Genomic DNA, 66,938 nt, shown 5'->3' on the forward strand with positions numbered 1-66,938 from the left:
TGCGCATTTCAATTTGTTGTTGTTGTATTAATTATTAATATTATTATTATTATTATTATGTTGTTGTTGTTGTTGCTGCTGTTGTTGCTGTTGCTGCTGCTACTATTTTTGTATTACTAAATTAAACATTTGCCTATATTTACACACACACTGCGACTGCTGCAAGAAAAACAGATAGGGGTTGGGGGAAGGTTAGACAATTTTTCTTTTTATATTTTTCACACAGAAACACAAGCACGAGTGAAGAGCGGCAACGTCGCGACCGCGCGCTGTTGCCCATTTTCAGCAATTCAACGTTTACATACGTTTTTTTTCTGCAATCGTTGTTGCTGTTTTTGTTGTTGTCGTTGTGTTTGTTGTTTGTCGTTGTTGTTGTTATTATTGCACCATGTGAAAAAAAATTGTTTTGGCAACTTGAAAAAAAAGGCAAAACAAAAAAAATAGCAACAATGAGAAAACTAATTTTTTTTTTTCTTTTTCTTTTTTTCTTCTTTTTTTTTTTGTTTTTTGGCAAACAATAAAAACAATTGAGAGCGTCGAAAACTTTTTGCTAGACACAAAATATTTGTTGACACATATTCTTGGCCCGTCTGCTGCTGCAAGCAAGGGCGGTGGGTGGTTGGGTGTGGCAGTATCTACAACAATTATATATATATATATATAGATATATATATATATATAATGTGTGTGTAAGTGTGTGTGTGTGTGTGTGTGTGTGTGAGTGAGTTTATTAACGAATGAAGCACGCACGAAATACAAACATATGTGTTTCGTGAATAAGTTGGGGCGGAGGGTGGTGAGGGGTTGTGTTGTTAATTATTCCATTAACAACTTGCACAAATTTTGATTTCTTTTGATTTCTTTTATGCATAAATTTCCTTGATTTTTTGTCGCTCTTCTTTCCATTATCCGCTTTAACACAGTGCTTTGATAGCAAACTTAAAAAAAAAATTATATATATATATATATATATATATATATTTAAATATCAGCACAAAACAAAAAGTATTTTTTTTATTTCATTTTTCTTTTCGTCCACACAACCTGCAATGAGAGAGAGAGAGAGAGAGAAACATTAGATTAGTTGCCAATTTGCGATAAGACACACAACACACAACAAATAGATCAAATGTAAAATGTAAAATGTAATTAATCAATTAACACGAACTCTCTAAGACACACCGAAGCTTAAAGACCCTTTCAGTTCTACTGGCAACTAAATTTTTAATACATTATTCATTTATATATTTAATATACACTATATAATTTCGCCAAATATATGTACATATATACTTTATAGTTTTAAAGATTCGGCAAGGGTAAAACACATGTTTTTTTCTATGCTCTAAAATATTATATAAATATATATCTTACTAATATGCTTTGTCCAAATTGAATCTATATGTATTCCCCTTGATACACTTTGGAATCACGACTATATTTCATCAATTTCAGTTTCTTTTTGTTTTTTGTTTTAATTTAAAGGTTAAATGAAGTTTGAATGCATGGCACACGTTTTCATAGGTAGATAATATTATTTTTTTGATGTTCAATGCATAAATAAATACACAAACCCGATGCAGATGTAGACATTATATATGAATACATATATCAATATGTAATCAGATTTCATTTGTACAAGTAATCGATTCAGAGATTAATTAAATCCGCATATATTTATTTCATTCAAATAATGTACATATTTACCTTTGTATGTATGTATCGTGCGTGAGTGTGTGTGTGAGAGTGTGTTACGTACTTAATTAGTCATAGTCAGAAATCAACGGTTTTTATCGCACACATCGCCATTCGTATGTTTGTTAAAGGTTTGATAGATATATGATGTATATAATAAGCTTATATTCAGGTTTTCTACTTTCAAGAGCTAAAGCCCAAAATTAGTACAAAATAACCATTTCTCTTGCTTGCTCACTCATAAACACACACACATATATATATACAGATACACACATACAGACACACAGACATCCGTTTGAGCTATTCCCAAGTTGCCGCTATAAGCGCGCGTGTTGCCTACGTGAAAAAGAACACAAAACAGAAAGAAAAAAAAAAACAGAAATCAGAAGCAGCCACAGAAAGCATAAGCCAAAGCAGAAACAGAAAAAGCTCCACCGGTGTCGACAAACTGGAAACTGAAGCGAGTCACATGTTTTGCCTTCTACTGCTGCCTGCTGGCTGCTGCCTGCTGCTGGTCAGCAAAAATTGTTGATTTGTTGTTTTTAATGAAAGCAATTAAACTGCATAGCCACAAATAAATAAAAAAAAAAAATAATAAATAAAAATTAAAAAAAACAATAACAACAATAACAAACAACAGCTGGCGTAACAACAACAACAATTCGCAATGCACACACAAACACACGCACACAGCTGCTGATAGCTATGGCAACTTTTAGTAAATTAAATTCACACTATGAAAATTGCACAGAAATTGAATTTAATTTAACCAAACGGCAAAAACTCTCACGCATACAAACACGAACACTCACTCACACACACACACACACACACACACACACACAAATACACACACAAACACACACAGAAAATTAAGCACAAAATTCCACAAACAAGCAAAAAAAAAATCAGTCAAGCGTCGCAATGAGCAAAAGCCAAGCTAAAGCAGCGACGTCGACAGAAATAAAAATATATACCGACCCAACAACAACAACGAGCACTTGCGACGTTGCCGTACTTCACAAACCCCAAAAGACAGAAAGCAAAAATAAAAAAAAAACGCAAGCACGCGTAAGATTAAAGCAGCGACAGCGACGGCAATGCCGGCAGCGACGCGAGCGTCGTCCAAATGCGCTGTTGACAATTTTCAGCAGCAGCCCCAGCGCAAACAAATTAATAAAAATAACAACACACGCACACCACTACCACCACCACCACCATCACCACGCCAATACCACCAACAACAACAACAGTCAGTCAGTCAGCAGCAGACGACGACAATATGAAAAAGAGGCTTAAAACTATACGTAAAAAGAAACAAGCAAAGCAAAAGCAGCGCAGCCAGCATCGATGCCAACAGCGTTATAATAATAATAATAGCATAAAAAGAAATTATAAAAAAAAACCAACTCAAAGCAAAACAACGAACGAAGGAAAAAAATGATGCCGCTGCTGCTGCCGCTGCTTCTGCTTCGACACAACATCTGCCAAGAGCGAAACTGCGAGACAGAGACGTGTAGAGCGCAATGCCCACGAGTCAGAGTGAGAGAGCTGCACTTGGCTATGGTTGGGGTTGGTGTTGGGGTACAACAACCAAACGAACGAACGAGCGACGAAACAACCAACCGTCTGTCAATTAGTCAGTCGGTCGGTCGGTCGGTCTGTCTGTCGATCTGTCGGTCGGCCGTTGTCGTTACAGAGGGAAGGCAGCGGGTGTGCAGTGCTATGGGCCACTGCTGAGGTTGAGCAAAAACAGAGAGCAATTGCTTTTGGGGAACTTGAAAGAACGAACGAACGGACGAGCGAACGTTCAAACAAACATACATATATATGTATGTGTGCGTGTGTATATACATGCATGCCATACAAATGCAAAAGCAAACAGCAGGCAGCGATGTTGCTGCGCAGCAAACGTCGTTCGTGTTGGTTTGGTTACGCGGCGCGCGGGTGACGCAACAGCAAGTGCAAGGCGGCGGGCAGGCAGCCTCGTTGGCAACTGAATACGATGCACACACACACACAAAAACTTATATATATATATATATATATATATATATATATATGTATATATATAAATATCTATGTATGCGCATACATACACATACATAAATACGAACACAAAACTCGCAACGTCATAGCAGTCGAGCAACAAAACGAACGAAAGAATGACAGACAGACGAACCGACCAACCGACCGACCGAACGACCGACCGACCGACCGACCGAACACCAGTCGGTGAGTCGTGCATAGTGACGTGCACAAAAATCCCCCGAACATCGCTGCAAAACGTTGTGTATATATTCGTATGTATGTAGGTATGTATGTAAGTATGCTTGTCTGTAGCTGGAAATGTGTATATATGTGTGTGTATGAAAAATGATAGGGAGACGGAGAAGCAAACGAGTCTAACGAGTAGAACGCAGCAATAAACACGGTCAGGACGGGACGGGCAGGGGATGTGCGGGTGTGCGCAAGGTGAAACGTAAAAAAATACCGTGTGTAAGAAAAAGCAGACACACACACACACACAGACACATAAACATGGGGACTGTATAATAATAATAATAATTGTGGAACATTGGCGCGCTGGCATAAAGTCCACACACACATATGCATGTGTGCACAGTTTTGCCAGTGTGTTTCGTGTGGGCGTCAAAGCAGGCGACGGGGGCGCAGCAGCAGCAGCGCAGCGAGAAATATGTACAGTAAAATATTCACAACGCCGAAAACGAAAAGGCAAATGAAACGAAACGAAATAAAAAAAATAATAATAAAATAATAAAAACGAAACGAAACGAAAAAAAAATCACGAGTAGGCCGAAAGCAATTTATTTGAGATAGCGCCCCTCCCCTCCTGCCGGCGACCGTCACTGCCCGCTGCTCACAGTTGTTGTTTGGCTGCTTTGCTGCTGGGGCTGCTCTGCGGCTGCTCTGCTGCTGCTGCTGCTGCTACTGTCGAGTAAAGTAAAGTATTGATTTTTCGTTCGAGCTTTAATTTAGTGCGCCTGCTTTTATTTTTCTCTGCATGCGTGTGTGTGTGATTTTCGTGTGTTGTTTTTGTTGCTTGCGTGCGTGTGTGTTTTTATTTTTATCAGTTATTACACTAGTTGTTGTTGTTGTTGCTGTTGTTGCTGACTCTCGTACATATTTTATGATTTCTGCTGCTGTTGTACAAAAATAAGCGCATGTGAACGCGCCGCGCATGGAAAACGTGTTTTTCAGCCTGAAAAATGTGTCGTAGGTTTTGATGCGTGAATCTGTATGTGTGTATCTGTGTATGTGTATGTGTGTGCGTGTGTGTGTGTGTTTGCTTTTAGCTTTCACAACACAACGCAAAACATTCGCAGCAACCCCCCCTCCCCCTCCCCCTCCTACAAACCATCCTGCTAAATACTCTTCTACTTCATCATCACATTCTGCAGTTTTTCTTACTCTGTTGCATAGTGCAACAGCAGCAGAACGAACAACAACAACAATGGCAAAACGCATATGCAGCACACATGTGGCACATATCCCCAACCCCAACCCCGACAACTCCCTACCACTGGTGGACGGTGGGGAGGGTGTTGGGGGCGTTGTATGTAATGTATCGGTGCATGGCTTTTGTGTAAGTTGTTGCAGTCCCTACACCCCCCCCCCCCCAATCTACTCCCACACACACACACACACACACACACACACACACATGTTGCCAGGCAACCGATAGCTACAAAATGTATATATATACATACATATATACATATATATTCTCTGTTTTTGTTGCTTTACAATAACAACAAGTCATTAGTATTATTTCCAGATATCTAATTTCTTCATGCATGTCGCAACTATTTGGACACTTCTTTCTTTCCTTTTTTTCCCATGAATCAGTGGATTTTTTCAGATATTTTTCACATCATAAATTTTGCAGGAATCATAAGGCAGAAAGAACTTGGATCTGAAAGTAATATCGAAATTGATGTCTATCGAGAAATGCAATTAGCTCAACAGATGTACAACATATATATATATATATATATATATATATATATATATATGTCTGTAGTACATAATATCTTCTGCCATAAGCAACGGGGCAAGCCAATAATGATATACTATCTGTATGTAAGCTGCCTGCAAATGCAACAAATGGGAACAAATATATATTCTAGACCTATAAATCATACAAGATTATATACATATAGATACTTCACATATGTACATACATTTTATATTCTATCGATTTGTTTTGTAAACTAATACGACTTTAAGACAAGCTACAGAAGAGACAACTTCTCAGCTTGTGAATATTGATCCGACTGTTTGTAAATATACATATATATATATTTATATGTATATATAGTATATATAGTTGTTAAACAAGAACAGACACTTTAAATGTGACTAATGCAGTTATTTGCCAAGAACTTGGTACTGGGGAATCAATCTTAATCTCAACTTTAATGAGGGAATATTATATAGTACTATTCTATTACTAAGGGGTTAAATATATTCAACATTCGTCGTTTTATTCTTCGACACGTAAAGTTGTAAAAAAAAATTATATTACAAATCAAATCAGTGTTTTTATAGACATTCAATAGGTTGATCAATGTTCTAACTTTCAACGCTATACAAAGAAAATAATAATAAAAATTCTATTGAATGGAAAAGTGTGAAACATAATCGCTCTATCCCTGTCTCTCTCTCTCTCTCTCTCTCTCCCTCTCTCTCTCTCTCTCCCTCTCTCTCTCTCTTTCCCTCTATCTTTTTCTCGCGTCCGCTCTGTTTCTGTCTATATCTCTATATCAGATTTTCAAGGCATTCGTTGTTGCAAGAGTCCTTAGTCCAGGTGTTCAATGCAACCCTTCGAATCAACTTTTACTAAGGGTAAGAAAATAGGGATGGAGCCAGGGAGAGAGGGAGAGAGCTAGATAGAAAAGAGCTGTGAAAAAGAAGAGAAAAACAAAAAACAGTTTCAACATTTCTTCGCATTACTTTTTAGGGCAATTGGTATGCTCGAGTGGTAAGCACTTTAGTGATATATATTCAGGATCGGCATCAGCAATCGATTCGATATAGACGATCTCAGGGACTAGTAGAGCTGGAGGTTTTCAATTTGGAATCAATTTCAATCTATTTTAGTCCCATGGCAACAAAAACCACAATTCTAAACATATATTTTTTCAATGGGAACTTACATAGCAACTTCTTGCTTTAATTTTGATCATCTCACAATCGTATTTTCATATTAATCATATTGTATAATTGTATAAGATTGGTATATATTTGGATTCATTGTATCTCTTAGTGGAACTCTCCCGACTAGAACATTCTTACTTGTTTATCGTCGAATTTGTTAACATTGTATCGACATCGTCTGACTATATACATATATATATGTATATATATATATATGTGTGTCTAGTAAACCTCTCTCTTCTTTCTCTTATGTATTATTTTAGTTTGGTTTAAGTGCATTTGGCTAAATTGGCAATCGCTTATTGATTTTTCCTTTTTACCTCACAAGAACAGCAAAATAGATACGCAGCAAAAACGGTTTTAGCTTTTTTTGTTATTTTTTTGTTGCTGTTATTGTTGTTGTGTTTTTGGTTTTGCGTTATTTTCGGGCATTGGCAGAAATTTGGCAACGTTGCACACGTTTTTTCATTCTGTGTGCTGTTCCTGCTCCTGTTTGCCTCTCGTTACCCTCCCTTTCTTTCTTTCTTTCTCACACTCACTCTCACTCTCACTCTCTCTCTCTCTCTCTCTCTCTCTCTCTTAGTTATATCTCATTTGCTATGGTGGCAAACGCAACGTCCTTGTGACGTTTCTTGCTCCTATTGCGGCAACTGCGACAGCAACACAAAAAAAAAAAACAAAAAAAATGAAATGAACTGCAATTTGAGAGGCCTTCGCTACGTATCCACCACCCTCCCCTCCCCTGCCGGCCACCCCCTCCACACAAAGCCTCTAACGTGTATATATATATATATATATATATGTGTATGTGTGTGTATGCATGTCTGTGTTTGTGTATTGTTGTTGATTGGTCGTCGCCACTTCGCGTAAAATATGCAAACTAAATTACAGGAATTTAAGCCGTTTGCCCATTTATTTATGGCATGTCAGGTGGCGCCCCCTGCCGACCGGCTAGGCTAGCTGGCACACAACACGTCGCCTCTATTTACAGTTACTCGTGTGAGTGCCCCACCCACTTGACAGCAGCCGCCCACACTCACAGGTAACTGAAAACCCAAAAATCCAAAACAAAAACCAAAAACCAACAAGGCGAGCGAAACAGGAGAGAAACGTCATTAAGGATGAAATTTGAGGGCAAACCGCAGAGCGATAGACTGAAACAGAGAGTGAGAACAACAGAGCGAGAGCGAGAAAGAGAGAGAGAGAGAGAGACAGAGATAGAGAGAGGAGAAGGAGAGAAAGAGGAAAGATGAAGAAAAAATAACTGCCACTTGACATTTTAATGGAATTTTTATGTTTTTAGTGTGGACTACACACAAAGAAACAAGAAGAGGAAAAAGAAGAAAAGAAGAAGAAGAAGAACAACAACAACAACAGTGACCAAAAAAAGAAAACAATAATTTTGTCACAGTAATAGATATGAAAATGAAATCAAGTGCAAATTACGATCATAGCATCGACTACAGACTTAATGTTAATAATAAAAAAAAAACTACTTTGAATAATAAATAATAAAACAAATGAAGAAAACGCATTTGGATATTCCCGGTTTAAAAAGAACAGTTACCCTTCGGCTTTTACAATCTACAAATGCAAACAATAAAATGACTCACAGCTTATTTCACCAAAAGCATAAAAAACAAATGCTTTTTTAAATGAGTAAAACTTTTCAATGAAAAGGAAAAGGAACAGCCCAAATTCTTTGTGTTTTAAAATGCGGCTACAAATTTAGATCTAATCTAATCCTTGAAACCGAATTCGCTTCACACATTAAAGCTGACATTTTGCCAATTCGAACTGTCCGTCCAAATTAAATCTAAATATAAAGCAAGAGCAACTGGACTAAATCTGTCAAATTAATGGATTGCAATAGCTTTTTTGCTTGTGCCTGGCAACAAAACAAAAAGCTTTTAAGGTTATGCTCAGAGGGCAGCAGCAGGGCTAGGCTAAGGGGAAGATCAGGGAGCACAAAAGGGGTGGCAAAAATAAAAATAAATATAATAATAATAATAATAATAATACTAATACTAATGTTAATAATAATAATACTAATACTAATGTTAATAATAATAACAACAACAATGACAAACCGGTTAAGCAAGAAATTCTACGTGCGGCGGTTTTACAAGCAGAAAAAGGTGAAGAAAAAAGCACAGATAGAGCGAGAGCGACAGTGAGAGAGAGAGAGAGAGAGAAGGGGGCACTAAAGAGAAGACAAGAATAACAAAAAGCAAGCAAGCCACAGGCCACGTATCTGTCCGTCTGTCTCAAGATGTAGATATATATGTATGCATATAGGTAGATGGCAGTATACACACACACACACACACACACACACATGTATGTATGTGTTTGCATATATGCATACAGTAAGAAAAAGAAATTGGTAGAAAAGAAAGAAGTAAAAAGAAGCAGCAGCAGAAGTAGAAGTATTATTTGCATAATTTAAATGCTAATTAGCAGAACACGAAAAAAAAGAAACGAGTAGAATAAGCTATAAATAAATACATATATGCATATATGAAGACACATATGTGTTTATATGTATGTGTGTAGAACCGAACCTGAACAAAAACTCGTTTATTGGCGCCACAAAACTAAAAATCAAAAAAAAAAAAAAATACAACAACAACTAAAAACAAACTTTGCAAATAATTTACACAATGAAAACCAAAATTCAAATGAAATGAAATTGAGTTCAAATATTTCTACAATGAAGTATGCAAATTTGGAAATACAATAGATTATACATATATATATATATATATATATATATATACTTTAACTTTATGCTGATTTTAGAATAAAGTTCAATTCCCATTTAATTTTATTTCAATAGGCAAAAAAAACGTTGTTTTTGTAGAATATAAATTTAAGCTTCAAACTTGATTATTACAATACAAAATGATCTCAAACCGATTTCAGATGATGCATGATAATAATAAATTAAGAAAACAAGTTGTCACATCAATAATTAAAAATATTATAATTTCCCATTTCTTTTTGAAAAGTAGTTTTTTGTTTTTTCTTATTATTATTTTGCTTCAATATTTTCTAATTCCTATTTTAATCTTAATTTTTCCTTAATCATATCCGAGGACTTTGCATCCAAACTTTACACGGCTTTTGTCACTCTCTATGTGTCTATAGAAATATATTAAAATTCCACACATAAATCCAATAATGTTATTTTACCTGGCATTACAAATTTTCCGTAAATTGGATTAATATTATATGGCCACACAAATTTGGACAGGTTAAAGACGAAAGGATATACGAAATACAAACGCTTTATTTCTAACAAATTGGGATTGCAAAATCATATAAATGATAAATATAGATTATTTGTTTTTTGTCAAAACTATTTCCTGACACAGCGTACATAATAAAGATGTAAACGATAAAAGAAACTCCTTTTCAATACTGGATAGGCTATGTAAGATATAATATCTTCAACTTCCATTTCGTATCTGTTCCGATTTTTATTTTCCCCCACACATCATTTAGTTAGGTCTATAGAAACTGCCTAGCTCGCATCCCCTTAAGAGATCATATAATATATATGTATATATAATAAATAAATTCCTATTTGTTATTCAATTTAAATTTGTAATTTGGCTTTCTCGTGCCTTAAATTTCAAAATCAGATTCAGAATGCTTTCCACCTTGTCGAGCTAATTTCTTGGTATATTTTTGAACTGGATTTTAACCCAATATAAATACTGTATATATAACTTACCATAAGAATGTTGTTGGGTATACGAATCCAAAGACGATGGCTCTATTTCTGACGAGGCGTGGCGTTGCGGGGCGGGGCGTTGCCAGGTGGAAATCGCATATAGCATTTACATTTACATTTGCATAACTTTGGTTTAAATGTATTGAACGCGTTTCACGTTTAAGGTTTATACATATTGTATTTGATATTTTTTATTTACATACATATATACATGCATAATACATATATAAATAAATATATATATACATGTATTGTTGTTGTTGTTTTTGATTATTATTTGTCGAGATATGCATACGGGTTATTCGAATTTGCATTTTTAATCTCGCAACGATTCTTGGAAAATATCAGACAAAAACGTACACAGGAAAACAAACACGAAAAACGAAGCGACGGAGAACGGTTAACTTTTTATCTTCTTCTGTATTTTTCTTCTTTCGTTTCATTTTGATTATTGATTTTACTTTGTTTTCGACAACACACAAACAAATTAACAAACAAACACACATCCATGCATGGATTATATATTTTTTTTACATATTTTTTTTGTTTTGTCGAAAACAAAGTAAAATCAATAATCAAAATGAAACGAAAGAAGAAAAATACAGAAGAAGATAAAAAGTTAACCGTTCTCCGTCGCTTCGTTTTTCGTGTTTGTTTTCCTGTGTACGAATTCCACCACACTGGTTCCTAGGCTGTTTCCTGATGGGCAATGCGTAGTTATATATATATATATATATTTTTATACGTTCATATATATATTATATATGTGTATATATATGTACATATGTGTGTGTTTGGGGCTTGGCTTTGGCGCTCTTTATTCCATTTTAATTTTTCTTTTACGCACACAAGCTAACAAACACACACATACATATACATACTTACATATATATATAAATATATATCTTATATGTTTATATTATTTATGTCTATATATATATATACATATTTGCATGGGTCTATGCCGTTCAACTGCTCCAGCTGTGCATAAAAAACAATTTCAATTTATTATATAAAAATAAAAAAAAATAATCTATGCCACTTTAAAAAAGCACACAAAAAAGCAAAGCAAAAATTGAAAAAAAAAAAAGAAAAGAAAAAAAGTAGAATTGGAACGCAGACGACGACGTCAGCAGCAGCAGAACAGAGAACGACACGCACACATACAAGGCACAAGCACAGAAAAGAACACACTACCACACAGCAAGTGTGTATGAAAGAGCGAGACACAGAAACACACACAGATACAAATTCCAACAATTTGCGCTGCGTTTTTATATGCGCCTCTTTTCACTTTGATATTCGCGCATAGATCAGCAATGCATTTAGGCAACAGAAAAAAAAAATTATATATGCATAACACACAAACACACACACAAGTATATATATATAAATATATATATATGTATATGTACATTGCCTATGTAACAACAACGAAGCGTGGGGCAGTTGCTCAACGCAATTTTCCAATGTGTTTTTTTTCCTTCTTTTTATCCATTTCGTCTTTACACACACATTTACACACGTATGGATGTACGTACATGCAGACACAGCTATAAAAATATATGCACACACACACACACACACATACAAATACATTATATGTATATACATATATACAATTATATATACATATAGGTGGTATACAGTTATATGTAGACACACACAGCGGCACATTGAAGCGAACAATTTTATTTGATTTGATTTTATTTTATTTAATTTTTTTTTTTTTTTTTTGCTTTTATTTTATTTTATTTTATTTCATTTGAATTTTACTTCATTTTGGATTTGTTAAGGGGCGGACTCTGCTTCGAATATTATTTTCATTGTTTGGCTATTTTACTGCGTTGCACATTTACCTTATTGTTGGTTTTGTTTTATAGCGACGATTCTCATAATTATCGTGAAATTGTTATAAATAAATTCGCAACGTATCTGCAAGCGCCGAGAAATTTTCACATGATCTGCACGCGCTGCACACCGACTTTTTTGGAGTTCAACGATACATCTACAACATCTACAACGACGACGACGGCGACGCTGCTGCTGCTGCTGCTGCTGATGTTGTACCGGAGTACTGTCACCACTCGATTCGGGAACGACCGAACTTCGAACAACGCAACGCAACCCGCACAAGCATCATCAAACTCAAACCGTTTGCTCAATCAGTGTTTGGCTAAGGTTCGCTGCTGGATGCATTACGACCGTGTGGCCAAGCGGCGTCAAGCCAGCATGTTCGATACCAACACTGTCGCGACGAAATATTAGGCATGCCTTCAATTACAATTCATTAAAAACATTGCGATTTTATTAACACATTTCAAGTATCGCAATTATAGTTGCCTAACAAAAAAAAAACCCAGGCTTATGTTGGAGTCCCAACATGCCTACAGGAAGGGCAGATCCACAGATACTGATCTCTATTACAGAGAAATCCTTACTCCATAAGGAGTACACCCTAATAGCGTTCCTCGACATTGAGGGCGCCTTTAACAACGTCACTCCGGCAGCCATAGCTGGAGCTCTGCTGAGCCAGGGGATTGTCACCGGTCTGATGGGATTGATCAGTCAATTGCTTACTTGCAGGACTGTGATATCCACACTAGAGTCGTCAACTCTCTCCAGGTTCGGAAGCAGAGGTACGCCACAAGGAGGCGTCCTGTCACCCCTACTATGGAACATAGCAATTAACAAATTGCTGCGGGACATGGAGGGAGCGGCTGCCAGACGGTTGCATACGCAGATGACGTTGCAGTAATTTTCAGGGGAATACCCACAAGCTCTCTGTGACTTCATGACTAGTAAACTAAAAATACTGTTATGCTGGGCACAAGACAGTGGATTAGGGGTAAACCCAAATAAAACGGAGCTTGTTCTTATTACAAGAAATTAGAAAGTCCCTTCTCTTGTTGGCCCTGGCAATATAAATATATATTTATTGACAGTCAGGCAGCAATTAAATCCATCAACAGGTCCGAAGGGCAAAATGCCACCTGTGCCCGCATAGCACACCAGACATGGCCAATCATCAACTCTAAGTGCAGCAAAGAGCTGTACAATCTAAGTCGGACTAACAGTTCTGCAGTGATCCGGGCTCTGACGGGGCACTGGCTGGTCGGCATGCATGCCAACAGACACCAGGTGCCATACAATGACTTTTGCAGAAGCTGTAAAGAGGAGGAAGAGGTGGAATCTCCGGAACATTTCTTCTGCCTCTGCCCAGCACTTGCCAGGAAAATGCTGGCAATCCTGGGAAACTACTCCCTAACTGGTTTATCGGAGCTCCGACATATGAGACCGGCCAAGATAGCGAAATTCATTAACGCATCTGGCTGGGCAAATGTTTGACTTGTTAGAATGCTTTGGAGGCACGACGGCAGGAGAAAATCCCTGGATCCCATTCGATATCACAACGGGGCAAATATGGCCTAAGTGTGTCAGCCCATCGGGCTGACAGCCGATATAACCTAACCTAACCTAACAAAAAAAAATACAATAAATACAAAAAATGATACGTAAATTAGCGAACTTTGACTCCTTTGCAAATTGTTGCAATATTCATAAAATAACATTAAATTCGGTCCGCCTCTGTTTAATAAAATGTTGTAGCTATTTGTTGCATACGACTTTGACTCACGCTGACTGTCAAATCTCTTTTGTTGTTTTGTCTCATCCTCGTCTGTTTTTTTTATTTTTTTTTGTTGCGAATTTTGCAGTGAAAGTGAAACACAACTGAAGCAAGGCAGCGTCGCACAACCTGCAGTCGGGGCTGCAGCAGCCGCGGATGTTCGATGTTCGACTGCAAATGTGCATGCAAGTATGGGTGTATGAGTGTATGAGTGTATGTGTGCATGTGTATGTGTATTGCTCGCCTGCTTCTTTCTGTGTGCGCGCGCTAATGTTTCATGTCTATTAATATTGTTTGTTATTGCTATTGTTGTTATTATAAGGCTGATTTTTGTTGTTGTTGTTGCTGTCGCTGTTGTTGTTGTTAGTGTTGTTGCGGTTTGTGCAACATAGACGGCCGGCCGGCGGTGGCCTCATTGCTGTCACGCAACATTTCTAAGCGCCGCAACGTTGCCAGTTTTCATTTGACAAGCACATGTTCGAACTGAACTGTGGTGAAGTTTGGCAACGTTGCCCGCGCCAGCGCCCATACACTTGTGCGACGGCGAACGCTACAGCGACGTCAGCGTCGACAGCGGACGTTGGCTGTGTTTATAACATAACATGAATAAATAAAAACGCAAATGGTAAAAGCAAACAACAAATAGCAAGCAGCAAGCAGCAAACAGCAAGAAGAAGACGAAGTAGGAAAAAGAAGAAGTAGAAGAAGAATCAGAATAGACGACAGTGCGCGCTAAGCTTGCTTTAAAAGGCAAACAGCAGAAGCAACAACAGCAACACCAACAGCAACATATGTATGACTGTTGTGTTGGTCGCTCATACACGTTGCCGTTTGCATGACATTCTCTCTCTCTCTGCCTGCCATCAGTCGCATTCATTTTTCAGTTGATGCGAAGCCACTGCAGTAGAAAGAGGGGCGAAATGACGACAATGCCACATTTGTATGATGACAAGGATGTAATGGAAGAGTTCATAAGCTGTTATCGCCATTTTACACCGCTCTGGGACAGCTCATCGATGGCATATCTATCGAAAAAGAAAAAGGCGGCCGGCTATCAGCAGCTATTGAAAATATTGAGACGCGTCAATCCCGAAGCGAGCATTCAGGATGTAAAAAGGAAAATCAACTCGCTGCGCTGCTGCTATCGACGTGAGATTAAGAAAATTCAAGCATCCTACGATTCATACGAGCCGCGTCTTTGGTGGTTTCACATGATGGACTTTATCAAACCGGTGCTCAATTTAAATCTAATAGCAACCACACCGCCGACGCCAACGCCGACGTCGTCGCGCATCAAACATGAGAGACAGAGCCTGGACGACAGTCTCGACGAAGCGAGCATGCATGTAAGTATGAGAGAGAGAGAAAGAACGAGAGACAGAGCGAGAATGATACACATGATATATATATATATATGTAGAGGGTTGTTGTTTGGGGTTCGTGTTGCGTGTTGGACGACTTGTGCGGTTTGATGGTAATTTTTGTATGTTCGTTTTGTCGTACGACCGCGTTGGACGACGCCATCAGTTGCGTTTAACCGTTTGCCATGGAATCGCATAATGTGCGCAACACAACATTCTGGAAAGATTTCTTTCGCCTATATCGCTCCATGCCCGAACTGTGGCTAACCACATCGAAAGACTATCGCAATCGCAAGCTGAAGACCCAATCGTACGAGCTGCTGCTGAAGCACATGCGCACCTTTGATCCCTCTGCCAACATCCATATGCTCAAGCGGAAGATTAACAATCTGCGCACCTCCTATCGGCGCGAGTTGCGCAAGGTGCTCGACAATAAGTCGGCGTTGCGAGGGGGGCTCGATGAGTATCGGCCGTCGCTTTGGTATTTCAATGAGCTGGAGTTTCTCTACGATCTGGAGACGGGGGAGGCGCAAACATTGATCGAACCGTTGCACGTTGCACGTGAACCGCAACAAGAACAACATGCGTATTTTAAGCAAGCCGATAATCAGGATGTGGCCGAGGTGTCCCCGGGAGTGCCGACACCAGTAAGTGTTTCTCCTCCTCCCCCCCTAATTTTTTACAGTGTATTGCCACTATATAGATAGCCATAGCTATATTATCTGGTCTATATGGCTTATGAGGTATTAGTATCATATTTATATACCCTGTAGAAGTCGTCAATTATAGGCTAGACACGACTCTCCTTTGCTACAGCCTGGGGCAAATGATACCCTGCAAAATCATAGAATATTAAACGAAAGAAAGAAGCAAACAAAATCGTATCTTTTAATAATTATTGTTCAATTTTGTAAAGCTTTAAACACAAAAAAAACAGGGTATCGACTTGTCAGCTAAAGTCAGATGAAGCATGAAAAAGAGTATCTAATAGTCGATTACTAAACACCGATTTCGGGGCACATTATCATGGTTCATTCATTGCAGGACGAGGAGCTTTTCACGAAACTCTTTCAGCCCGGCGATGATATGCTGGTCAGCGAGGGCGATGGCGATGTGGAAGGCGTGGCAGATGCAGATGCTGACGACGCTGGACTGGATGGTGAAGTGGAGTACGAAACTGTAAACGAAACGCGACACAAACTCGATCTGAAAATGGAAAGCAAATATCAGCAACAACATTCCACCTCCAACAATCACAACAACAACAACAACAACAACAACAGCAGCAGCAGCAGAATCAGTGCCGGAAAACAATCACGTTTGCATCCTTATCAATCGGGACAACAGCAGCAGCAGCTGCAGGCGCAGTCAACATCTTTGCGTCGCAGTATTGCATTGCCGCAAATGCAACGACGACGTCGACGCAGCAGCACTAATGACGGCGACGGCGACGTCGACATCGACATCGATATCGATGAAGACAACAACAACAATAACAGCAGCAGCAGGAGCAGCGCTATTGCCGCAGCTGGCAAGAAGCGACGGCGCCAGATGATGCTAATGGAACAGCAGTCGGCGCTGCAATCGGAGCAAACGGAGAGCGAATGCGATTTGATTGGCAAACGGATGGCGGCACATTTCCGCAATATGCGCCCCGATCAGCGGCTCTTCGCTGAGCGCATCATCAGCGAGGTGCTCGTGTTTGGGCGCATGAATCGTCTATCGCTCTCCGCCCGCTTTTTGCCCAACGGCGATGTGGGTGATGTCTATGCCATATAAAGCCAAAACAACAACAAGCAACAAATTATTGTTCAGCATACTGACGGAAGGGGGTTGACTGTGCGTGTGTGTGTGTGTGTGTGTGACACTGGCTTTTGCTGTAAAGCGCCAATTAGAGCGACGACAGAATAAAAGCAAAAGCAATGCTCCGACTATGTCCAGCCAGCAAAATTGTCACAAACAATGTCGCAACAATTTGCCTGCCAAATCCACACGCAACAAATAAACCTCCAAAATTATATATAGATTAGCTTTAAGCTACAGATCTACTTACACTTAACAGCATTACAAATACATAATTTGGAGAAAAAACACTGATGCTACGCTTACACGCCTTTTTTATTTAATATATATACATGTATATATAGTCTGATTTAAATACTTGTCAGCAATTTAGTTTTGCTTGGTTTCTGAGCGTAATATATATGTACATACATATATTCCTTTGATAAGTTGGAAAACTTCCGAGCCGTTTTATTTTATTCCATTATCATTTTAGTAATGGAAATAAAAAATATGTAATTTTGTATGTTTTTATTATGAATATTGCGTCGAACCTACACAAGTATTCGCTATCAGTATTAACTTTATGGAACTCTATACAAACTAAATTGTTTTTTTTTTTTAAATTTGATTGAATTGTTCTCGACAAAATCTGATTTAAGAATACTTATGACGCACTATGAGAAAGTTTTTTTTTTTTGACAGTTTATCATTTTGTATAAATTCTGTAATATCGAACACGACATTTTTGTCGCCGGACGCGACCCGAGCGTTCAAGCAAAATGAAAGAAAAAAGAACCGTATAGTCCGCAAACTGGTTTTATACATTGTAGATTTTGCCAGTAGGCAATGGATTGCCTTCTCTGTCGCACTCTCTGCTGCTGCTGATGCCCGACCTCTTACCCAAAGCACGAACAGAAACAACAACAACAACAACCACCGACTTAACCATATCGCGTTTGGCTTGTTATTCTTCTTCTGCTTATGCTGCTGCTGCTGCTGCTAATGCTGCTGATGGGTTTGTTGTTGTTATTCTTGTTCTTGTTCTTGTTCCATGTCGCTGTGCATTGGCACAGTCTCAACTCGCCGCTGCTGCTCTGCCTGACTCGCTGTGCAAGAAATTTCGCTTGCTTTTTTGTTTTCCTTTTATTTTATTTTGTTTTATTTTTATTTTTTGCTTTGTTGTTTCTTTGCTTTAATAACTTTAATTTGCTGCCATTGCCGTTGGGGTCCGTTATGCCGAGACTCTCTTAACTTTAGCCCCTGAGGCCCCTACACTTACATACTAGTCTGTGCATGTGCATGTGTGTGTGTGTGAATGTTTGTGTATAGGGCAGCTGCCTTGGTATTGGGATAGTCATCAGAATCGGAATCTGAGTCAGCTTGAGCTCAAATCTCACACACCGCTAGACAACACGCAAAATCACGCTGCATTTAAAATTTAAAAACCCCCAGAGAAGTGAGATTTTCTTAATTATGTTATTTTAGTAGTAGTGTCTCTTAAATTTATAATATATTATCATAATATCGAGTTCGAAGTTTTTGTGAAAAATTTTCGATATCGTTATACATACACATATCGTTGTACATATTAACATGTATGTATGTATGCAAACACTATATATACTATATATGTATGTACATCTGTTAAAGTATTAAAATATGTATGATATGTATTTAAAAAGAAAATCGTCTAATATCATTTTTGCAACTCCACAAGGAAAACAGCTACTCTTTAAGTTATCGATAATATTCTATACACAGTTGCAGTTGGTATTATTTCTTTATTGTCTCCCCCTATCTTACAGTTATTCAGCAATTTCAGGCATTTTATTTTTTGTTGATTTTTTTGCAATTCTTTGTTTGTTGCCTTGCTTGCGTTTTGGTTTTATTATTGTTTTTTGGTCACTTTCCTTATTCTTTTGCCCACATGCCATTCCCATTGTTGTGTGTGTATGTGTGTGTTAAGTGTGCTGTGGTTGTTGTTTTTATTTGGCATTAGCAATTCTCTTTTTGACTTTTTCGCCATACGCTGCTGCTGTTTTCGTTGTTGCTTTATTGTTGTCATGGTCTTTAATTTCCCATTGCTTGGCAGTTTTACTGTTGCGGCTTTGTCCGTCGCCGTTTGACTTTGTCCTATGTGTAACCCCCGTTCTCCACCCCTTCCCACCCTTCCTTATCACTCTCTCCACCACCACGTCCCTCTACAAGCAAAAGCAGCAGGTCATTAAAATAACTTTGTTGCCCTGTCCTTCCTGTGTTCATTTCGCCTTGCTCTGCATTTTTATTGCCGTTGTCTGCGTCTACGTCTTTCCACATCTTCGCCCTTCACTAATTCCGATTCTTTTTGCGACGTTCGCCGTTGTTGTTGTTGTTGTTGTTGTTGTTGCTGGTGCTGCTGTGTTTGTGTTTCTGGTTTCTTTTTCGCTCGTTCCTACTTTGCTGCTGTTGTTGTACTGGTTGTTGTAGCCGGCATTTAAGCCGGCGCACAATTTTAGGCAAATTACTTCGTTGCTTCGGCACTTGTCTTGCCTTTTGCTTTGTCATACAAAGTTGTCGATGCTGAAACACACCCCGCTCTCTCTATCTGTCTCTCTCTCTCTCTCTCCATCTCTCTCTCTCGGTCTCTAGCCAGGCCGCAATCAACCACAATCAGCACAGTCCGTCTATAAGCGTGTGTGTGTTAGTGTGTGGGGTGCATGGTACAAAATGAAAATGGCAAAACAAGGTCAAGTGTAGGGAGCAAAGTTTGTTTGAGTGCACACACACATACACATATGAACATACAATACATACATACACTTAAACACACGCAGGCAAATACAAAACTATAAACAAAAACGAAAGCTCCTCACACTCGCATAAGTTTTTCATTAAGCGCAATTGTTGCATTTGTTTAAACAAAAAAATTTGTCAGCACGCTGGCGCCGTTGTTGACGTCAACGCCGACGTTGCTGCCAGCAACTGAGTCACGCTCAACAGGCGCGCAACATTTTGAGGTTAACTTTTTGTCAGATTGACGACGAAATAATTTGCACAGACGTGTGAAGTATTTTTTTTTTTTTTTAAAGCTGAACTTGACGTTTGGCAAAACCCAACTGCGACACCTGTGGATGCGAATGCGACGGAAACACACACACACATACACATGCAGTGACAAAAAAGAAAGAAAAAAATCGACAGCAGCAGCCAAAACAACCCTCAGCAGAGATTTGCTGTCAATTTGCAAAAGCCTATGCAGCATGCTGGAGTTGAAGAGTTGCGTACACACACAAGCACCCACCCCCTTCCCATCCACTGCATTGGCACATGTGTGACGTATGCGCTGCTCTAAAAAAAAAGGCATGGAATCAAATTGGCAGCTGAAAGTGTAACTACAAACACACAACAGCAAAAGCTACATTTCCACATGCAAACATACATACATACGTATAAAACGACATGCATACATACAAATACACAACACACACACATATGTATGTGTCTACGTATGTGTATGTTGTATTTATGTACATTTGTGTACAAATTATATATCAACGCACACAAATGCATGCACACAAAACGGCTACAGCTACAACAACGTCGCAAAACGAAAAAGAAACCTAAAAAAAAATTAAATGGAAATTTCTGATATAAAGCACACGCACAGAAACACACACAGAGACATATATATATATATATATATATATGTGCACACACGCACACACACATACGTAATACACGCACACACATTGGCAGTCAACGAAACGTGAACATGAACGTAGCGGACAAGCTAACTGAAGTATGGCAACGTTGCTTTTCTGCAGGCAGCATAACAAAGCATTGCGCTGCTACTGCGCTGCCAACGGCAAAACGTAACGAGGCTGCGACGCACAGTGGTTTCAACTCGTTGCTTATTTGTACGAACATGAAGAGAGAATAACATAACAATAATTATAATAAAAAGATCTAACTTAAATGTTTATTTCCCTTCATGCATGAATACAAATATAATTAGGGTAACTTAATCTCACCTATTTTATAATCAATTTATTGAGCATATGCTCATGACACACTGTGCTTCAATAGACACCCAAATACAAACAGCTAGCAAGTATGACGGTCGCTGCGACTGACGCGACGTCAGAGAGCGCAACGAAGTTTTTGCGCAGCGCACACAAACAACAACGAAATAGCGAAAAGAGATAGGTAAAAGCAGAGAGAGAGAGAAAGGGAACGACAAGAAACCAGCTACCCAGTGGTGAATTGACTGCGTCAAACAGAATTCATTGATATTTAACGGATTTTTTTGGGAAAACTAATTGGTCCAGTGGATTATCCTTTCAACAGCTAAAGGAAAAACAATCAATAGCTGCACGGCATACAGGGACATATGTCTAGAATTTTCTATCCATACGTTTCCCTGGAAAAAGCTTTTAAGCCAGTTGAAATGTTCTCATTTTTGTAAATTCAGTAGAAAAAACATGTGCTCGTTAAGATTATCATAATCATCGCTTGCTAATTGGATTAATTGGATTTTACAGTATCAGATTAGTGCAATTTTATAAAACAATCCGAAATAACCCAGCGCAAAATATGCACTTACACAAATGTATGCATGCTCAAATGCGTGTGTAGGTGCATAAATTAAATTCATAAGTCAAACTGCACTCACTCAAACACTTACACACAGCCCAGCCAGTTGAGCATCGGGGAGTGCAAAATGCGCTAGTGGGTGGCCGTGCTCCTTGCACTCGGCACACAAAAAATAATCAAAAAAGCATTCTTCTTTCTTGCTTTTTTTTATTTTTGCTACAATTTGACACACAAAGCAGCTGTCTGCACACACACGCACACACACAAGCAGAGAGCGCTTATATATCACACGCTGTGTTGCCATAGATACATTAGTACATATGTACAAATGTGTGTATATACATATATATGTATGTATGTATATACGTAACCCATGGATACATAAGTATGTATCTGACTGAAGTGAAGGAAGGGGCGAGCCAGTTGTTATCTACTGCGCATTGTCTTGGTGTTGTTTGCGTAGTTGTCTGTCTACCAGTGGGCATGTATGTATGTATGTGTGTGTGAACAAGAAGATGAAGCTGAAATGGAAGAGGAAGAGACATAGCGCAGGCAGCAGCGACAGCAGCAGAATACCGAATAACTGGCGCAGACGCTTATAGTGAGGGTAGCGTTCGGCCAGGCAGGCAGTTGGTCGTTCAGTCGGTCGTTCAGTCGGTCGTTCGGTCGGTCGAAGAGCCGAGCCAAGCACACAAATCAACATGGCACGACCAACGGCAACAACAACAAAAACAACTGAACAAGAGTTCTCTATTTGCAACTGCCACTAGCTGATACCCTGTAGCCAATCAGCTTGGCGTCTCTACTACTGATAGCTTTCTATATATAAAAGTATATAATTAAATAAAATAGGAATGCAACAGTTATTTATCGATTTGGCGGATGCAAAGAGTAGGTATTGAATAATAAAGCTTGCTTCAATCAACTACTACGTGCTGACGGTCATTGCCAAATCACCCGAAATTCATTTTAGCAAATTTACAGGGTATCAAAACCGGCACATTCAACTTCAACGCACACAGGCACAGTCAGCGGACGATATACAGAACACTCACACGAGGCACCGAGACGGGAGAGAGACAAATCGACAGCCCGACCGACTGACTGACTGACTAACTGACTGGCTGACGAGTGCTCCGCTGTTTGCGCGAGACCGAGATAGAGCGAACGATGATGAACGTAAAAGGGGAGCGCGTAGACAAGCAACACAAGTGAGTGAGTGAGAGAGATAGAGTAAGAGACGAAAGAGAGGGTGAGCCATGCGAATGAACGCGTCAGCCAGTTGAAATAAATAAAGCAAAATACTAACAGGCAACAGCATTAAGAAGAAGAACAAAAACAACAGCAAACACAGCGAAAACAACGCAAATAAAACAAGTAACGCAAAAATAAAAATAACAAGAATATGTAATAATAAAAAGCAAAATAAAATGAAAGCACACGAAGCAAGGCATACGGAGAATGAGAATGGACTGCAAATTTTTATGCACATACAAACACAGTGTTTATCGCTGTTGTGTCTGTGTGTACACACTTTGTTGTATGCATGCGTGTGAGTATTTTCTGTTTGTGTGCGGTAAGAGCTGGCTGACTGTATGCAAAAGGTTCGCACGGGCAGCGGGGGCGTTGTTGGCATGCTGTTTGCCAGGGCAGCGACTGCATCTCAAAAAATAAAAAAAACACAAGAAAAGCGCTTGCAGCCGAGACTAAAGCTGAATCTGGGAGACTCAAGCTCAAGCAAAAAAACGAAGCAAAAAACTAAAGCTCTGACGGGGTCTTTTTATGTTTAACTAATCGATGGATTTATTCTTTTGGAACTAGACAGGGCAAATGTTGAATGGGTTGATTGAGGATTGAAGCAGCAAATGTTTGGTTCGGAAATACATACATATGTATATATACATGTATGTATGTATGTGTGTCCTTATATACACAAAGTTATTTCAAAAAATGCACAAGGGTAGAAATTCAATTATATTATTTATTATTATGTGTTGGTATCATTTTGAGTATAGATTTCTTTATAAAACTGCGTATTTCAGTATTCGATATGTGTATTTTTATATAGACATTGAAATACATACATATGTACATAAGCATATTTATTGCGGAATTAACTAATTAGCAGTTTGTTTAGTGAATCATCAGAGAATTCATGGGCTTATTTTCTAGCAAATCCATCCAATGAAACAAAAGTGGTTAATAATAGCAATAAATAATTGCTAATAAATAATTAATAAAAGCTATGCATGTATTATATCCGTACATACATAAATATGTACATAATACATACAGTTTGCACACAGGCAAAAATTGCATCTTTTCTCATCATCATTTAAGTGTATTTTATTATTGACTAATTTTTTTCTCTTATTTTTCTATTGTTGAGTGGAGCTCCTAAAACTAGTTAAAGCAACAATTATCAAGATTCATTAACATAAATGCACACAAGTACAATTGTAATCGTGTCGAAACGTGTCTGGATATATATATGTATATATATATACATATATAGTCTTATGATCTTATAAATATTTCTAATATTTTTTAAATTTAATTTTAATTTATTAATGTCGACCGACTTAAATAAATAATTACATACATACATAAATATGTTAGTTTTTAGCTATGAAAATGGCAAGACATTCACAAGTTCTAGAATCATTTGTGAAATCTCTCGTAGACATTCTGAAAGCCAAGTTGCAAACTGATAGTACGACTCTTATCTAATTACATGCGCACACATACAAATATGTATATATGTATGTTACGTACATGTATGTGTATATGTGTATGTGTATGCATATGTATTATATTGTAGATTGTCTGTGGGAAACCTTTCAAGAGCCAGTACAATTGTAATCAAGCTGTAGACCTATGGATTGGACCTTTACCATAGCCTCGGTAATTGCTCGACATTGACCGATATCGATATCGGTTCCGAGAGCCACATTACGTATGACTACAACACACACATATATATATATATATACATTGTATGTATTTGAGCAGCTGTAGTCTCCCCCTCAACCCTACCGACAACTTAACCGCTGTATATTTTGTCTCTTTTATTGTATTTATTTTTATTTAACTTTTTGTGTTGGCTTTTCATTTGCGGGCTATTGCTAATTGTTGTTTGGTTAATGTGTGTTTTTATTGAAGTTTTTTATTATCGACAGATCGCGCTTATCACAAAACGTTCGCGCTCAAAGAAAGCCAACCAACCGACGGACCCCCACCTTCCCCGCCCCATAGCCCCACCCCGAGCTTCGTAAAACAAGCACGAGTGCGATTCCACTGGCTATCGTCGTCCATTAGCATGCGACCGATCGTCGCCAACAGTCGTAGAAATTCACAGTTAAGTCAGTTGTCATATATACATACATACATACATACATATATATATATATATATATATATATATATATACACATATATATAAATATATATATGTATGTATGTATGTATGTATGAATATAAATGTATGTATGGTGCATATACACATACATCAGTATATGTGTGTGTGGGCATGCACGAAGAAGGAAAGAAGAAAACAAAACCTAACCTGAATTTATGGCTGCGACTGGTGGGTGACATTGTGAAATGGCAAGCATTGACTTAAAACGTGCATGTGCGAGTGAGATAACACGAGCGCGCGAAGCCGAACAAGCACAAAAGTAGCGCAACTTGCGGTTGCAACAAGAACAGAGCGGCAACAAGGAGAATGAGAACAACAACAATAATAATAATAATAATAATAAAACAACAACAACAAGGCTGCCGGTTATGCGAGCGTAATCGACGCTGTCATCCAACTCATACTCATGCCTATGCCTGTTTGCTAGTCTGCCTCTCCCTCTCCCTCTCTCTTTGTCAACCTGAAGTGAATTGCTTTTTCCCCAGCCCCACTGATCGTGTTTGTGCTCTAGTGATGCCAAGCCAAAAGCAAAAAAAAGCTAATTCTGTGGGGAAATCCACGATCTAAAAAAAAAAGCTCAAAGTTTTTGTGTCTATTTTCGCTTAAAAGAGATTTATAAAGATGTACATACACAAATATTTAACTGATTAATGATGTAAATTCCCGAATTAGGGAATTATACATATTTAACATATTTGGGCGCATAACTTTTGCATAATTAGTTTCCATAAAATCGAGAAGAAAAAAAAACAGCAAAAACGCCCGAACTGTTGTATTAAAAAAGGCTGATGTGACAAGAAGCAAGAAAAAAGCGTAATTTGCAACACTGTATTGGGCCCCACCACAACGCGGGTTGTATTACGTGTTGGCTTTTTGCATGTTGTTGTTGTGCTGGCTTTATTTGTGCATGCCTCGCTCGCTGCCGCTTAAGCCAACTCAATCAAGTTACCCAGTCGACACTAACCTCCCCTCCTATTCTGCACCGTTTGCCGCTTGCCTCTGCCAACGCCAGCGGCGGCCACTGGCACCCAGCAACAGGCCCAGCCAGTTGATGATCGCTAAAAAAAAAACCGGTTTCCTCTTACTGCCTTGCATATTTTTAGCAACAAGTTGAAGCCCGGGACTGAAATTGCGCCAGCTGAAGAGGCAGAAGGCGCACACACACACACGCACATTGTCTGAGTGTGTGTGAGAGAGAAAGAGAGGGCAAACACACACATACATACACATACACAAACAATGCTAATGAAAACGTGTGTGCAGAGATCGGACAAAGAGGCGGCGGCATTCGCTTGTAACAAAATTGTTTTTATGCTTTGGCAAACGATCCGCGCCAAAAGCACAGCACAGTTTGCCAAACCCCTGCCCGCCACGCCGCCGACGCGACTAGCGAGACTTAAGACATGCGGACAGTCGGGCAAGCGAAAACGACAGCAAACGACCCCAAACATAGCCGCGTCATCGTCGTCGTCGTCGTCTTCGCTGTCGACAGAGCGACGCTGACGTTGACGCTGTCGTTGGCGTCGCCATCAAAACAATTGCCGGGCATTGTTGTCGTTGGGCGACCCCCACGGCCCCAGCCTCAGTCGCAGAACGGAGACGCGACGTGAAGCGATACAAAAAAAAAGGCGAACCAAAGCAAAGCAAAGACGTCGACAATGATATTTTTCCCATACACTTTGTGCACGCTGCAGTTTTATGAATTTCCAATAGGTGTTTGCAATACGTAAATGTTTTATGTTTTATGTATGCAAATACAAAATTCAACTTTAATTATTAAACGGCACAATTAGAAATGTATGTAAATCGAGTAACCTTCCTTGACTAAAAAGCAAAGAGCCATAAAAAGAAAAAAGCTGAAGCTCGTTTTGGAAATCGCTAATGTATATACATACATACATACATGTATATATATATTGGTATAATTATATAAATATATATTTGTTTATCCAAGAAGATAGATAGTTATTTTTTTATTATTTTAGCACAACGTTAAGTACGAGTTTCTGATGCATTCATAAAAATGACGCTGCTTAAAAAAGTGATTATAAGGCTAAAAATACATACAGTTTGTCAAGAAAGCGAAAGAAATGCAGCCAAATACTTTCTTGACTGTCCAAAGAATGGTTAATTTCGTCTTTAACATTTCAAAATTTCTTAAGTTAATTTTTTGAAATCTTTTGAAACTAGTTTTAAGAACTCCACTTAACCATTGAAAACTAAGAAAACAAATAAAAGTCAATAATAAAATAAGTTTTTTTTTTGCAAAAGAAATTAGAAAATATGCATTTTTTTCCTGTGTTCAAACACTTTCTTGGCATACTGTATGTATAAGTACATATTATGTACATGTGTAGGGTATTTAAATGTCGACTTGTTGTGTTTATGTTTATGCTGTTTTCATTTCTTGTTTTCTTACATTTTTGTTACATTTGCCTTGCCATTCATATTTTGTTTATTGTTACCGTCAGACTGGCTCAGCACATTACCCCGTCTCCTTTTCGCCACAACTGCAGCCCCCCCCCCCACCCCCCCATACTCTATCACTCAGCCCTTCTTGCAGCACCTTGTGGAAGCAGCTCGCGACCGCAAAAGTTGCGCCATGGGGCAAATACAATGGCACTTTGACCCTGACTTTTAATATGTATGTTTTTATACATATATATAGATATATATATATACACACAATGAGTGTGTGTGTGTGAGTATGAGTGAGATGCTCTCTCGCTCTCTCTCTCTCTCTCTCTCTCTCTCTTTGGCTCGTTCTCCCGCTAACACTTTCTCACCCTCAACATCATGCTAAATTATTGTTATTATTATGAATGTGTTTCTTTGCTAAAGTATGATTAATTGACCAGAGGTTGTGCCTCGCACTTCAACACATTTTACATGCTGTCCAACCACCCTCCACCGTCCAAGAACAGCAGCAGCAGCAGCTAATTTGCCTTGGCAACACACTGTCAACTCTTCCACTTGGCACAGTCTCCGATTTCACATCTTCCAATCCCGTTCCCGTTCCCCTTCCCGTTTCCCTTCCCGTTTCCCTTCCCGTTCCCATTCCCATTCCCGTTCCACTTGCACAGACTTTTCTACTTATCACTGCACCAGTTTGGCAGGGCGTGAGTGACTCTGGGATCTGGGATTGGGGGCGACTGCTTGGGGCTCCGGTAGCTGTCCACTGTTTACGGCATGCGAAACCTTTTCCACAGCGCTCTGTTTCCATGGCATTGGGCAAAAACAGTTGAAGGACAGTTGTCCAAGGGGAGAGAGCGGAGCTTATGACGCATATGGCATGTTGCTGTTGCTGTTGCTGTTGCTGCATCAGATAAGCAGATGAAAGAGGACAATTTCTTGAATGCAAGTATGTATCTTGTTTTATTTGTAATAAAAGGGAAAGACGAAACAAGAAACTCACATTTTGTATACCTTTCGAGCTCCTTCAACATCGCATTGCATAACAAATTATAAGAGATTAAGCATTTCTCGGAAGAGCTTCAATTTGAAGGAAAAGATACATTCATATACAATCAACTCAGCTTAAGATACCTTTTTACTACACTTTTGTTATTGCAATATTGTCGTGATTTAAGTTCCAGTTCTTCAAGACCTTTCTTCAACAACTCAACTTGGAGTAAGTCAAATTCTTGTTTTTGGGAATATATTAAGTATTGGCTTGAAAAGTATCTTTGGTCTCTTCATTTTTCGGTTGACATATTTATATCCCTTCAAATTTCAAAGGCCTGTTGTATATGTATATTTATGTGGATATTTAGAAATACTTTGAACAATGTCAATAAAAAATTAAGCTTAAACTGGTTTTTAAATAGAAAACAGCTTCAACTACTTCCTGTTTCCGAATATTAAAAGGTAGTAAGTTAAAAGATCCGCAGTGCAAGCAATGTATCTTAAATTGATTTAAATATCACCCTACTTATATAGAAAGGTCATATGTCATGTCAAAGGTCATAGATCACAATGTGCAACTCAAAGTGTAAGCAATGAAGTAAGAGCTTTGAAGATTTGATTAATTAATTAATTTATTTGACCGTCGATTTTCTACGTTCATTTCGGAGGACAAACATTTTACTCGCATCAAAATCACAGTGAATCGAAATATTGTGGTGTATTTTCTGACCCACTGTAAATGTGAAGAGAGCTTTTCCGAATTAAAGCTCTAGTGTAAAAGCTGCATCGCATTGCCAGTCGCACCCCCCCCCCCCCCACATATACAATAACTAATTATAAAGCGCACAAAACCACGCAACAAAAAATAGCCAACCGTTAGCCAAGACACAAACCACATACGCTGGAATTTTTTAATATTTTAATTAGGTATAAAATTGTATTTGTCAAAAAAAAATGTTAATGGAAAAATGGCAAAAAAAAATAAACGAAAATTGAACAGGAAATGTTTTCTTGTTTTGCTTCAATTTTCTTTAGGCATTGCGCACGCCGCGCAGCTCCTTGTCAGCCTTCTTGAGGGTGACAAAATTGTTGAGCTGCTTGCAACGCAACTTGGACCAAATCATAAAGTTGCTCAGACCCAAAATGGTTGCCGCATGTAATGCGGCTGCCTCCGGATAGAAGACGGTGGCACAGCCCAGACCCGATGGCAAATTGAGGCTGGACCATGCATCCACCTGCATATTGTCGGACTTGATGGGCGGACAATTGATAACCGGATAGTTGGTGCTGCCGGAAAGGACGGGCCCAAGGCCATTGGAACGTCCGGCGACGGCGACAAAGATCAGATTGGTCATCACCGATTCGTATTCGCGGACAATGCGCAATGTCTCCTCGGGCGCCTTGTGGGCCGAACTGACGCGCAGCTCCACATTGAGGCCCAACGAGCGGCAGCTGGTCGCAATCTTCTCGCTGTGCGATGTATCCGATGCGCTGCCCATGAGCACGACAACCAAATGATCCTTGCGCGGCACAATTTCGGCCATCTGTTCGGATACCCATTTAAAGTTACGCATTACGGTATCCAGATCGGAGGGCGTGACCGATACGAGATCGCGATAGACCTGCTTATCGACCATCAAACGTTTGTCACCGGCCGGCCAGAGGCGCCACGAATCGGAATCGATAATATCGGCCAACAGTATATTGCCATCGTCATCGATACCAAACTCCACCTTCATGTCGATTAGCGCACAATTCTTTGTCTGCCACGCACGCTCCAATATCTCGAAGATCAGCAACGTTGTCCGCTTCATAATGTCCAACTCATCTTGACCTGAGCAACGGAGAAAAACACGAAACCAGATTTGATTAAGGACCGATTGTTTTTTAGTAATCGATTGTTGTTCGTTTAACTTACCAATAAGCAGGCCGTTTAGCTGGAATTTGGCACAAATGATTTGCTCATCGCTCCACTGGGGATCGTGGTTGGCGTCATCCTTGAAGAATGTCTCCTGCTTGGCCGGCGAGAATCTGCCAGTAAGCAAACGATTCCAATTATCGAAAGAAAGCCATAAAGTTATCGCTCAAAATATCGATAGTCGATTAAAGGGGCATCAGCATTTCTTTTCGAAATCGAAATCTCTAGATCTTTGCCACTCAATATTTAAAAAAATAAATTTTATTATTGTCGTGCCTCACTGCGCGGCTTATCAGCGGTTGCAACCTCGATGCAGTGCATCGTAAATGAATTTGTTTACCGCAGCAGGGGATGTGCAAGTGCGAGCAAGGTAAGGCAAGGGGGAGGGGGTGAATGGAGGCATGGGGGTATGGGGTCACTCACTGACGTTGGTTGCACTGATAAGCCGATAAGAAACGCCGAATGCAGCTACAATAATAATAATAATCCAACACGGTAGGGTAGATAACCTAACGGATGAGATGCCACTGACCTGTAGCCCGTGGGCACGCCCGAGTTGCGCTTGAGAAAGGAGCCGGTTGCCAGGCGTCGGGTTACCCACTCAATGGGTATCATTTCGCATTTGCGGGCAATGAAAGCTTTTGGGCCGCACTGTTTCACATATGCTGTGCGAACACCTACACAACACAAGATGAGAGAGACAGAGATTGATAACTGTAAATTAACTATTACGATTATTATCTACAATTTTTTTCTAGTCAAATTTTTTTCTTTTTGCTCCTTTTTTTTGTACTTTTAAATCACGAGTACCCTTACCCGCCTCGTTGAGCAGCCGAAAGACATGTCCATTGGTTGTATTCGAGATCTCCGCTTTGCCCTCGAGATCGTGGGCCTTGACGCCATCGCCGGCGGTAATGCGATCCTTGCTGAGCAGCAAACACAAGCCAGGATTCTCGGGCAGATTGTAGACCTGTTTTGTCTTGCCCTCGATGATCACCTTGCCCAGTTTATAGCCCTCAACTGTCGAGTTGCAAGTTGTTAGTAAAGCAGCACGGGAGAGTGTATAGCAGACAGTTAATGCACTTACTCGATGTCGTTGTGCTTGCCATTCTCGAAAATCTGTTTTGTTTCACAGTTTTTAATTTCAATTCACTCACGTGTCGCGCCTTACGCTTTGCTCTCGATATTCGCCAATTCACAGTCTGTGTCGAAGTCAAGCTCCAAGCCAACTGTGCGAACAGACGTAATGCCAGCAACTTTATGTTCGTATTGTGCCTGTTTTCAGCATTGCTTATCTCAAACTCACACACATACGCACTCGCTGAGATAGAGAGAGGGACGCAACAGACGTAAGCATAGCAACGACGATCGCCTACAGTCGCCTACTGTTGAGCATTAGTCAGAGAGAGTGAGAGAGAGAGAGCGGTAAAGAGAGAAACTAGTGAGCGTAATCAAAATGTCGCATGACTTTTTCACGCTGTTTGTTGCGACCAGCTGAAAGCGTTGCTCTCATTTGCACAGTTACAAAAACGCAATATATTGCAATTGTAAAGTGTGCGGTGAGTGCTTAAAATTAAACATGGCAAAGCTAACAATCCGATGTGCGTCAACGCTAAGTAAGAGTATTCAAACTTCACCATCATTCTGAAGTAAAGACATGTTTTTTTCAGATTCGTTCTTAATTGGAGCGAAATATAATATATGAATGTGGATTATAAGTGTGACCATCTTTTCAATATATTTTCGTATGCAATCGCAAAGCATTTTATTATATTATTGTGTATGTTTAAAAGCATTTATATATACATATGATATATTTTTGAAGTCGTTTATTTCTTAGCTCAAATAGTATAAATATCTTGTAAAACAAAAAACTTTTTTATTCTCAATTTGCAAATATTCATATTTTTTCTTGCTGATTGATTGCGTTTCTTTAATGAAAGAATCAGAGCTGGATTGTTTTGATTTTGTGCTGTCCCAGAGAGATCGGATTAAGATTATTACCGCGCCATAATTTTCATTTATTGCACGCACATGTAAACAAAAATATTTTTGTTTTCCTTAGGCATGGCGACAAAGCTACACGTTTTTCGTATGCCAGTTGGGTATATTGCGTAGGGGAGGGGGTAAAGGCATTATAAGGATTTCAGTCTGGTTGCCAAAGTGCAGGCAGGCGAAAAAACATCAAAATTATTGGGCAACAGCAAAGGTTTATCTTTGCCAAGTAAAAATACGTACATATGTATTTATGATTTCCTTTGGCATGCATACAAAGTTGAGTCTTTAATTTTCTTATATTTGATTTGTGTGGCAGTTGCTTTAGCATGGACAACAATCAACTCACTTAACGAACACAGCGTATGGACCGTCAAGACGATAGGATACTGTGCCACTGTTCATTACATTTCGTTGGGTGAGTAAATGTTAGATTGGGTGCTTCGTTCAGAAGTTAACATTCTGTAAGTCTGCCGAGCGACAGAACCATTTGAGCATTGCAATAGCACTAAATGTTAATAACATGGTCTGCTAAGCATCCAAAGTAGCGACAATTGTTGTTGCTGTTTTTCTCGCCGTCCGCAAAGCAAGCAAGTCGGTAACGGAAATTCTCGTCAAAATTTTTCGCGGTCTACGTTTCAACGGCGCCCGGTCGTCGTCGCCGTCGCTGCCCAACAACGCCAACGTCAAGCGCAGCGGCGTCGCATCAAGCAAAACGTAATCCCTATTATGATTATTAAAGCAAAAAAAAACATAAGAAAAAGAATGCAAAGGAGAAAAAAAAAACACTAGCATAATGAAGAAAATTTGCTGCATGCTTTTCTGTTTGTTGTACTTTTCAGTTGAACTAAATTCGATGTGTCGTCGTCGTCAAGCTTGGCTCACGCGTGTGTAGTAGTAGCTTTTTTTTTTTTGTTTCTCCGCCTGTCAATTGTATTATATTAAAACTACTTTGGTTAATTCTATCTATGTGCTGTGTGTGTATTTGTGTGTGTTTGTCCCGACTGCAAAGCACGGACGCCGACAGAAACTGCCGCCGTTACTGCAACAACAACAATAACAACTACAATGAGAGCCGAATCTTCGGCAAAACAAAGAAGCAAATAAATGGAAAAGCACACAGGGAAAATAAATCGACAATAATAATAACAAGAACAGCAATTTAATTGCACACACTATTTTCTTATTCGTTTTTTATTCTCGTTCTTTTCTTCTCAATTTTGTTGTGCTTGTTATCCTTCGTGTGTGTGCGTGTGTGTGTGTTTGTGTAAATTGCTTGTTCTGCTGCGGGTTTTCGTATTTTGCAACCCTTACTTTGTTGTTGGCAAACGACGCCAAATTTTCCGTTTACATTTATCCTGCACATGCACACATTTGTGTGTACAATGCATATTTGTATCTACAAGCATAAATACATATTCATATATATATGTATATACAGAGATTTGCATATATGTGTGTGCGTAAGTGTGAGTGCAGTGTGTGCGTGTGCAGCATAAACAAAGATGACACAAGACTTTTATGAATTTAAATTCGTTTTATTCGTCTTAACCGGCTTCCCCGCAATCGGTGCCGAAAGAATCAGTGCTGGTGCACGCATTCCCATATCCTGTATTTTTACAGACAAACAACAACAAAAAACGTACAAATATTTAAAATAAAAATAGACAAAACGCACAACTAAAACAGAATGTAGCAAAAGAAAAATACATTCGACTAAATATTTCTAGATTTTAGACCCCTATGCACAGGGTATATGCAAGTCGAACACACATTCGACGATAGCATTTCTCATAGCATTTAATTCGAAATAAATTTGACATATGGAATATGCTTGCTGATCTGAAAAAAAAAAAATAAAAAATTTATCATAGTTTCTGTGACATTTATCAATGCCAGTTGAAAGAACTTATTTTATTTGATAAAACCTGAATCAGCTCCTCCAGCAGCTAAAGCCAGAGTTTAACGAATTTCATAATATTTTTTTAGTACAAATTTGATGTTTGACATACATATATCCATAATTATGTGAAATATAAGTTCCTATTTTGCGCAAAACGAATTTGATTTTAGAAATTAAGTTTCTTTCTTCCATCCCTTATTAAAAATGAAATATTGCTTTGAAGCATTCGTAAATGTCAATAAGATTTTTATATTAACTTAAAAATACAAAAATTTGACATTTTTATCTTCGTACTATACGTAATCTTTACCAGTATAGATATGGACTAATATCGTTTATAATACCAGATACTGGCAGGGAAAAGCTCCGCCCAATCCCCCAACTTGGTCAACATTTTCTGGCAGAAAAGAAGACTTAACTTCAGCTGATCTAACTTTAAACATATTTGGAACTATTAATTAAAACTTCATTCAGTAAAATTGACTTATCAGGCGAATATGAGAATTAAGCTGAGGCATGAATTCGATATTTGTATTATTGCTAATCAGAGTCGAATGCGAGCTAATCAAATAGCGTATTTTACTATCATCAACAAATACGCTCAACACATAAATAACGGTATTCCAATTGATAAGTGAACATAATGTTCAATTATGTCGCCCTCATAAAAAATGATTCCTTCAACTTTTGCTAGTTTGTTTTGGTCGGCAATTTAAATTGATTTTTTTTATCCGGCTGGTGGAGCACAGCATACATATATATATATATATATATATATATATATATACATATATAAGCATGTGTGGTATGTGAAATGAGTTGTTGTTGTTGTTACTTTTACTGTTACTGTTGCACTCGCCAAATAATCGTGGTAGCAGGGCCAAAGAATGCGCTGCGAAATGCACGCAATCCCTCCTCTTGCTCTTCCTCTTCCTTTTCCTTTTGCTCGACACCGTATCCCTATCCCTTTCTCTGTTACTCTTATACTTGCTATTCTGCACCGTAACTCACACGGCTATTTACAGTGCTGTCCATTTAAATGGCACAACAATCAGAGTCACGAACATTGCGGACAGATAAATTGAGTGTTAATTGAGATGGAAATATGCCAAGTCGGCTCGGATCATTTGCAATAATATGTAAATAATATATGTATTTAATGATGCACGCATTAATTCCAATTTTCAGTAATGTACAAGTTTTTTTTGTTGTTGTATAAATATATATCATTTTTCCAAGCAGATCGAGAAATAAATATCTCTGAAAATAAAATCGAATTTTGACTACTAAATTACAGATCACTGTAAATTGATATTGATATCATTATTGTATATCTTATATTATTATTACTATTAATATTATTATAAGTATTGCTCAATTGAATGCTAATTTCGGTTGTCGCTTTCACTTCCATTACAGCTGTGATCGAGATCTGTATAATATAAACAAGAAAAGACTGCATACCATTCTGCCTTAAGCATCGCCGAGGAGTACATATAGCAGAGGAGAGTCAGGATACAGAGGATCAGGAGGAGGGAGGAAAGGAAGACCGAAAAAGATATTTGGATACATTTGCATCGCCACTCACAATGAGCTCGTATGTGGAACTGTTTGGATTGTTTCTGGTGCTGATGTTGCCCTTTCTGTACGAGACAAATCACATCTTTCGCTACTATTTCAAGTTTGTCATGTATTATGGGATCGTCTCGTTCAATGCGATCATCTTGATACCGGCATTTCTCACACGTCCCTGTGACGTGCGCAATTTACTGTGAGTATCGAATGGACAATAAATACAAAATGCATATCTGGCTGTAAAATTGAGACTAATCAAAGCATAAAACTAATTATTTGTAGACGTTGGCTTATCATCAACCACACGCTTGCTGTGCAATGCCATAAATGTGCCACAAAAACACAAAAACACAAAATGCTCCAAGTGCTTTGATAAATCGGAACCCCCTTCGTCTGCAGTATTATTTTGTCGTTTGTTTGTTGGTTGTTTGTTTGCCTCCCCTGCCCTGCCGACACTGAGAAATCGATATGCACTGTTTTTTTGTCGGTACGCGGTGCTATTGTTCTTTATTGTGGCATTTGTCAAGTACGCAGCCAACTGAAATCAGTGTCGTCCTACCTAGAAACAAAAGCCAACTGAGCAGCCAACTAGCTAGCTAGCCATATACCTTTGTCGTATATGTAAACACATTTTTTTCGAAATCTCAGTGTGCTGGACATTTCCAAGAGGTTGTAAATTGATTATATGACATTTTGAGTGCAATTTTCTGCTTGATTCTTATTGGTATAGGTTCATTATCTAAAGGGTTTTTCTGCTATTAGACATTTGTTCAACCATTTGATTGTGGTCAGCTTAATAAGGCCACATTGTTTTTCTTTACAGTCGTGTTGTCCTAGCTACTATTTGCCTTAGTCCTTAAAGTCCTTCTGACAGTTCCTCGAATTGTCAAAATGTACAAATTGAATGGAACTCAGATTGAACTTACGTTCTTGATTCCAATGAACAGGAATCTCAATCCAAATGCGAGTCTTACGATAACATAATACTCCAAATGCACCAAAATCAAGAATTGTTGAAGATTTAACCATCTCGTAACTTTCCTTAGTGCCATTGCCCACATGTGTTTACCAATTATAACTTACTAATTCATAAGTAGTGACCAGTCTACGTTGTCGTCTAACCAAGTGTTCTGACTGTAACAATAATAATGAATAAGTTAAAAGGGGCAGTTGGCTTATTCGGCGTGTCGTCCTGGCTTATATTTAGTTACACAACTAAATTCATTAAAATATATAAACATTAATAGTTGAAAAGCAACTTGCAAAACGAGCTCAAAGCGTGGCTCATGAACACCTGCACCTGCCACAAAAATACAACCCAAACAACAACAATAACAACAACAATAACACCTACAATAACAACAACATCAACTGGCCCTGTAATCAAACATTTAAGTGTTCAATTTGTTGACCATACTCGTGTTAGCGGCAATTGAAGGACACATTCAGCTCAGCATTTGTAGACGTGTGTTGCACATACTGCAAAGGCAACACACATGCAACAACAAAACGACAAAATGACGAAAAAAAAAGAGAAAAAACCGACTCAATTTGACTGTCGATTGTCGATTCAAGCAAAGTTCTTCTTGCATCAAGTGCAAACATTTTTGTTTTGTTTTCAGTTTTGATTACTTGATTTATTTTTGATTTACTTGATTTATTTTTGATTTACTTGATTTCTTTTTGCGCAGTGTAGTCAATCATATTGTTTGCCCGTTGGTCGTGGTTGGGTCTGGGCGCCAATGCCAACAGGCAATTATCCGAGGTCATCTGACTCGGACTAGTCTACTACCAAACTACCCAGCTGATTGCTTTTCTTCGATTCGATTCGATTCCATTCCATTTCATTCCGATTCCGATGCCCCGCCGCTTTTGTCTCTGCTTGTTTTGGCTTACCTGTCAACCAATTTGATTTAGTTCGATTTCATTCCGATTCCGATTCCCCGTGCTTGTTTTGACTCAATTGCAATTTGTCGTTGGGGTTGTGGATGGGGTTGTGGTTGGGGTTGCCTTCTTCTGCGTATGCATATTGGATGACATTTCAATTGCAATTGATTATCAGCTGCAGTTTGTGGAGAGTAATTTCAAATGACTCTTTACATTCCATGTAGAGCTCTATGCCCAATATCCCCGACCTGTCTGGTCTGTTGTCACTCGTATTCGATGATTCTCTGGCATCATTCAACTGTCAACTTTCTTGTCTACGATAGAAATCGAGTCTAAGAAGCCTACGGCTGGCTACGAACATGTTATATATAGTGTATATCTGTAACTATATCTATAATTCGTTCGTTAAGCCGATGTCAAGTGTCGTGATGAGTTTTTTTTGCTCTTTCAGTTGTTGCCGTTCTGTATATGCATATAATCAGTGCTGGCTGACAGCTGGGTCAGCCTCCCACTCCCCCACCCCCCCACGGACGACCATATAACCTTGCGGTATCTGTTTAAAAAATTATAATAATATTTATAATTTTTTATTTGTTTCTTTTAAAGCGCATTTTGCATTTTAATTACTGATCGCTACACTTGACTGAATCTCGAGATCTCTCTCTCTCTTTTTCTCTCTCTCTTTCTCTGTCTCTTGAGAGACCTCTAGCTGTGGTCAGGGTCGCGTCTCGACAAGCTGCAATAATTTTGAGTCGTGCAACGCCATTGCCAACTGCAGTGTTCGTTGATCTTCTCGACAAATGCTTAGAATTTGCCAAAAAAAAAAAAAATAAATAAATAAAAAAAAATTGTATTTTTGGTTTGTCTAGGGAAATTGAGAAAAATCGTTTTCACGCGTTTTTTGTTGTTGTTTTTTCGACATTTTCTCGTGTTGCTGTCGCGCTTCAAATGCTCAAATATCGCAAATCGTTTACAAAAAATGTCTGTAAACTTGTAGTTAACTGTGACAAGAATATGTTTGTTAAAATGCTGCAATCGGTTGCAATTACCTTGCCACAGATCTGCTCAGATTTTGGCTGTATTTCAAAGGCACTTCTTTTGTGGCTGCAGACGGCGTGTGAATAGTTGCCAAGTTGATTGAAGACATCGACGCGCTTCCTGAGCAGCCATTCGTAGTCGGACTGGATGAAGCGACTCTTTTTCGCATTGAAGGTGTTGTTCTGCTGCTGTTTGAGCCAATCCCGTCCGTATTCCCATCCAAGCAGCAGACAGACTCATCTGCTGGTCGCTTCACTTTCCGTTGAAAGTGCTCTTGTTTTGTACGCTTAACTGACCCATTGGGCATCCTATCCGTTGCACATTATATATATATATATACATAATCGTGTAATCGTATGATCTTCTAAACTTGGCCACGATGTTCAATGAAGAGATTGTAATCAATCAATTTTTGGAGTTGCTCTTTTTAATGTTATCGAAAATCACACTTTAATTTACGAACTTGACTTATCAATGGCAAACATTATCAACATATATATATATATATATATACATTATATAATAAATTACTATCATCTTAGCATACTTTGTTATTTTTATTGATTAATTTTCGAGTACTTTCAAAAGCACTTGTAGCAATACATTGTTTTGTCTGATTGGTGTTTGTTTTCAAGTTTCTCAAGCAGCAAATATGACACAAATATGTATCTTAAAGCCAACTTGCCGATTATGTTATTTATTTGTTTGGCTTTCCATTTTTCAGATGGGCGAGCTCCTGGTGCCATCGCGTCACAACTCTGATTGGTCTGCGCTGGGAACTGCGCGGCAAGGAGCATCTGGAGAAGGATCAGGCCTGCATCATAGTGGCCAACCATCAGAGCTCACTGGATGTGCTGGGTAAGTGAATTGAAATGCGAAGTGTGCAATCGAAATTCGTCACTTTATATGATCAATTTGTATGCTTCTAGGCATGTTTAACATCTGGCATGTGATGAACAAGTGCACGGTTGTTGCGAAGCGTGAACTCTTCTATGTTTGGCCGTTTGGCTTGGCCGCCTGGCTGGCCGGCCTGATCTTTATTGATCGGGTGCGGGGTGAGAAGGCGCGTGAAACGCTGAATGAGGTGAATCGTCGGATTAAGAAGCAACGCATTAAGCTTTGGGTATTCCCGGAGGGCACACGCCGCAACACCGGTGAGCTGCATCCGTTCAAGAAGGGCGCCTTTCACATGGCCATCGACCAGCAGATACCCATACTGCCGGTCGTCTTCAGCTCCTATTGTACATTCCTCAACGACAAAAAGAAGATATTGAATGCCGGTCGTATTGTGATTACCACGCTGCCGCCAGTGAGCACCGAAGGACTCACCAAGGACGATATCGATACGCTAATGGAGAACGTCCGATCGCAAATGAGCGAGACGCTCAAGCTCACCTCGGCTGAGATGCTGCAGCGCTATAAGCCGCACAAGCCAATAACGCCGACGGTTGTTAATGGCGCCGATGTTGTTGCCGCTGCCGTCGCCAATAGTTCCGGCTATGCGCAGCTGCATGTGGGCGCCGCGGCAGCCACCTATGAGACGTACAAGAGCAGCGCCAGCAAGGCGACCATGCTGAAGACGCTCTAGGCGTCATCAGATCAATCGATATCGATATCGATGTCTATAGATCAATAGCTAAAGCGCTGTAGCGCCTTTCAACTTTCAACTTTTATGACATGTTCGCCAGTCGCTTGTCTAACTTGTCGAACTGTCGAGACTTTTTTTCCACACATACCAAAACCAAAAAACAAAAAAACCAAGTAAAAGTAATGAAAAGTAATGAAAAAACCAAGCGAAACTGTAACAACAACACTATGCAACATGGTTTTTGTTATTGTTATTTTACCAAATGCATTTTAGAAACAAATTTAAATTGTATTTTATGTTTGCTAAATCTTAAACACAATTAATTTTAGACTGAATTTGTCTGTTATGTATACTTAATGGCTAATTCAAGCAAACTGTTCAAACTGGTCTCGATCTCTTCTAGTTTACATGTTTTTTTTTCTTCTTTTTTTTTGTATTTTTATTTTTCAAATACGATTAATAAGCTGCCAAATTTCTATGCAATTTCAACGAAATTTGGATACAAAACTAAAAAGTATTTTTGATTTCTAATCATTCACATTATTTTGTTGCATAGTGTTATTATATATATAAATATATAAATATATTTACCATTATATACACAGCACATGCCAGCTATAACCCAAGTTACATATAATCAATGTATTAGCGAAACATTTCTAACGAATTTTTCCACACACAAATCCAAATACAAAATACAAAATACGTATTTTTTTTACATTGACATACCAAAAACTAAAACGAACAACAAGTGTAACCAAAGCTATGTAAACATACTCTACTCTAACTAGTGGTTAGGGGGTCCAACACTCTGCGTGGGTCCATAAGCTAAAAAAAAAAAATTTAATTAATTGCAATTTTAATTTGGAAATTCCCAAAAAAAAGTGCTCTCCGAACTGCGTTCAAAAACGTGTGTAAATAGCAAAAAAAAAAAATAAAAATAAAATAAAAGAAAATAATAAATTAAAGCATATGTATTTCCAGCAAATCGGGCAGTTGGAGAGCTCATCCAAAATATCGGCCCGTCGATCTTAGCTTTTTATTTTGTATGATTTTATTCTTGCTATTCAGTCGCTGCAATGTTTCATAACATCTAACAAAAATATTTAAGAGATTTGAACTAAATACCTATTTATGTATTGTAATCAAGTTTACTGTACTGTATACCTAACTTATAATACGTTAACTCAATATTGTAAATATCATAGAAAAAGAGCGGGAGAGAGAGAGAGTGCGAGAGGGAGAGAACAAGAGAGAGAGAGAGAGATGGAGGAAGCAAATATGCAGTCGTTAAGCTTAAAGACAAATCAACAACAAAAAACAAAAACAAAAAACAACAATTAATAAACATATTTTTTTGCTAACACATCCTGTATTATTTTTATGCAATATCGGGGCAATGGGACAGATATGGAAACAGACAGAGATAAATACGTGTCAAAAGGTCCTTTAGCAAAGGACATGAATAAATTTTTGTTTTGAGCCGGCTGAAATTTATATCTAGACGAACATTTAATGCTCGAATGCAGTTCGTTAAAAGGAGGTCCTTGCGGAGGTCCTGTCAGGATTTGGCAGAGATATAAATATTTGTCTAAAAATTGCATTCGTTTTCTTTTAGCCATAGTTGAATCATATCCTTAAGGATCTAGGAAGGATATATTTTTGATCTGATATTAAGCAAAGATTTTCATGAATCGTCAAAACCAAATCGTCCTTGTATTTTTGGAGAAAGAAACGATTTGGATTTGGATACACTTTCCGTTCGTCCTGCAAGTGATTTACACAAGTCTTTTGATTCTTAGATGACCTACTAATCCTTGTAGTCAAGATAATGATGGCAGACATTTGCTTTAGCCTAAAAGTATGCTGCACATTTTGACTTGTCAAGCCGAATCGCTGATTTTATTGTTCATCCTAAAAGTATGCCTCATATTCATAGTTTGTTTTTATGTTAGATTTAGCGCGCAAATTGTTTGCGATTTTCGTGTGTGAATCATATGTTATACTTGCTATATACGAGCTATATACCTATATATATATATATATATATATATATATATACATAATTAGGTTTGTGCATGTACCATATGAAATACCAAAGAGAGGTCACTGATAAGAAGCCATCCATGTCTGGCAAGTATCAGATAATTTGTGTTAAGCAAATTGTTGATTTTATTGTTCATCCTAAAAGTATGCCTTAAATTCGTAGAGTGTTTTTAGGTTTTCATTTTTCGTTTCTTTTTTAATAAGTACAGTATGTCTTTTAAATTATAAGTACAAGTTGTATTATATAGAGCTTACATTAAAACAAAAAAAAAGTTATATGTATATATGTATATATATATATATAAATATATATATTGATCAGCTGATCCGTTTGCTTCTGTGTCGTCGCAGCAGCGCCTCCAAACACCACAAGGCAGCTGCCACAAATGACAATGCGTCGAGGCAGTGCAGCGTCACCGAATAGTTGTAGCGATCCCGCACAAGACCTGCAATTGCAAATGAATTAATTATAAATCAATAAATAATGGAGCTGCATTGCTGTGTTTGGTGGATGCTCACCGACAAGGGGACCGCAGATGAGCGTGAATAGACCTGAGATGAGTAGCTGCAGTCCGGAGGCGCCTGGCAAGCGATTCAATGGCACATAGCCAGGTATGATCAGTGGCCAGAATATGGTGCGCACTCCCTTGCACAAGCCGATCCACACAAAGCAGGAGAGGATGACCGCAAAGGATCTGGTGCCGGCAACAATGGTACGCCCAAGGGCGATGCCAACGACGCCGATTAGAAAAAAGACACGATTATCCCAAGTCATCTTCTCGGTAATGAACGGCACCAGAAATCTCATTGTGATATCCATGCCGGCCATCAGTGACATGGCCACGGTAATCTGTGACGTGTCAAATCCAAAGTCAGTCAGTATGAACGGTGTTAGGATCGAAAAGTTGAGCTCGCCAAAATTGATGACCGTCAGGCCGGCAACCAGATTCACGAAGGTCACATCCCGCAGCAGATCCAGATCGAAAAACGTCACCAGCTTCTGTCTGAAGGACATCTTTGCCAGAGTTTCCGCCATTTGCGTGTCATCATTCTTGTTTCGCTCGAGCAGCGCTGCTTGATGGGATGCGTAGAGGGCCCGCTGCTCGGCACAGGTGCAGCCGAGCCTCGACTCCAGATTGGATTCTTCGCGCTCACGCCGAAAATTGTTGGGCCGAAAGAACTCTCGCTCTGTATCCTGCTGCTGATCCTCCTCGTCGATCGGGGAATGCAGCCGCTGTGTGTGCTCCAAATCTTTGCAGCTGGACACCGTGCGAAATCGCTTGCGTCCGGTTGAGCGATTGAGCGATAGATTCGATCCATACCAGCCATCATTGGCTCGCGACAACATGGGCGTGCCCGGCTCAATGATCTCGTAGCCGGGCCTCTGTGCATCGTCGTCCTGGCACAGATACTGACTGGAGAAGATGCCGCCCGGCTCTCGCTTCTGCTGCTGCGCACAATGGACGCACAATATCTCCGCCTGTGGCTCCAGCTGCTGCTGCTGCTGCTGCTGCTGCTGCTCCACCTGCATAAGAGTTGGCGCCACATGATAACGCACCGGCTGATAGATTAGCGCACTGACAAACGAGTGTAGCGAATTGGCCGCAAAGATCAGCACGGTTCCCTGCACAGCGTAGACGCTTTGCAGAAATGTGACCAGATATGGCAGAAAGATCGGTCCCAGTCCCGTTATTGTCCACGAGAAGCCAGCGGCGCGTCGACGCTTCTGCTGAAAATACGTATTGATGGCCAGCGAGGAGGCGCTCACACTAATCCCCATGCCAAAGCCTAAAATCCAATCCGTTCGTAAAATATAATATGATAAATCTAAATTAATTATAAATAATTTCAAATAATATTTGTTTCGAAGCAAATATTCACAAATTATATACAAATTCTCCAATTGATCTCTTAAATTTTAGATGATTTAGATATGGACTTACCATATAAAATAGCATATGCAAAGATGTAGCCAGCAAAGGTCTCACAGAAGGCTGTGAGGGCTATGCCGGTGAAGCAGAGCAGGGAGCCAGCCATGGCCACCTGGCGGAAGGTGAAGCGCCGGAACATTGGACCATTGAGGAGGCCCGTACAGGCAGATACGGCTGGGTTTGTATTGATTATGGCCGTCACCTGTGAGCTGGACATGCCCAGACTGATAAGCCGCTCCCGGAACAGGAAGCCAAACTGTTGCAGGCACGGATACAGCGATAGCTGTATTGACCAGAGACGATACAATTGATTGGATTGATTGCATCATTCGCATTTGGGTGTAATTGTGCTTGAAATTTTACCTACATTGGATAAGCCAGCGGCCACGCACACCAGCCACGCCCAGCCGCCATCGGGCGCCACAAAATGCTCGCCAAGATCACTCTTGTCCCTTCGATTATAGTAGCCCCGATCACGCCTCGGCAGCGGCTGTGTGGTATCCCCATACACCTTCTTCTCCTGTGGTGTCATATTCCTAATCCCAACGATGGCCAGTCCATAAAAAACGAACGAAATAATGTTGTTAGAATAGAGATGGAATAGAAATAGAAACTGTTTTGTTAGCAACACATCAATATAAAATCTGTTGAAGAATTCTCTCAAATAATCTCTAATAAAATAAATATTAAGACAAACTCTTAAATGATGTAAACACTTTTTACATCGCAAGCAAACGTTGCAGTTCTTAATTGATGAATTTCAATTATTGATTCAGCCTTGTTTATTTCAATTGATTTTTGACTTTACTTTGCTGCCAATGCCAAACATTCCTTCAACTAAGATGATCTTTATAGTATGCTGCCATAGATGATTTAGATCTACTGTCGCCGGTAATGGGGATGCAATTTGAGTAACTCAGACGGATTATGGATTGTGTGGATCTAGGTAGGTATTGCTACTGTTATCGGTGTTATTTGCTGCTGATCGGCCAGGCGACGCCGGGTTCATGGCCGGGTCGTTTGGTAACCATAGCTAAAATATTTGGATCATTGGCATTGCTTATCAGCATGCTCATTTCAGAGTGAAAGACCCAGACTTAGATTTAGCGCGCAAATTGTTTGCGATTTTCGTGTGTGAATCATATGTTATACTTGCTATATACGAGCTATATACCTATATATATATATATATATATACATAACTAGGTCTGTGCCTGTACCATATGAAATACCAAAGAGAGGTCACTGATAAGAAGCCATCCATGTCTGGCAAGTATCAGCTAATTTGTGATAAGCAATTTAATTGTTTCAATTGTTCAGATCGTTATTGCGATCAATTTGCCATCTTTTGTTATGCGATTTGCGATTTGCGATTACTCACAACATCAAATATACAAAGTATGCAGTTAATCAGTTTATCATCGATTTGCTGTTTATCTGTAAGTACACTGCACAAAAATGGAATAGAGCGCATTAAGCAAATATTTACCTTCAGTGGCCAGACTTGACCAGCTTTCAAATAGATACAATACTACAAAACAACTAACCTCTACAGATGTGTCTCTGTGTGTGTGTGCGTGTGTGTGTGTAAAACTATTGATCACTAACTGATAATATTGATTAGATTGCGTTCGTCGTAGCTGTAAATTGCTGGATATGTAGTTGTTGGTCCTTTTCGACACATTCACAAATCTGTCACTATATCGATGCGAAGTTTTCCATTTGGCTCGGCAACAGCAAATCCCACCCATTTATTAATATCTGCCAGTGCATAATAAATAAAAAATACAGCAAAGCTTCGATAATGCGGCAGGTGAGCAGCTATTTGGCGGCATTTGTGATAAGAGCGGTTTACAGCTAATCACTTTTTAGCCGTCATGTAATCGCTAACAGCCTGTATTTGCACACACTCTTATTACATATATATATATATATATTATATGGCTCTTGAATTGGTTTGGTTAATGCCTAGTGTTGGCAATTGCGAAAATTGGCAACTGATTTGGCAGCTTGGAGGGGGGGCTAATCAACAAAATAATAAAGACAAAAAAAAAGATGCCTTTGGCTTTTCCTTTGCCTTTGCAATTTATTTTTACCCAAACACACACACACACGCACACACATACACTGATACAACATTTAGCAATTACATCGCTTAATGGTTTTGACTTTGGCACCTCAATCACGTCCAAGGTCGCCGCACGCACTGGGCAGGAGTGGGGGTGAGGGTGGAGGTTGGGTTGGGGGTTGGGGTGGGGTTTAAGGTTGTGCTCACTTGTCATTGGCGCCTTTCAAACAACAACAACAAAAAAAATACGAACAAAATGCAACAAACGAGACAACTACACTGTCCAATCCGTAGTTCGTATTCCGCCGTATTCGAATCCAATTGCAATATGAATTGTCCAATTTGCACGCTGTTAATAATGGCTACCAATTAATGGATCGCGGTTGGCGGTTCGCGGTTCGCGGACAATGGCGAAACGTTTAATGAATGGTTCGCAGTTCGCAGTTTGCAGTTTGCACCGCGCTCGTTTCTCGCTTCTCGTTTCGACGCTTTTAGCTGCTCAAGCGAACTGAATGCCGATGCTGTTGGCTGTTGGCGAATCAGCGCAGCGCCAAAAAACAATTGAGAGACCTCGATACTGGCCGAACGACAGAATCACAGGCAGACCAACCGACAAACGACAACCGGCAACCAACAACCGACAAAAACTGCCAATGCAAGCAGCTATGTCTGTTAATTAACAGCGCCACTGTTAATCGCTGCTCCTGTTATCTGTAGCTCTCTCTCTCACACACACACGCACACACACACACGCATGTACACACCTGGACAGTAAGATAGGCGTGAACACCATGTGTTTATTGTATATCATGTCCAATATCAAATATTTTCATTTGTAAATGTTGTTTCTTCTAAATGAAAACAAGCAGATTTGACACATTTCTTTTATATTAACAAAACTTTAATTTCTCTCTTGATTTTTGTATGCGAGAGGTGAGCATATATTCATTATAATAAAGGCTTATCTTGATAGACGATAGAGTGTTAGCTCTAAGAACAAGGAAAAAATTGACAATTGCTTGGCTACATCAATTGTATTCTTGATAAAGCTCTTAAGTCTATTCGATTTCATATTTCGATCGGAAATTAAATAAAAAATGACACAACATTCACTGGAATGATGAAAATCAGATAAATTTGTTTGATCACAATGCTAAAAGAAACGTAACTCACCAAAATGTAAAGAATTCCATATTAAATAAACTAATAAAGCAGTCATGCATATTTCTTGCCACTAATTGATTGTCTTCACACCTATTTTACTGGCCAGATGTGTATATGTGTTTGCATATGTACACTCCGCTGCACTTGAATAGGGACAAGTCATTTTGAAATATGTAAAAATCGGACGTAATTGCAAGGACTGACCGGAAGTTCTTTGAAATACAAATAGCTCTTCGCCTGCAGATGCAAATTAAGCAATAAAAAGCTGCTCAAATAAACTTGTGAGCAGAAAAAAAGCGCATGCAGTTCGGCCATATCCTTATGGCTCCTGGCGAAATCTATGTCAAACTTTTTATTTTGGCCAATGGACTTCCCAATCGTCCTTGCAGTGATCGTATTACAAGTGTTTGGGTTCTTAGATGATCCCATATTCCTCGAATGCAACTCAATGGAGCTGATCCTTGCGATACGAACGCATCATGTCCTTCGACAATTTTTGCAAGCATATGAACGAGTTAGACCCTTATTTCTCTCATCGCCTGTGCGCCCTTAAAAGTATGCCCCGTTTTTGTTGATTGCTCAACACCGATTTAGCCAATGCAGGAACCAAAGGTATCCAATCGAAATGCAGTGTGACCATATCTCCCATATAAAAAACAAGAGCCTTTTTGGTAGCTACGTATGTATTTTTGAAAACAAACACACATACTTAAAAATATCGTTTTTTTTTAAATTTAAATTATATTACCATATTTAATGTACTTAAATTAAATTAATACTAAAAAAAAAATTCATCTTTACTTATAATTATAGGTAAGTTAAAATTGCTCACATAGATATAGATTTATATATATATATATATGTATATCAAGAAACGACGAACGTTCGCTTAAGGTAATACTATGCTCAAGGCATTCCAGATATATAATCTGTCTGTAGGCCCAAGACAATTGCCCAATTCTAAACTGGTTGGCTGCATAAGTAGTCCAGTTCCAGTGGCAAAGATGATGCGTCTTTTCTTTATTGTTCCGGTGGATTATACGGCTTGCCGATGGCTCGCCGCACCACCGACTCGGTGAGCCACATTAACAGAGCAATGGCTGTCAGTAAATTGATGGCATGGATGGTGGCGCTGTAGCCAAAGGCTTCGGTGATAATGCCTGCGAAGAAAACGAAAGCAAAAAAAAAAATGTTAGAAGGATGCAAAGAGAAGGAGATACATCTGCAATTGATACGTACCCAGTAGGGGGCCCATGGCCAACGAGAAGATCGTGTTGAAGATCAGCTGCAGTCCAGATGCGGCGGGCAGGCGACGCAATGGCACATAGCTGGGAATGATCAATGGTGAGAATATGGTGCGGAATCCCTTGCCAAATCCAATCAACAGAAAGACGGCAATAACTATGTCAAAAGATGATGTCATTGTGACAATGACACGGCCGACAGCAATGCACACAATGCCAAAGGCAAACAGCACCCGATTATCCAGCTTGACCTTATCCAAGCAGAGCGGTGCCAGGAAGCGCACCGAGATGTCCATGCACGCCAGCAAGGACATGACTAGCGAACACTGTTTGTCTGTATATCCGTAGCTGTTCAGGATGAACGGTGTCAGCACCGAGAAGTTCATCTCACCGAACATCATTATGCTCATGCCGATCACCAAATTGACGAATGTGAAATTCCGCAATAGATCGAGATCAAAGAATTTGGTAACCTTCTGACGGAAGGTCATCTTGCGCTTGGCCTCCTCCTCGGCCTCCTCTGCGGCTTCCAGTGCCACCTGTTGCAATTGCAGCGCTTCGCCGGACTTTTCCAGCAGCGCCTTGTCCTCGGCACAGGTGCAGCGCAGCAGCTCCTCGCCACCGTGCTTGGAATAGATGCTCGCCTTGCTCGCATATCGAGCGATATCGTCGCGTTCGCGATGAAAATAATTTGACTTGGGCAAAGCAGTCGCAGCCGGAGACGATCCGTTTCGATCAGTCAGCTCTCTGGCCTCCTCCGGTCTGTCCAGATTTTCACGACTACCCTTTGCCGCCGAAACGGCAACGGAGGCCTGACGCAACAGCACCTGGCGACGGTCAGATGCCAGGGATAGCTTCGATCCAAACCAGCCATCGTTGGCACGCGCTAGCATCGGTGTACCTGGATCGGTTATCTCGAAGACCGGATTCTCCAGATCGTTGTCGATGAACAAATATTGCGATGAGAAGATGCCACGCTTGGAGCGCTTCTGATATTGACAGTACTTGCACTCATAGTCACTCCATGGATCATTGCCGGGCGTCAGCAGATTCCCATTGGCCTCGAGCAGCTCCGGCTGCTCCTTGACATCGGTGTCGGGCTTCTCCGGTTTGCGGACATGCCGCATCACCGGCTGCAGTGTAAGGGCACAGAGTACGGCATTCAATGCGATGCCCGAATATATCAATATGGTGCCTTGGGCGCCATAGTAGTCCAGCAGAAAGGTGGACACATACGGAAAGATAATCGGCCCCAATCCCGTTATTGTCCACGAGAAGCCAGTGGCGCGTCGTCGACTCAGCATAAAGTATGTGTTAACAGCCAGCGATACGGCCGCCATGGCCAGGCCGAGACCCACACCATAGATGAGGGACAGACAGATAATATACTGCCAGACGGTGGTGCAGAAGGCCGATAAGAAGATGCCCAGAAAGCCCAAAGTTGTGCCCGTTATGGCCACCTGGCGAAACGTGAACCGTCGAAACATGGCCCCATTGAAAATACCTGTAAAATTCGATAATCACAATGTAAATTTCAACTCGCTAATCATTTGAAAAACGATTATCAAACCGATATCATTATGCTTAATAGTCTTGTAAGTCAAATGGGTATTTCTTTTCGCATTCGTTGCATAATTAAGACGGATAATAGGTTTGATAATAATCATGAAAGTGCCTTAATTATCTAATTTTGAAATTATTGACAGGCAGGTTTTGGCGTGGCCCATAAATTATCTTATCAATCTTAGAAATCGTATCGTATTTTTCAAAATTGAGTAAACACCAATAAAGTCTATGCAAAGTGTTTGCAAATCAGTAACCGATTAAACCCACAGCTATGATCTCTAATAAGTTCAAGTTCGATTAATTTATTATTTTCATTTTGAATTAAACCTATTTGTTTTTGCAATTTAATCTGTAATATATATATATATATAATATGGTATGCACAGCTTACCCACTATCGAGGAGAGGGTCATCACCACGTTCACAATGATGGTCGTCTCCTTGGCATCGAATCCCAGCGATGACATGCGCACCCTGTATATCAGGCCATACTGCTGCAGCGCTGGAAACATAAAGAACTGCGGATGCCAGTCATTGTCAGTCATTGGTTTGGTTTGGTTTGGTTTGGTTTACAGATCCGTTTGGAGGCACTTTTAGCTACTCACATTGTTGAAGCCCGCTGCGAGACAGATGACCCAACCCCAGCCGCCATCGGGCGCCACAAAATCGGGTCCCAGATCGCTCTTGTCGCGACGCTTCGGCTTCTTTGGCTTCGTTGTCTCATTGTAGACACATGCGTAATTCTTCTGTGTGAGCGTTGACTTCTCCATGGTGTTGTATCGGCCAGATGTCAGAAGCACCTGTATTCCAGTTATGCAAAACGATAACGATAGTTTTAGACAACATATAACAATTCTCAATAATTATGTAAAAAGACTAAGGTAAAGTTCATGTTGTGATCGAATCGTGATTTGGTTAGCAACTGATTAAGTATATAATATACATATATGAAATACTTCCAGCAAAAGCGCAATTCTTTATAGTATCAAGAATGAAATATCATTTATACAAATCCAAATGTCATCAGGGTGACATTGAACCAGTGCCTAGCAAACAACAAGCAAGATCTTCATGATGAGACGCATTTCACTTGAGAGACGCATTTTGATAAGCGATTCAGTCTAAGATCTGTATCCCATTAGATCAATCACTATGAAACTTAAACTGAATGCGAATTTCCAGAGCAATTGGAAGTGATTATGTGAATTGATAAACGATTTATAATCTGCCCTGATGTGCCACGTTCGAAATAGCTGTTCGATATTGTCGCCATTTGATTGTGCTGAAGAATTGTGGACTATCAATGAGGGATAGGACTTCATCGACGCGACACACCTCATCATTATGACTGACTAATGCTAGATAATGCTCTAATTGCTAATTGGCATTGACAACGTTTGCCCATCCCGTACATATTAGGGGCGGGTCTATCGTAGACTCATATATATATATATATTTTCTATTTTGTTTTGTTTTTCTTCTCTTTTTTCATATACGGGCGCGACATGAGAGACATGAGAAAAGGCGGCAATCATTTTAGCGATTTTGTATGCAAAACACGACGATGCGAGTAGAAGAGACTCCTGCCAAGAGACCAAGAGACCAAAAGACCAAAAGGAAATCACTTAGCGGGTGTGCCCGGTTCAGCGGGATCAATGCATTCCGATGCCATCGAGCTGGCCACACAAGGGAATAGACGGGATAAGTCGTAAACTGAAAACCAGAACGACAACCAGAACCAGAACGTAAAGTCGTACGGGACGGGACGGGACGGGAGTGCAGGGGAACAGTTTCGCAGTCATTGAGCTCATTCCTCATTAAAATCAAAGACAAAAACCAAACAAAAGAAAAAAACTTAAAAATGGTTTAGTTGTAAAAATAATGAAGAGACTAAAATGTGGGCAGGATGAAAGAGGAGCAGGAGTTGGGGGAGCAGGCAATCTTTGTGACATTGACGTCGCCCTCATTGCTTGGCTTCTATTTATGCAGCGATAATTCGGAGACGAAACTGAGTCTGTCACTGATGCACCGGCTGTGATGCTGCGATGCTGCCAGTTGGCACTTGGATGTCTTCATTGAGATTGAGATTGGGTTGGTGAACGTTAAGCGTCTTGTTTTTGCCATTGAACTCCATCGAAGCGTGCCATAAATTGACGCCCGCTGTCAGAGATTCAAGAGCCAAGAGACTGTCGGTGTCAGTGTCAGTGTCAGGAGGCAGTCCACACAGTCCACACAGTCCACGCAGACAGTGATCGTAACAGGGACTAAGAAAGGGGAGCAGCAGCACTTAACAGCCTCGCACTGAGGCCGACCATCGATCAACGATGTGCCTGCTGCCAGCTGCCTGCTGCCTGGTGGTAACTGGTGCCTTGTGTCTGGTCTGTGTGCATGTCAAAACTTTCGCTTAGCCAACCAGCGACGAGTTAAGACACTCTTCGTAGCTATCACTAAGCTGACCGGCAAAAAAAAAAAAAAAATAAATAAAAAAATTTAAATAAAAACAAAAACAAAAACAAAAAGAGATACAACTACTTAAAAAGCGTCATCGTCGTCATCGTTATTACCGGTTTTCGATCTCAACCTGTCGCATATGTGATTTGTTATTTGTCGTCGCCATAGCGTGATAACATTGTCTTTGTTTTTGTTTTTTTTTTTTTTAATTTGATTTTTGTTTCTCGTTCTTTTTTGCAAGTCATGCCGCATGGACAGTAATAATAAATGCGCGATTATTATATTAGCATTACAAAACGCAAAGGCATCGTCATCGCATTAAATGATTGCCCTCAATATATGTATATGTATATATATATCAAATCGTGATGAGTTTACTAGCAGGCTTTATATGTGTATGTGTGAGCGCCGGCGGTTAACGGTTAAACTATACATACTGCGATTTCATTCATGCGGCATATTTGATTATGCGTATTTAGTTTGATTGAATGTTATTTGTTATTTGTCATTTGATCGAGCTGAATGAAATGGGTTTTCAATTACCATTGTTATCTACATTCTGTGAGATGATGGATACTAATTAGGTCTGAGCAATGCACAGCAATGCATTTGGTACAAGAGGCGCCACTAGCTGAATTGATGTATTGAGAGGGAAACAGATGTGTTGTAAATTATGCTTTGTGCGATAAAAGTCACAGCAGAACAAGATATCGACATCGATGATGGGCTATGCTATCAACTGGCCCATCGAGCTTATCAAGCTCTCTCCTTCTCTCTCTCTCTATCTCTCTCTCTCTCTCTCTCGCTCTGTGCAGCAGTTAAGGTAATTAGTCTGCGCTGTTGACTCCTTCAAAGATAAGACTGAGACTGAGGCGCAGACATCGATATACATGTGTCGACAGATAGGCATTGATGATGGCGGCGCAATTGATTATGTCGTTCTCTTTAACATCTCTTTCCTATTCCTCACTCTCTCTCTCTCTCTCTCACTCTCTGTCTATGTGTGCGTTATCAGCAGTAGGCACGGAGCCAGAAGACAAATAATGAAACACTTGTTCCTCAAGTTCACATATTTGTACACTTAGTGGTATATATCGCATTAGTACAACGTGTTCCACAGGTGTATCTAATGCTGTTGAGGAGCGCACCTTAAAGATGTCTAACTTAATGTGTGTGTGTGTGTGCATGTGTGTGTGTGTGTGTGCGTGTGTGCGTGCACATGCATGTCTCTCGTGTGCGGCGCTTGAAGCGGAAGTTGAGGCTACGTTTTTATTGTCGCCAATCAATTGGCAGCTTGTTCGCCATTTAATTGAGATTAATCAGACGGCGCAATTTCTCAGTTATATACACAGACACACACTTATATATATACATATATATATATATATACACATATATATATGTATATGCACTACGCGATAAGCGGACTTAGAATTAACATTCGCAAATATATGTTTATATTTTCTATAATCAATTCGATAATCACTTCGATTGTGCCTCAAGCAAATCAATTTATAATTAGCCTCTGCATTTCATAGTTGTTGTTTGGTTTTGTTTGTTTTGTTTTTTTCGCCCAGTGTATGAGGAAACAATTGTGCTCATCGTTGCCATACAATTAAATTGTGTCAATGAGTGTTGATTAAAGCCCATAGATATGGGTTCAAGTAAGTACCCAGTACACAGTTGATGGAGCGCTTATTGGTTTGTGGAAGAATCACCCATCCACAGAGACACACACACATTTCTCTCTGTGTATGTGTGTGTGTTTTTTGTTTTTTGTGTGTTCCACTGCTCAATCTGAATCAATAGATCAATAGATCAGTCGCGGTGGCAACTACTAAGTGACCATTTACCACACGTGTCTAGACAACACCTACTGTTTAACAACTAAAATCTATAAATCACTGATCTAACAACTACAACCATTCGGTAATATTCTAATAGATATATTGATGGAGACAGAGTTACACAATTGTTACGTTAGCAGCGACCACCGCAAGTCTGTGACCAATTGATTAAATAACTCTTAGCCATTAGATAGATTAGATTAGATTTGATCAGATTTTAACTTCTGTTCACTGATAAAATTAATGAATGAATTCGGCTAAGCAAATAATAAGAATCCAAATTTGCACTGATTAAATACAATGCGATTCATGTTCTCAGTTATTAATTACGCAACTACATGTGGTCATTGGAGATGCAAAATCAAATTGAATTCTCTATTGTTGGACCATGCATGCCAACCATTCCAAACTTTGCCTTTGACAAGTTTCTCTGTGTGGTTGGTTGGTTGGTTGGTTGGTTGTCTTGGCAATTGGGTGTGGAGGAGGAATTCTTTCGGTTTGCATATTAGAGAAATGCATTTAATTAAACATTGCTTGCCATTGACAATGAGCAGACGTGTTTTGCCGCTGGTACGCTGTTGGTTTCGTATTTTTGGATTATATTTAGCTGCATTCTGATTATTGTTCTTGCCGCGCTGCGTTTGTTCAGCTTATTGTGCTGCTGTTGGAGTTGAGTACAGCTGCACACAAAGGTTGCCACAAAATAATCCCAACACACGTCACATTCTCACATGTGTCGCGCCCCTTTGTACCCCGAGCCAGAGTTTGGATTTGTGGTTTGGCTCAAATTTTGGTTTTGCTCGTTTGGTTCAAATGCTTGTTTATGCATTTAATGCGCATTTCAAGTCAACTTTATTTTTGGGTTTTAAGGCAGTTTTTTTTTTTTTTTTTTTTTTTTTTTGAATTTGGTTCTCGGTGCAGCCGTCCAAATAAACTCACGTACTTCAATTTGACTCCGGCTAAAGTGTTTGTGTTTGTGTGTTAAGTGTTTCTGTGAAGGGGAATGCAAGTGAAATTCAATCCGTATTGCAGCCGCAGCCAGCCCAAAAAGCCACTTGAGATCGGACTGGAACCCAAAAACCCCATCATCATCATTCAATGCTAATTCCACTTGGGTGAGCTGTCAACCATGACATGAACGAGATCCACCAACTGACAGATAAATTTAGTGAAATTCCCGTACACACACACACACACACACACACACACACACACACACACACACACACATACACACACACACACATACATATACAATCTACGTCTATAGGAATGTGCAATTACAGGCAATTTTTATCGCCAGCGCGTGCTTATCTTTAAACTAGAGACTTATCGATGGGCATGTTTATTGAATGTGATTTCTATTCTAGCGATAAGTACTCTCCCCTCTCCCTCTCCCTCTCCTCCTACCCATTCCCTAACTTCTATTTGAAACGTTCGAGATTTAAGTTGAAACTACATTTAAACAAAAGTTAATAAAGTCAGTGACCAGACTGATAATCTAAATTCGCATCAAACTAACCAAAAACACTCACCGAGTCAATAAGTACTATCTACACTGGCAAAAAACAAAAAATACGAGCCAAGGCAAAATGTTAATTGTTGTTGTGTCCGCTATTGATTCTTTTTTGTGGAATTTGCAAAACGATAACGCTATTCTGAATACAATATATCATTTGTGTTGTGACAGCTGTTTACAATGTGGCCTTTTCTTTAACTCAGATGCTCTTCATAGTTGAGCATCTTTATGAGGGAGGCACCTGTGTTGTAGTTCAATGGGTATATGTAAATCTGGATTCTTACTGATTGCTGATTGGTACATTGATTTCGCTTTATGCAAGCTGATTTAAATCATTTATGAACGTGTTTCATATTCTATCATAGCTGAAATGTTGTAAGAGTTGTTCACAATTTGGTTTTGAACACTTTCCTTTTATGTTTTGACGGACTTTTGCTGCGACTGTTTGTTCTGACATTTTGATAGCAGAAAGTCTATTATTAACTTGGCAATAGGCCAATCAAAAATAATTTTACAAAAAACCCAAAAAGATAAGTGATAGGCTTCTGTGAATGTAGTTGTGGATGAACTGAACAAATGAGCTGGTAGCTGTTAGCTGTTAGCTGGTAGAGAGACTGATGCATATGAAAATATTCAAATCAAAAGCGAATGTTTCAACTTTAAAGCTACACATTTTTATGCGACCTTGATACTTGCTACACATTTACTTCCTCTTTCTCTCTCTCTCTCTCTCTCTGACAACAAGTTTCCCGTCGATGCACTTCTCACGGGCACAAGCCACACGCAAAGTAAAATGAGAAAAAAAAGTACAAAAAATAAATTCAATTTTGTAAATAGGCTTCTTTTTGGCGTTTGGCAAACGTTTTTTGTTATTTTCAATTTAGGCCTTCCTGTGGGAACCCCCGTTGGGCCAGTTGTCAAAGGGCGCATGCCCCAAGTCAGACTGCTTTTTTCCCTCTTTTTTTTGGTTTTTTATTAACACTTGTTGCCATTGGTTAACTTACACGGTAGTTTTTTGGTTTTTATGCATCGGCGTCAGCATTGGCTGCTTCAAACTAGACGTTATTTTGTTCACTTGCTTGTTGGTATTTTGTTTGATAAATAAAATACGCCGACTGGTTAACACTACACAGGAAAAAAAAGAGTTTGGCTAGTTGTCGTTTTTGTTTCGTTTGGTGAATTTTGCACAAAAGAGCGCCCGGATTTAATTGAGCGGCCAAAAGTGGCAACAAAAACTCGGCTTAAACAATGTAAATTTAAATTTAAATGTTAATTTCGATGTGACTGGAAACACATTCGCGTACACACACGTACAAACACACACACACAGCCACACAAACACACACACGATTCTTTGGCTCAACTGACTGCGTCGTTGTTAACTGCTAGGCGTCCAGCACACGACTTGCTTGGCAGCAGATACTGCTGTCTGCTTTATAGCTACATACCCTACACTGTCAAGTGCGGCAGTTGGCGAGCATGCTAAACCAATGCTATGTAACAGTGACTAAGTGAGAAGTGACACCGATCATATCAGCATGCACTCTCCTCATATGTTAAATCGTATAATTAAAAATGTATAAAATATGCCATTTTTCATATCGATTTGAAGAACGTCATTTTGAAAACTCTAAAATAAAATATATTGAATTTAGATTTATTTCTTAAGCATGACCAATAATTTGGAATCGCATGATGTGCACTGATTAGAGGGTATTCATAGCGTTGGCTGAAACAAGTTTATTAGCTATCACCACACACACACACATACTCAAATTGAGCACTCGAATCATAAGAGCAAAGAGAGTAAAGCAATTGGTGCGGAGGCAAAGCGTTAACTGTTAACCGAATGCGTGGGCTGCAGTAGACAAACCGGGATTAGTAGTCTGCAAAGACCATGCACTTGACCACTTTTCTCTCTCAATCTTCCTTCCGCTCTCTCTCTCTCTCTCTCAATCTGTCACTCCCTCTCTCTCTCTCTCTCAATCTGTCACTCCCTCTCTCTCTCTCGCTGTCTTCGTGTTTTGTGATTCGCACATGGGTAAAGGCATTAGCAGCAGCAGCAACAATTAAACATTCATTCTAACGTTGGCATTATCAATGTTTTAATGCGACGATCGGTTCGACTGACACTGTAACGCACACAGCCAGCAGGGTAGCAGCGGTTGCGGCACTTTGATTCTAATGCTGACCAGCTGTCGAAATCTTTCGCATTAAAAACTTTGAACCCGACCACACACAAAAAATGAAAACCGAAAAACAAAACCAGATAAAAATCAGGTAGATACACCGAGAGATTGATGGATAATTAACGATACAGTAATTTTATCGATATGAAATATATATATATATATAAGTATGTATATACATATTCAATATTGTATATGTACTTATATAGATAATATAATTATTCAAGCTACTAGTGAGCAAGTGACGCAACTGAAAGCCTAATCTTACAATACACTTGCATGCACATTCATATGTATATATATACATATATATAACGAGTACTCTAAAACTTATTAAAAACATTTAACTTCTCGCGCGCCAATTTAATTTATTATCGATTAGCTCTGAGCATGGCTTGACTGGTCGATTAAACTCATTCGCTTTTCAGTTTTCACTGATTCTCAATCGCGGCTTCTCTCTTCTCTCTTTCACTCTTTCTCGCTCTTCTATCTTTTCGCTCTGTTCTCTTTCAATCGTCAGAGCTTGTGAACAGGTGATTTGGGATGTCTCAGAGCAAATATAACATTAGTTTTGGAGAACACCGAACAAAACAAGCAAGATAATTATATAGTAAATACATGTATATATATATAATAGGAAATACTGTGCAATTATCGCAAAACTAACATAAATACTGTCTGTGTGTGTGTGTGTGTGTACGTGCAAACGTGGATGACAAGGAACATTCATATATTCAATTTCACAATGAGAACTCAACATTAGCTAGCAATAAGTGGAATACGCAACAGAACGCAAACCTTTTCGACTTTGCCCACTGCACTGCCCAAAGCCAATTAACAATAAATCGATCTGTTTGCAGATCCGAGGCTGGATCTTATATAACATTTATAATTTTCATTTTGTCCCTCTAAATTCGAGACAAAATTTGCAGTACATTATTTAATGAGTTAGTTTTTGAACAGCTCTCGTTTAATCAAGTCTGGAATTTGTTTAGCTGTATCTGTATTTGTATCTGTAGTTGGATCTGTATTTGTATCTGTGTCTGTTTGCATGCGTGTTGTTTGCCCAAATTTGCTAATGTCTAAATAACTAATGTCCATATGTACTTCCATATATGTATGTATTTGTATGATGTAATTATTTTTTACATTTGCTTTTTTATTTTGCATTCATTATTGGTCATTAATGTATATTGTTTCTACTTAATTAGTAAACATTGAATGTAGTGGTATATACTATAATAATTAGTATATATATAGTATAGTATACAACTGTAGAATGTAGTTTTGACTGTTTTTCCGTGTTTCGATGCACGATATATATATATATATATATATCAATATCAAACCATGTTAAATTGTTGTTGTTGGAATCGCATTTCGAATTTGAAGGATTATCAGCAATTGCCACGAGTAAAATGTAACTATTTACACAAAATAGAACTGAACCCTGGACTCCCTTTGATTGTTAATTAATACATAAGAAATTAAATAAATAAATATATATGTATAAATCACTTTCGAATGTTTAAATTTATTTTTCCGTGTCCATTTAATCATTGCGTCAATCTGCGTTATCTTTGAAAGTCCATTTCTATTCTATGTTTTCTATTTTGGACTGTGCACTTGACTCATTGCTGAAGATATTTTTATGATTTTTGGGCTCAGTCATTTTTCGAGTTAACGGCTTTATTTATACTGCAAATTCGCATAATCATCAACTGTCTGATTCATTCGTGACTTGGCGATAAAAGCTGATAAACACCCATTTGCAGAAGTTAAATATGTTGTCAAATAATAAAAGGGGCCGGTTTCTGAGCAAAGGCGACAATTTTGATTTTGATCACCTGAATACGACCTGAAATGGCCTGGTCTGCTTGGCCACTGATGTCCACTTGGTCTAGTTTTAGTTTCACACTAATTGTGGATCCTCAGTTTGCATTTTGCATTTGCGTTCGCAAATACATTTATGCAAATTCTTAATTTAACTGCCACGTTGAGGCCGTCGCTGCCACGCATAAGGATGCACATTTAGCGCCTAGTTTATTGGCCGAGTTCAGTCGGCTTACACTGTGGCCGCACTTGGCAACAGACAACTGGCAAACCGGTTTATATAGGGGCCAACATGAAGATCGGCAAGCCAGCTGGTCAGCTCGGCTAAAGCTCTTCATTAATCAGTCACAATTCAAGCAGTCAAAGGACGGTTGCACGGTTCCACACACACACACACACACACACACACACACACACACACACACACACACACACACACACACACACACACACACACACACACACACACACACGCGCACACGCACACACACACACACACACACACACGCACACGCACACACACACACAAACACACACACACACACACACACACACACGCACACACACACGCAAAATGCCTATTTCGCAACATTGTTAGTTTCTTGCGGCATTGGCTGCCACGCTATTCAATTACCGCCAATTGCATGACACATCGCTTGATGATGAGCCGCCGGCATGGCTCGCCATATCTGGCAACCATAAAGAAAACAAATACAAATCGGGCGTAGCCGACTAGGAAATACTCTCTCAGCTGGAAATGCTACTCGAACTGGTTGGGCGAAGGAGGTTTACTTGGAATCAATCCATCAATTTCGAAACTTTTGTTTTTAGCTTGTGAAAGATATATGTAGATATAGGCTTGTCCGATTTTTTGGGGCGTGGTCCCATCGTTTTTCCCCTTTTTTAAGTGTGTTACTACAAATATAAAAAGATTGAATGAGAATGAAGTTCAAGCCGAAGACTAGATACGCTTGCTTATGTAAAAATTGCTTCGAACAGATTTGGATTACAATTTATAATGTCTGATATTGATTTCAAAATTTGTATTTTTTAAAAACAGTCCACAGTTTTAAGTCCACATTAAATCAATAAATAAAAATGTATCTAAATTTACCAATTTACCAATTTATAAACCATTTCAATCCCACATTTAGGATGAGGATAATGTTCAATATTTTTTCGAAATACTATTTAGAAATGGTTTCATAACTTTGGGACAGTGAATGGCAAGAGCAACCTCTCAAAGATACTATTTTCAAGACATTTGTAATCGATGCTTGAACAGGCTTAAAACAGGCATTCTCAATCAAAAATATACATTCAAAACTAGTCCACAATATTAGTTTCAAGATATTCGTTTTGCCCATATAATTGATATGTGAAATGCCGAGTTTTTGGCAGTCCATCAGTAGTGTTACAAGGTGTTCTAAGTTGCCGCAATACTCTGGCGGACTAGGTATGGTAGGGTATCAGCATCAATTGTGAGTGAATAAATCAATTGTAAATTGATTGGCGCACGCGGCAGTATCGAAGTTTAAACTTCAACCATACAATTCAATTCAATTCAATTCAATTCAATGCAACACAATAAAATAAAATCGGTTTTTCAAAATTGGATAGCTTACGCATATTGTTAACAGTTATTATAATTATTAAACATAATTTGCTACATATCAATTCAATTATATACAAAAATGTACAAACATTACATTATACAAGAAAATACAACGATAAAAAAAGAACACACACACATATATGATTCATAATAATAATAATATGAACTCAAATCAAAAAAAAAAAAAAAACACTAAACGACGCTATGTGGATGGGTTGGAGGGGTTACGTGTTGGTTGGCGGACTTCCTGATTTGCGGCGTCTGGCACGGATGCAATCCTCCAGATACCAAAGGGCAATCGCCATTACGCAGAGCGCATTTAAGCAGTTGAGGGTGAAGGCATAGCTGGTTCCATCCCGTATCAGACCTGGTTGGGGAGGGATGTGCGTGTGTGTGTGTGTGTGTATGTTAAAATATTGATATTGTTAGTAAATAAGAAAACAATAAAACATGCAAATAAATAAAGGGGAAAAATAGAACGAACAGAGATGAAAGCAAATCATTGTCAATCACTCACCGATTACGGGCCCGAATGCCATCGAAAATGTACCAGACATCAGCAGCTGAAGTCCGGCGGCGGCGGGTAAACGTTTCAGTGGCACATGGCTGGGTATGATCAAGGACCAGAAGACGGTGCGGAAGGCCTTATTCAAGCCCAGCCAGAGAAAGATGGCCGCCATCACAGTGAAGTTGGTGGTCATCGAGAGCAGGACGCGGCCAAAGCACATGCCAAGTATGCCAATCACAAAGAAGGTGCGATTGCTGCAATTGAACTTGGCGGTGATCAGCGGTATCAGGAAGCGTATAACCAAATCAAAGAATCCCAGCAGCGACATCGCAAATGCAATCTCATTGGGTTTGAAGCCCAAATCACTGAGTATGAACGGTGTCAGAATGGCAAAATTGATTTCCACAAAGTTAATCAGTGTGATGCCAACGGCCAGATTCACGTAGGTAATGTCCCGCAACAGATCCAGATCGAAGAAGATGACAATCTTCTGGAAAAATGACAACTTCTTGCGTCGGCTCATCTCCCGCTCATCCTCCAACTGTTGTTGGGCCTTCGCCGTCAGCAGTGGATATGTGTTTAATGGCTGCTGTTCCGGTTTGTCGGCCGGCTGCTTCTCATATTCATAATCAGACATGTCGTCGTTCGCCAGGGAATGTGACTCCTCCTTGATGCTGTGGCTGACAGAGATGCTGCGCTGCTTCCGGCCGCCAGAGTCGCGACTACTGAGACGCCTCAGCTCCATGTGGGCATGTGGGCCATGTTCAGCTGCCTGCTGTTTGTCCCAAGTGTTGAATCGATTACGTGTGCCGGCGCTGTTGAGCGAGGCACGCGATCCAAACCAGCCATCGTTGGCACGTGGCAACACCGGTGTCTCTGGCTCAACGACATGCTTGATGATATCATCGTCCTCTTCCTCCAAGAGCGCCTGTGTCTTTGGTGGCTGCAACGCCTCCGCATCCCTGTCCCGCTTCACCACATGCCACTTGACCGGCTGATAGATCAGCGAGCAGGCGATCGTGTGCAGCGAGGCGCCAGCGAACAGCATCGTTGTGCCCTGGACGCCAAACTCTTTCAGCATGTAGGTGGCAAAATAGGGGCACACTATCGGCCCCAGACCGGCAACACCAAACTGATATGCGGTTGCCGTGCGTCGCTTCACCTTGAAATATGTGTTGACAGCCAGCGAGGAGGCAGACACCGTCAGTCCACGTCCAAACCCATAGAAAATCGAGAAGCTCAACAGGTATGTGGTGAAGGTGTCAGCAAACGCCATCCAGAACAGACCCACAAAGGTCAGCACAGAGCCAACCAGTGCCACCACTCGATACGTGTACCGACGGAACAGGGGACCATTGAGCAGACCTGACACAAGTGGACAACAACAAAAAAAACCAGGACTTGGCAATTAATATTATAAACAAAGTATTATTAATTTCAGAAAGTAACTTTATATATATGTTTACAATCTGGCATTGAAATCTATTCAAATTAACAATTTCATAGTAATATTTGAGATTCATTAAGGACATCTATTTATATGCATTTCGTCTTATTTATCAACTGGAGTTGGCTTCAATTCAATTTGATAAATAATTCTAGTTTCATTTATATTTATCGATCATTTCTTGGAAAAATATCAAAAGGCATTTTCAAAAGTGTTTAGAATCAGAAAATATAAATTTAATCTTGAGTTGCTTTTAGTTGCTGGTTAATTCTTAGTTTTGAAGGGTTCAGAATCACTATAGCCACGTCCACTTTATAGATATATATATATATGTATATATGGCTGCCATAGGAACGATGAGTTCTTATTCTTAACCAAATTACCCAACTCACTGGTTAATTCAATTATCAAGATCGGGTTACTTTAACATATCTAGCCACATTCATTTCTCTTTACTATTGAAGTTGGTTTTGTTGATGTTGATGGGCGGATTCGTTGCGATTTGAAAACTCACCTGTGAAGGCAGAGACAGCGATCTGTGTGTTGATAATGGTGGTCAGCTCGGAGCTGCTGAGTCCCAAATTTGTGAAGTGGCTGCGAAAGATGATGCCAAACTGTTGGGCCAATGCGAAAGTGACAAGCTGCAAAGCAAATAAATACACATAATCAGTACAATGTGATAAATGGATGGCTGGTATCGTGCTGCCAATCATCTCATCTGAGAACTGAGTTCTGATCTGTGATCTTTGATCTGTATACATACAATATTGACGCCGCTGGCGATGGCCACCAACCAACCCCAGCCGCCATCGGGCGCCACAAAATCATCGCCCAAGTCGCTCTTATCCCGTCGCTTCTTTTTTATGGCATCTCCTCCACCTCCGCCTCGTTCTGCTGTTGTTGTTGTTGTTGTTGTTGTTGTCTGCTTGGGTGGCTGTTCGTCATACTTTGATTGTTGTTGCTGGGTCTCTGTTGGCTCCTTGGGCGTTTTTAGTATGCCGCTGTTATTGTTGCTGCTGATGTTGATGTTGTTGTTGTAATAGCTGGCCGGGCTGCTGCTGCTGCCAGTTTTGTAATCAGTCATCGTTAATGGCAAGGTTTTAATATTGTTGCATCACTGGGTGGTCACTGATCTTGACTGGTGCCTAGAGTCTGCAACAGGTTAAAGATTGATAACATAGGCGGAGCACATTGAACGCAAAGCAAAGCCAAGTCTACAGCAAATTTAGTAAGTCGCCATATTTGATGGTCAAAAGGTCGAACTGACTGTCAAACACAGTAAACACAGTAAACACATAACAATCTAATGTGCCAGTCATTGTGACTGTCTCGTTTAGACAGACAGGCAGACAGATCGCCCATATTCAAAGTATTAAATATAAAATTGAAATGATCAAGAAGAGAGAGAGAGAGAGGAGAGTTTTGGCAATGGGGCATACTTTTTCCTATTGCAATATGTATGCTAATTATTATTATTATGGGATGGGAGGGGCGGGGCTGGACCTACTCGATCTATTGCGCCCCCTTCTGAGCCTATAGCTGTTCCATCAGCCCTAGTTCCTGCACGAATGTTAATAGAATAATAATTGATATAATTCTATCCATATCTCACTGGCGAACTGCAAATAATAGGCTACGTTTGGGGATTATGTTAGTGCAAAAAGTAGAAACACTTCAACAAGCCAAGATAAGCTTATAAAAATAAATCGACACATTATTAATTAAAAGCTTCATTGGCTTTTGTTAGTTCACACAAAAAATCTGCACTGATAAGATTAAATGCCATCCCCATTGTATCTCCACAAATAGCATTCGAATAATGACATTATTATTATTATTCTGATTATGATTATGATTATGATTATTAATAGAACTAACAGGAGTTGGGAACGGAGTTTATTCAAACTGTTGTTTATTCAACTCAGTTTAGTCAACCAATTGCGTTACTTAATAGCATTTCGTGTTATTATTTTATCTGCTTCAAATAGTCAATTATAGTTTATAAATTGTAGCACTTGGCACACTGCTTTTGGTCGTTTTTTTTTTTTTTATCAATCGACAATAATAATTACAGTGCTCGGAGCAAACAAACCGAACTCAACGTGGCCTCTGATCGAACTGAACACAAATGCTATGTGGCCTGCTCCCTTTTTTTTTTTGGTTTTGGTTTTAATCTGAGAACGTGACGGCAGCAAAAGTAACACTCATTATATACAAATATCCAAAAAAAAAAAAAAAAAAAAAAAAAAGATGAAGAGGAAGAGGAAGAAAAAGAAGTCTTTAATTGCCGTCGTTCTTGTTGTTATCACCAAAAAGGCAAGTTTATCCCCCGAATTCTTTTATTTTTTTTTATCGACTATAGTGATTCGACTTTGAGGCCCCCGCAATATAAGCCCCCATATATATGCACACATATACACTCATAAATGCCATTCACGGCGATATCGAGTCAAAGCTATCTTCCGCTTTTCGTATAAGAAAACCAAGCAACAACAAAAACAACAAGCAGCGACAAAATCGAACATTTGAAATTGGCTCGCGTTGATAAGCCAGAAACAGTTCCCACTTTCAAATTGCCCACACCTCTTTGGCTCCTCCACCTCCACCTCCACCTCCACCTCCACCTCCACCTGCACCTCAGCCACATCTTTATCGGCTTGTTAACGGTCAAATTTTACCCGCGTTCATATCGAGCAGTATTATCAACAAATTCACATGTATATATGTATATATATATCGTTAACTTCAATCGCACCACTTTCTTATGGGAATACGGAATATTGAATATGGAATATGGAATACGGATTATGGGAGTGGAA

General features: G+C 39.5%; 6 protein-coding genes across 15 annotated transcripts in view; 2 read left to right on the plus strand and 4 right to left on the minus strand.

The window, feature by feature from the left end:
* The first annotated feature begins 15,133 nt into the window (after nt 1-15,133).
* On the plus strand, nt 15,134-17,720 carry LOC6565146. Of its 2 annotated transcripts, none has more exons than XM_032737986.2 (2): nt 15,134-15,592; nt 16,652-17,718. In XM_032737986.2, exons 1-2 carry the CDS (start codon nt 15,134-15,136, stop codon nt 17,384-17,386), a joined length of 1,194 nt encoding a protein of 397 aa, XP_032593877.1. In that variant the 3' UTR covers nt 17,387-17,718. The 2 variants fall into 2 exon arrangements, with proteins under 2 accessions (XP_032593877.1, XP_001991294.1); XM_001991258.3 differs by lacking the exon at nt 15,134-15,592 and adding an exon at nt 15,778-16,254 and having other exon boundaries at nt 16,652-17,720.
* A 12,059-nt stretch (nt 17,721-29,779) lies between these two features.
* Nucleotides 29,780-31,977, minus strand: LOC6565145 (multifunctional protein ADE2). The gene is made up of 5 exons (XM_001991257.2): nt 31,793-31,977; nt 31,522-31,725; nt 31,238-31,382; nt 30,706-30,818; nt 29,780-30,621 (listed from the first exon to the last, which is right to left on the minus strand). The coding sequence occupies exons 1-5, from the start codon at nt 31,812-31,814 to the stop codon at nt 29,819-29,821; spliced, it is 1,287 nt and encodes a 428-aa protein (XP_001991293.1). The 5' UTR covers nt 31,815-31,977; the 3' UTR covers nt 29,780-29,818.
* A 1,302-nt stretch (nt 31,978-33,279) lies between these two features.
* Nucleotides 33,280-42,046, plus strand: LOC6565468 (1-acyl-sn-glycerol-3-phosphate acyltransferase alpha). Its single transcript, XM_001991256.3, has 4 exons — nt 33,280-33,417; nt 36,023-36,374; nt 39,828-39,961; nt 40,033-42,046. Exons 2-4 carry the CDS (start codon nt 36,193-36,195, stop codon nt 40,689-40,691), a joined length of 975 nt encoding a protein of 324 aa, XP_001991292.1. The 5' UTR covers nt 33,280-33,417; nt 36,023-36,192; the 3' UTR covers nt 40,692-42,046.
* Nucleotides 42,047-42,933: 887 nt separating this feature from the next.
* Nucleotides 42,934-47,332, minus strand: LOC6565467. Of its 5 annotated transcripts, none has more exons than XM_032737980.2 (5): nt 45,889-45,947; nt 45,036-45,204; nt 44,681-44,951; nt 43,257-44,525; nt 42,934-43,183 (listed from the first exon to the last, which is right to left on the minus strand). In XM_032737980.2, exons 1-5 carry the CDS (start codon nt 45,930-45,932, stop codon nt 43,056-43,058), a joined length of 1,881 nt encoding a protein of 626 aa, XP_032593871.1. In that variant the 5' UTR covers nt 45,933-45,947; the 3' UTR covers nt 42,934-43,055. The 5 variants fall into 5 exon arrangements, with proteins under 5 accessions (XP_032593871.1, XP_032593873.1, XP_001991291.1 ...); XM_032737982.2 differs by lacking the exon at nt 45,889-45,947 and adding an exon at nt 47,015-47,332 and having other exon boundaries at nt 42,935-43,183; XM_001991255.3 differs by lacking the exon at nt 45,889-45,947 and adding an exon at nt 46,944-47,332 and having other exon boundaries at nt 42,935-43,183.
* A 1,342-nt stretch (nt 47,333-48,674) lies between these two features.
* LOC6565466 lies at nt 48,675-57,895 on the minus strand. The gene is made up of 5 exons (XM_001991254.3): nt 57,532-57,895; nt 51,316-51,510; nt 51,102-51,228; nt 49,140-50,648; nt 48,675-49,060 (listed from the first exon to the last, which is right to left on the minus strand). Exons 2-5 carry the CDS (start codon nt 51,478-51,480, stop codon nt 48,921-48,923), a joined length of 1,941 nt encoding a protein of 646 aa, XP_001991290.1. The 5' UTR covers nt 51,481-51,510; nt 57,532-57,895; the 3' UTR covers nt 48,675-48,920.
* Nucleotides 57,896-62,151: 4,256 nt separating this feature from the next.
* LOC6565465 overlaps nt 62,152-66,938 on the minus strand; it is a 7,027-nt gene continuing 2,240 nt past the window's right edge. Inside the window, exons 1-5 of one of the 5 annotated variants that reach the window (XM_032737978.1) lie at nt 66,875-66,938; nt 64,883-65,271; nt 64,634-64,760; nt 62,682-64,037; nt 62,152-62,531 (exon numbers count right to left, since the gene is read on the minus strand). The exon at nt 66,875-66,938 is cut by the window's right edge and continues 79 nt beyond it. In XM_032737978.1, coding sequence (XP_032593869.1) covers nt 62,389-62,531; nt 62,682-64,037; nt 64,634-64,760; nt 64,883-65,203 — 1,947 coding nt within the window. In that variant the 5' untranslated portion in view covers nt 65,204-65,271; nt 66,875-66,938 and the 3' untranslated portion in view covers nt 62,152-62,388. Of the gene's footprint in view, nt 62,532-62,681; nt 64,038-64,633; nt 64,761-64,882; nt 65,408-65,997; nt 66,235-66,797 lie in introns of those variants that run through there. The other 4 variants (XM_032737976.2, XM_032737979.1, XM_001991253.2 and 1 more) reach the window with 4 other exon arrangements.

Source organism: Drosophila grimshawi, unplaced genomic scaffold (assembly GCF_018153295.1).
Source record: "Drosophila grimshawi isolate 15287-2541.00 unplaced genomic scaffold, ASM1815329v1 contig_848, whole genome shotgun sequence".
NCBI classification, from domain to species: Eukaryota; Metazoa; Arthropoda; class Insecta; order Diptera; family Drosophilidae; genus Drosophila; species Drosophila grimshawi.

What these genes read in the sequence shown, in the direction of transcription:
- LOC6565146 (XM_001991258.3), top strand. Translation starts at nt 15,793, where the DNA reads ATGGAATCGCATAATGTGCGCAACACAACATTCTGGAAAGATTTCTTT. An exon ending in CCCCGGGAGTGCCGACACCA is followed by an intron (nt 16,255 to 16,651) that starts GTAAGTGTTTCT and finishes CATTCATTGCAG; the next exon opens with GACGAGGAGCTTTTCACGAA.
- LOC6565145 (XM_001991257.2), bottom strand. Translation starts at nt 31,814, where the DNA reads ATGGCAAGCACAACGACATCGA. An exon ending in GGCGTGCCCACGGGCTACAG is followed by an intron (nt 30,819 to 31,237) that starts GTCAGTGGCATC and finishes GCTTACTGGCAG; the next exon opens with ATTCTCGCCGGCCAAGCAGG. An exon ending in GCTAAACGGCCTGCTTATTG is followed by an intron (nt 30,622 to 30,705) that starts GTAAGTTAAACG and finishes TCCGTTGCTCAG; the next exon opens with GTCAAGATGAGTTGGACATT.
- LOC6565468 (XM_001991256.3), top strand. Translation starts at nt 36,193, where the DNA reads ATGAGCTCGTATGTGGAACTGTTTGGATTGTTTCTGGTGCTGATGTTG. An exon ending in TGTGACGTGCGCAATTTACT is followed by an intron (nt 36,375 to 39,827) that starts GTGAGTATCGAA and finishes TCCATTTTTCAG; the next exon opens with ATGGGCGAGCTCCTGGTGCC. An exon ending in GAGCTCACTGGATGTGCTGG is followed by an intron (nt 39,962 to 40,032) that starts GTAAGTGAATTG and finishes GTATGCTTCTAG; the next exon opens with GCATGTTTAACATCTGGCAT.
- LOC6565467 (XM_032737980.2), bottom strand. Translation starts at nt 45,932, where the DNA reads ATGGATGGCTTCTTATCAGTGACCTCTCTTTGGTATTTCATATG. An exon ending in TCTCTTTGGTATTTCATATG is followed by an intron (nt 45,205 to 45,888) that starts GTACAGGCACAG and finishes CGTTGGGATTAG; the next exon opens with GAATATGACACCACAGGAGA. An exon ending in TGGCCGCTGGCTTATCCAAT is followed by an intron (nt 44,952 to 45,035) that starts GTAGGTAAAATT and finishes TGGTCAATACAG; the next exon opens with CTATCGCTGTATCCGTGCCT.
- LOC6565466 (XM_001991254.3), bottom strand. Translation starts at nt 51,480, where the DNA reads ATGGAGAAGTCAACGCTCACACAGAAGAATTACGCATGTGTCTACAAT. An exon ending in TCGCAGCGGGCTTCAACAAT is followed by an intron (nt 51,229 to 51,315) that starts GTGAGTAGCTAA and finishes TGGCATCCGCAG; the next exon opens with TTCTTTATGTTTCCAGCGCT. An exon ending in GGCCATGGGCCCCCTACTGG is followed by an intron (nt 49,061 to 49,139) that starts GTACGTATCAAT and finishes TTTTCTTCGCAG; the next exon opens with GCATTATCACCGAAGCCTTT.